The sequence below is a fragment of the Trachypithecus francoisi genome, unplaced genomic scaffold (genome assembly GCF_009764315.1).
Source record: "Trachypithecus francoisi isolate TF-2019V2 unplaced genomic scaffold, Tfra_2.0 Lachesis_group16, whole genome shotgun sequence".
Lineage (NCBI taxonomy): Eukaryota > Metazoa > Chordata > Mammalia > Primates > Cercopithecidae > Trachypithecus > Trachypithecus francoisi.
The window spans coordinates 24136909-24208997 of NW_022681461.1; the positions used below are offsets into that span (position 1 = coordinate 24136909).

At 34.7% G+C, this 72089-nt stretch overlaps 1 long non-coding RNA gene across 1 annotated transcript; it reads right to left on the reverse strand.

Moving 5' to 3' along the window:
- Positions 1–3667: 3667 nt before the first annotated feature.
- Positions 3668–22491, reverse strand: LOC117099316. The gene is made up of 3 exons (XR_004443761.1): positions 22447–22491; positions 6123–6203; positions 3668–4875 (listed from the first exon to the last, which is right to left on the reverse strand). It is a non-coding gene; the product is annotated as an uncharacterized LOC117099316 (long non-coding RNA).
- Between the last annotated feature and the right edge of the window lie 49598 nt (positions 22492–72089).

Genomic DNA, 72089 nt, shown 5'->3' on the forward strand with positions numbered 1-72089 from the left:
TTTTTCTGTTGACTGTGGTGGTGGTTACACACTTAGAATATTTGTCAAAACTCATAGAAAATGGTGCCTCCTCATGTAAGTTATACCTCAATAAACTTGACCTTTAAAAGAGTAGAGAATGATGCCTTGACTAAAGGAGATACTGACCTTGTAACTTGGGTGGAGTTTTTTAACTTTGAAATCTCGGTGTACCTATCACACTATTGAAAATAATAGTAGCACATACAAAATGCTTGACATAGAGCCTCCTTCTGAGTAAGTGTTAGTTATCATAGAAAGGATGTGATGATCATATCCCACTTAGCAAGAGGAGTGAGGAGTGGTAATGAGGTAAGTTAAAGTGCACAAATGTTAACTCTTTTTTTAAGATGAACAGGAAAAACCCATGTACCCAACACTTTTGAAGCTAAGTCTTATCTTGTCAAATAGATTCAAATAGAAGATTCTCACAGCTTACAGAAGGTAATTTAAAAAGTTTCATTGCCAACACAGGAAAAATATAAACTATAAATATATGTGTGTGTATCATATACAGTTTGTTAATTGAAGTGTGAATGCAGTAGAAAGAGGGTATGAGTAATAGGTGGCTTAAGCCAAATTTAGTTTAGTCATATCCTTGCTCTGCCAATATACCTCAAGTTTAAATGTATCACTGAAGCTGTTTCAGACTTGAATTGCTCCAAAGCATTATTCTTGTGCCAACTGGGCTGAAATCTGGTGGTAGTTTACTTCTGCAGCCAGATAGGCAGTATCTTTTATGTTTTATTTATTTATAGTATCACTTAAGCCATGTATAACTTTATATGCACTTATAAAGCTAAACTCACAATTTGTGAAGCAAACTTATGATGGGATGTAAGCAGTTTACAATGTGAAATACATTATTGGATAAGAAAAGTTATTAGAGATAGTGTAGTAAGTTAAACATTCAGCCCCACACAAGCTATTTGATTGCCACATGGAACGACTAACGCTAGAGGTCTTAACCAATTTTTGTGACTTTTTCATGGACAAATTTATTTCTAATTTGACTCTGATTCCACAAATTTAGCTCCTCACTGCACCCAAGTAATGATGAGAAAATCCTCTTCTTTTCCTAGATTCTAATAACAGAAAACAAATGCTAGTTATCTGTCACCTATTCAAGAAACAGATTCGTGGTAAAGATCCAGATTATCTATGACCTCCAAAGCTATAGGGATTTTTTGTTTGTTTTTCCATTACACCTTACGACCTTTCTTTAGAATACTTATCCTATTAAGGAGATGGATAGTATATGTTTACAGTGTGGCTATACTCATTTTTTAAACACTCAAAATTTGAATTTTTAAATGGTAGATTTATAAATGGTATTTTTATTTACCATTTAACATTTAATGACAATGAATTATGAGCTCAAGTGCCTATGAAATGTCTACTCTTGTCCATAGATCTTAAACAACTTGACTTAAGGGATAAGTAATGGTTAGTTTGAAATCTTCCGTTAAGAATAACTGCTCACTGAAAATCAATAAAAAATGAACTCACATAGTTTTGTGATTCTGATGCAATCTAACAGAAGTTATTCAAGCTATTATAAGATAAGCTATCAATTAATATTATGAGTAGTTGTAATTATGAAAGCAACATAACCACAGTACAGAGGAAATAGTTGCCCATAATTTCATTCCCCTAAGACAACTATTGTCGTTTTATAGCCTTTTAAATGTGAATGTAACTTTTGCAGAGTAGTCTTTTACAAAGTAAAACAGACCTGAATTTCTATAAAGCTCCACCAACTATGACCTAATGGCCTCTAACTTTTGACCAGTGAGCTAAGAATGATTTTTATGGCGTTAAATACTGAAAATTGAAAACAGAATAATATTTCATGCCATGTGAAAATAATATGAAATTTAAATTTCAGTGTTATAATTTTTTGAAATACAGGCATGCTGATCTATTTATGTATTGTCTGTGGCTGTTTTTGTGCTACACAGGGCTGAAACTAGGCTAAGGCAATTTAGGTACTTACCTCAGGCACAGAACCAAAGGGTGGGGAGGGGTGCAAAAAGTTCAGTCATGAAGATAAATCATATCTAATGCAATATGTTAAAAAATCAAAATTAATTCAAAAGAAGTTATAAGCAAAATATCTAAATATTATTAAAGACAGCATAAGTTCTACAACAACAGAACTGAGCAGTTGTGACCAAGACTGTATCACCTGCAAACCTAAAATATTAACTATATTTAGCTTATTTGCTAACTCTTACTCTACAGCATTTAGGCCTTAGACTTATTTTCATATTTCCTCTTAACAGTTTCTACTTTAGAGTATAATGTAGATTAGTAAAGTTTTGTTTGACAAAGATATTCCTTGCCAAAGACTCTTAGTCAATCAGAAAAATAAAATAAAATAAAATATATGTGGACAATAATGTGGCAAGCATAAACTCTTTTTTGTTCTTACTGTGGTTTTCTTAAAAGAAGGAGGAGAAAAAGGAGGAGCAGGAGTGGAGAAGAAGGAAGTCTCAGGCTGCATGACCCAGAAGATATTCTCAGGAAAGGGTTGATTTTATCTAATACGATACCAAGTAAGATACAAGTATGGGAGGCCATAGAGGCTTATAAAGACCATCACTCACCCATATTTACCAAACAATGGTTGTTCTAAAAAAATTATTTTTCCTTTAATGTTCTGTATTGAGTATTCTCCACCATAATCTCACTCTGGGTAAGTTAAAGACGTGAGGCACCAAGCCTTAGACATTATCTAAACTCTTAACAACAGAGGAATAGACTCTGCCAAGCCTCAGGCTACACTTCTCAATTATTTTCAAAAACTAGTTACCTAATGACAGTTGCTTGGACATTAAACCTAATGCTAACTATTGGAGATACTTCATACCCTGTAACATGCTTAAATATCAGCGGGAATTGTCTAAAAACCCGATTTCTAAAGATTACTTTAGAAATTCTTACTTGTTTCTCTGAACTCTAATTTTTTCACACATCAGTTTTTATAAATAATTTGCTTCTTACTGCTATTAAGAAGTGGTAAGCTGACAGTTTCTCATATTTGCTCAAAGAAATCTTTGACACCCGTTTGTCAGAAGTCTTTTATTACTGTTGAGAAACTTGAGAAAAATATTTCCTGGAAAACACACTCAGGATTCCCTATCCCTTGGGAGTCATTCTGCTTTAGGAAGATTCTGTTCTGTAACAAGGATTCATGTGCTTGTTACCAATGCAAAGTTATGTTTTACCTGCTTTTCTAAAAACAGGAAGATTGCATAATATTTTATTTTTATTTTTTCCTAAAATGGAAGTGGTAATTAAGTGAGATATTTTAAAATTGTATTCTAGTTTTGTAAACAAAAATGTTTAATTCTACAGATTTGCAACAAATTAAGGAATGAAAATTTTTGTATTGTCATCGTATTACTATATATAACTGACATTTAGCTGGACACAGTGGCATGCACCTGTAGTCCCAGCTACTTGGGAGGCTGAGGCAGGAGGATCACTTGAGCCCAAATTCAAGACTGTATCACACTACAATCATGCCTGTAACTAGCCACTGCACTCCATCCTGGGCAACATAGTGAGATCCTGTCTCTAAAGTAAAGTGATGTTTTATTTTTGCAACTATGGTAAACACTGAAGGACTTTACACATATTTGTGATTTTAAATTGTTTATTTACCTAGCAGAGGTTCAGAGTGGCAAACTTTATAAACATTCTAAATTACATACTGACCAATCAACTCAATTACGTAGTATGGTTACAGCATCTAGTATCTTATAAAACTTTTACCTTTGAGGTCTGTCACCAGCAATTCCACCTTTACTAAAATAAAATATTTAAAGAATTCTAGAATTTAAATATTATGAAAAATTGATATTATGTCAGGTTTAACATTGTAAAATTACTCAAAGACATAATATGTACCTGAAGAAATACATGGCATCTTTGCTATGCAGAGTGGTTATTAAGTGCTAAGTGGTTGGCTCAGCATTTTTCTGTGTGTATGCAGTGAATTGCATAGAGTTCTTTTTTGAGAAATAGTTGCTGAATAAATAAACTTAGTAGATTGAACAAACACTGATAAAGTCATGTTAACACAGGCTATCAATGTGAACCTTGACAAAGCCTCATTAAGCATTTTAAAACAGTCTTCATTAAAACCTGAGTCTATATTAGAAATGTGTGTACAGATAAACAGATAATTAGGTATATAAAGTACATAATAACTCTGTAAGTAAATTAAGGTTCATGCATAAAAGAATCAGAAGGTTTATTTAAGGCTTTATATCTAACAGGAAATATAGCAATCTCTATCTTTTCCATTTTGATGATAATTTGGATTCGGAGTAACATTTCAAGTGAAATTTCTTAAGGAACATTAAATATCCGTTGTATTCAGGGCTATCACTCTGAGCGGACGCTGGTGAAATGTTGGCTCATTCTGTAATATCACACTGTCGGTTGGCTTTCATGTGTAATGTCTTCTCCCTATCATAACCTCTAGGTGGTCCCATAAGCAATTCTCCAAACCAAAGGACTGACAGACAATTAACATTTTGAAGTAGTCACTAAAGAAGAACAGCATTAGAAACTTTGAGAATTTTAAATAGATTTTCAATCTACTTGTACCATTAGGTATACTTTCTCTCAGGTCAGAAATGTGAAAAACACCTGGAAATACCTGAAGAGCTTGTTTCAAAGAATACAAATGGTATGTTGTACAGAAGCACTCGAAGTGCTAAATAACAAAAACGAAACACTCATCTGAGGATCAAGAGATGTGTATTTTTTTCTCAGCTGAGCTAATGACTGGTTGTGTGATCCTGGACAAGTCACTTAATTTGTCTTGGCCCTTCAGTTTTTCACCTGTTAAATGAGAGAAGTCAGAGATGCATTTGATTATTGTAAACCCTGAGAGTTTAAGCCCTAATGGATTCTACAGAAAGTGGAATCAAGTCAGGGGAGTATGAAGAAGGCACCTGAGTTCTGTTGGCAAGGGAAGAAGTTGGCCATCAGAAGTTGGGGTGCAAGAAAGGTAGAGGGTCAATGTGCCACACATTGCTTCATGCTCCGAGGAATCTCCCTTCTACTGCACAACTTGCTAGCTCAGTTCTTTTGGTGTTTCTGATTCTTATCCACAGGACACTGCAATCACTTGCTGGATGGTGTGTATGTGCTCAGAGTAATCATTTTACATCCAGCGACTTAGAGTGTGGTCCTAGGAAGTGGCAGCATTTCAGCCGCAGAAAGGAAGAGGATCAGTCTGAGCATTCTTGAAGAAGATTGCAAAACTGCTTTTAGTTCATGTAGTGTATTTCTAGTCCAAGATTTCTTTTAATGGGCAAAAAGAGATTTTTAAAAGAAGGAGAAACTTGGATGTTTCCTAAAGCAACATTCAAAGCAATTAAATGGAGCTTTTTAAGCAACATGATCTTTTTCACTCTCACAATCTCCTCTTTAGCCTTAAGTAAAAACCAAAAGAGATCTTTGAAAAATGATGATTTTTTATATTTAATATATGATCTTTTCATGTTTCTGCTGTTGTATGCTTTTGAGCTGTCTAACAACTATAGCTATGTAGCCAGCAGAAGGGCAGACTTGTCTTATATCCTGTGAAGAGGTGACTACCTGAAGTGTGAGAATGAAAGAAAAAATAAGAATTCTATAAAAGGTTTTACTACAGAGAATATAGGGCCAAGACCTTCATCTAACCCTGGATACACATTATTCTTAATAATGCATACCAGTATCTTTTTTTTCTTTTTTTTTTTTTTTTGGCCAACTTTAAGTCATGAGCTTACAAAAACTGACAATATTTTACAGAAACAGATTTTTTTTTAAAAAAGCATAATTCTATTTCCTGTATCTTTCACAGTTCTTTAATTTGAAACATATCACTTTTATCTCGTCTTGCTTTAACACCAGATTTGGTTTAATTAAATTTATGTCAAATGAACACATGAAACGAAAGGAAAATCGGAAAGCCTGCAGTTGCCCATTAGTGAGTCAGTGACTGCAGTGAAAGGCTTTTGAAGCCTGGCTTACTGCCAGGACAAGCTTGCAATGATGCTCGGAGACACCCATGATGCTTTGAAGGAAAGGACTTAGCTGACCTGAGCCTGCTCAATGGAATCAGTCAAAATCCTCATGGGCTGGATATAAAATCTGTAAGTCTTCTGTCTTCAACCATTTACCTGCCAAAGACAATGAGTAGGGGGTGTGAAACCACAATTCACATAGAAAATTAATTGTACTAGGGCCATTTCTTCTTATTATTATTACAGCATTATTGATTATGTGGGTGATTTTGTTTGTTTTGAAAGCTACATGCCAAGCCTTTGAAAGGCAGTGCCAAACTGTCAATCCTTGGAGCTACTCTATCAAAACAATGTTTAACTTTGGCTCTCTTAACTGAAATACCCGTCAATTAGTCAAATAATATATGCTATTAGCGAATATAAAAAGCATAACCTTCAGGAGCTAATATTTAGAGCTTTGCAAATTTGTCACTGTTAAAACACCTACGTTTAAAAATACACGAAGCCCTAAATGTTTTGACGCTGCTGCTAAAATGCAAAGTAAAATCCCATGTCTCATATTGTTTCTGATACCACATGATCTTTGCATCTTTGTACTTGAACACATTTATACATTCAGCTTCTGCACTTTCATATAAAAATATATCGAATAACTCCATGAATCAAATAATGATGTTTGTTCTGATTTTGTATTCAAAAAACATGTTCTTAAAGAATACATATTATTTGGTTTCCTCTTTTTGCTTAGTGGGATCTGATCCACAGGTTCAGTTGCATTTTGTATTTTCATACTTTAGACATTAAAGCCTTTACAAAAACTTTCAACACTAAAATAAATAACTCATTAGGGAGCAGCAGGGTGCGCTGATGTTAGTAAAACACGATATTTAAAAGTAAGCTTGGTTAGCATCTAGGAATATCAAAGGGACTAGGGAAGGCAAGAGAGGGATGTCAGTAGCTATTTTTTCTTTGTCCTGCTTTAAAATAATTTAAAGAAAGGTCTAAATGTTCCAAAAGTCAAATGGATATTATTGGAGGTGCTTCAACAATCCATTCATACCAAACATCATCAATGTGCTTGTTCAATTTCTAATTTACTCAGTTCTGCTATTCTCGTACAGGCATACTGTTTTATATTTTCCACCTCTTCTATATGCTTTGCTTTTTTCCCTATTATTTCATTTATAACTTAAAATAAAAGTAAAACAAACAAAAAGTAAAAACCCTCTAAGGGTTGCGATTTTTCCATGTGAAAAAGGTTCCATTCACAGATCCAATGTGTCTTTCTATGTTCTAAGATAAGTGTCTGCACTGGAACACCATATTAAGAGTTGCCTTCGGTAGGATATAATTTTGAGAAGAGAAATGATTTCTGCCAACAGTTAAAGATGAGACATCATTTCTTGGCCAATAGAAAAGTCCTTAATTTTGTGGAATCGATGAAATATGTTCATCTGGATTCTGCCACTTGCCTCTAGTTAGATATTAGTAGTCTTTTCATTTTCATGAGATCAAATAAGATATGAAAATATTCAGTGTTTGCAAATTCCACAGGATATAGTACAATCCTAGTAATATAAGAAAAAAGATGGGTTTAATTTGTACTCACATTACCTCTGATGAGGTTGAAAATGTAAGTTTATATTTAAATAATTTACTCCTTAAAATCATTCTATCTTTGTTCTCAATATACATTTAACATGTAAAATATTTTATAACACCAACCACACTTCTTTAAATGTAAATACTTATAACTAAAAAGGAAGAACTGCATGTTTATGAAACAGGAATTATTATACTTTAATTCAAAATTCTCAGGGCCATAAATATTTTTCTGTATAAAATTTTGTCAGTTCTTTCAAATATTTTGTCTTGTAAAGTATGAATTATATTATTTGTTACAAATTGCACGTGATCATGATAACTGAGAATAATTTTTAAATGCTCTAAGAGGCTAATAATGAAAGCTTTAAGAGATTGATTATATTTGTCAACATGATATGCAATAGTCTTGCTTGCGTTTTATTGTGTTAAGATATTAGATATCCGCTTTACTTTATTCTTGGAGACTTTTTCAAAGGGTTAGAGGAGAAAATAAGCAACCACTCAAAACTATCTTAGAGACTGCGCAGAAATATTTATTTTAGCTTGCAAAATATTTGCCAAGTAAGGTCTTTTCCAACCAGAATACATAGTGACCACAGTATTCAGGCAAATTTTTTCTTTTTATTTCTTTTCTGAATTAGTCTAGCAATTGTGTAGTAGAGCTTTTCCCCCTGGCACTAAGGACCTAGTCTCTTTATTTCACATTTTAAAACCAAATTGCCAGAAGTGTCTGAAAGACTGTACTTCAGGAAAAAAAAAAAAAAAAAAAGCACTTCAGGGCCAAGCTTTTGCTAACACACTGAGCATTAAGAGATGAATCAAGGGCGTAACAGAATGCTGAGAGCACCTTTGCACTGGAATCAAAGGCACATCACGAGGAGTCAACATTTTGCCTGAAGTTGCTCGCTCTGACTCTCCCATTGCCTGTAATAAAGTAGCTAAAAGGACATTTGGGACAATCCTGGGCCAAGCAGAGCTGTTTCAGATCCACCTAAAAAATCATAACCAAAAGAAAAAGTGATTCTGAGCAACATCTCAATCCAATTCTTTATACCTGTCCATAGAGAAGAAAATGTATGGTGAGGCATGACCACACTTACTGGGATTGAGGTTCAGGTAGTTGTTCCTGAACAGACTCCAGTAACTAGCCACCTGTTTGAACTCTGCCATCATTTTGATTCAGTCAGTGTTAGTTTTGGAGTCTCTGTTTCACTAGGATGCAAATTCCCGAGTTGTATTTTCTGATTTTTTCAGGTACTCAAAGTGGAAATTTTGGGATGAAATGACAAGGGGGAAAGAACAAAATAAGTCTTTTAAAAATGATCCATGAAGGTATTTTTTACCCCATGTAGCTGTCAACAGTAAGAATATCCATCAGGAAGGGCTAGTTCAAAGTAGAGATTAATACAGAAGCCCTATGGTTCTGATTTTGTTAATGCCTCGCAAAGTGTCTTCATATCACTTCCAAAGAAAAGAAAATTGCTCACAAATGCCATTTATTCATTTATACTTGTACAATGAAACAAGCAGATCAATAAATGTATATAAAGCAGTTGAAGCATTAAGAAACCAAACTTCATTGCATCAATTTTTTTGTTGTATAACTAACTGCATTCGTAATTTCAAACAGATGCTAAATTGCAAAGACAGTCCCATAATTTCAGGTACCTTTTCAACACAGAATTCTTTTTAAGAATTAAGAGTAGATAACTCATTTTCATATTATCCCCTAAATAAAATACATGAATATATAAATATGTTTATTTTCTTAGGTTAAAATGGTGCCACTGAGAACAGATAGTTAGAGGTTAAAAAAACTGTTTCTAATATAATGTTAGAAATATGATTATTCCTCATATAAAATGCAAAATATTTAAATGGAACAAAGATCTTATATATGCAATTCTAGCTTAAAACTCAAATGAAAGCATTTTTATTCAACTGGAAAATAATATTTTTTTCATAACTGCAGTCATCCACAGGAGAGCCTGTGTCACTTTCGTTTTTTAGAACAATAGCTTGTTTTGTCTGTTGTCAACATTGGCATGTAAAATGCTTGTAGTCATATTTTAGAAATCACACAGGGTTCATCTTCAAGTTCTGTCATTACAAATCTCCTAATTCTAACAATATAATTACAAAATATTAAAATGTTCACAGCAAAGGGACATACAAGTTTGAAGGTTCCAGTCAAACTGATTATACAAAATGATAACACGAAGGTTGTCCCAACATAAAAGCTGACAAGTCAAAAGTGGGGATAATGTGCATTTTCACTAGCAAAAATAAAGATTCTGTGCATCAGGACAGCCATATTCTCATGATCAGAGCTGTTACTGGAAGAAAGGGCTTTGATAAAGACCACTAATTTTGCACAGAGGCAAATTTGAAAGAAACAGTAAGAGTGAATGTGCCCAGTCCACCTCTAAAATATTAATTAGTACACCTCTGGAAAGATGAGCCTTTATGTTCCAGTTACAAAGACAGGGTGCATTCACGAACCTAGTTCAACATTCACCCTGGATAGCGATGGGGTGCAAAAAGGAAGGCAGCGATGAAGTCACTTACAGTTTGCAATTCAGCTGTCATGTGGAAGTCTGCAGTAGGTATGAGCAAAATATACTGTGAAGAATATGTGGCTCAATATTATACAGCAAAATCGAACTTTGCAACTGCTTATGCATAATTAACTACCTGGGACTAGCCTGCTCTGGTGCACCACTTTATAGAGTAATAAAAATTTAAACTAAACATACAGACTCCTAGGTAACTGTGGTCACAGTACAACTCTATCTTCCTTTGCAGGCTTATTATTTCCTGAAGCTGTGGCTGACGGGTTCTATGAGCACACATTTTTGCATATATTTTGTTTATGTGCAAGTCTTGGCATTTCAGCCATCTCCTGCTGAGGCCCCTTCCAACCATATGCTTCTGTTTTTCTTCATTAGGTGATGTGATCCCTTTTGACTGTTGCATGCACGTGAAAGGACAGTGGGCTTTGGGGGGAGAAGAAGCCCTGCTTTAAGAGAGTACACGTCAGTTGGCCTTCAGCTGTTTGGAGTTGATTAGATCTGACAAGTGTTGAAGCTACTCATCGTAATGGATGTCTCTGCTTTAGCAGAGAGGGGGTGAAAAGGATGTAATTCCCAGTGAAAGAAAGCAACATGAACTATTATTTAATTACTGCTTAATATATAACTCCCTAGGAGTCCCTGTTGATTTACAGTTCTAGCTTCTTCTTTTCTTTATTAATGGAACAATCTAGCCTTTCAATGCGATGTGGTTGAACCACACCTGTTATTGATAGGGACTTTCCCAAATGAACAAGGCAAATAATCCATTATAATACCCAAGCATGTATGATTCTGAAATGATTAATTTCTTTTCAAATATAGAAGTTACTGTTTTCACCCCATTAAAAAACAAAACAAAAAAACAAAAACCTTGCGCTAGTATTGCCCAGGCTTATTTCTTTCACTGGTTTAGGATATGGTGTGCATATTTCTGAATACTCTGAACACCAACCTTTTTAATTCTCTAGATTCTAGGAATCAATTAGGAGCCTCCACTCTCTCCTTCCATTTTCACACCAATAGGATGCCGAGTTAAGTAGACATAGTTTCGTATTGTTCTTTGATCGCATGCAATTTCTGGATGCCCCGAAGCTGACTTTTGTCAGCAATCCACCTTCTACAGAATTTGTTGTCCTACTGGGGAAATGCAACTTTAAAATCTGAAAGTAGTATTGCAAGTCTGTTATTCATTTCCAAATTACAGTACTTTTTGGATACAAGTTCTAAAGTATTGTTTTCATTCCTTTCTTTTACTGGGAAAACAGTCAAGGCAAAAGAGTGATTGGGTTTTGGGTCTGGGTTTGATTCTACTCACATAGTATATTAAAGTTGCATGCTCACTGAAAATATTTAAGTAGAAGGGTTCTGTCCACATATTAAATATATAGCAATAAGATTATTTAATTTTTTATTCTCTTCAGTATATAATATGTAATAATTATATTGGTAATGTTTCTTCTATTTTCTTTTTTTGGCTACAGTTTATATTTGCCTTACCCAATTTTGCTGAAGGATTATTCTTAACATATAGTATCTATAACTTATAGTAGTTTATGACATTCATGCAAATTTTTCAACTAACATTTCACAAATAAACACATATCATCCTTTAGAAAACACGTTATATTTGTGCCAAAATCTGACACAGAGAAGAAAACACTCTGTATTATATAGTCCGTATGTTTAGTTTAATCATTTTTAGCTTATATCATTTTTAAAGTATTTTGCTATATCCACATGTAGGCTGATAAAACTTTGAAACTTGTGGCTTTCTTTTAAAGGTAGCCAATTCACTAATTTGGATATTATCAGAAAACAGTTCATATGATAATACTAGACTGTCTAATGTTTTTATACTCTACATTTTTGTTTTCCTGAGAAATTATCACATTCAGCTGATTTAAGTATATATAAAATAGAAGCAAATACCTCACAAATCACAACAACACAATTTGATTTTAAAAGTTTTCATTTAGGTTTTTCCAAAGCTAAATCCTGACCTCTTCCACATATTTTAACATTTTCCCTTGCAGTCATGTAGGGAAATACGTTTTTTATCCAATGACTCTCATTCACGTAGATCTTTGTTTTATATGGAGGGAGGATTTATTTTCCATTTGTGAGTATGGAGGCTGTTGCCTGTTTGCTTTGGAATATTTTATTACTTTGAAACAGAATGTGAGTGTATAATTTTGTAAATGATCTCTTTCTTTAGTTTACTTGTGTAAATATAGATCAAATATTGGTAATCTTGGAGAAGGAAAGGCTATTTACGTGGCAGTTTCTAAAATGAAATAGTAGCTATGCCAAATTGAACAATTTGAGCTTTTATGCCAATTAAACAGTTTGACTCCTGATATAAAACTTGGTGGTTTGAAACCAAATGTTAAAAATAGGGAGTAGAATTCACCATATATTGTGAAGATAAAATTGTATTTTTAAGTTTGCAAAACAATTTTTTTGTAACTAATACTACTATGTCTAAATTTTCCCTGATAACACACAAATGGTTTCTTTCTTTTGTGGTTTCTCAAGAAAAAATAATTTAATTAAAAATTAAATTCTAGCATTTTGAATGTAAGGTCAATCAAGCTTCATATAATTCCCAATGTTTTTACATTCTTACTTTTTTCTCTGTTCTTTACAGTTTTTTTTTTTTTTTTTCAGGGAGAAAGCAAAAATAAATAAATAAGAAAAGTAACCATTTTATGTCTTATGTGACAAAAAGTCATCGTCATTCATAAAGAGAAACTCGGGTATTTCATTCTGTAGTGCAGCACAGAGCAAAAACTGCTGATTAAATTCAAAGTGTAAACTCCCTCAGTAATTGAGCTATAACAAAAGAGTATTGAAAGAGTAGGTGGGTCTCTTCCCCCCAAGACAAGTATCTTACTGTTAATTAATCTGGTGGGGGATTATGAGATAGAATAATTTACAATACTACATTTGCTATACAACAGATCATCTTCTATTTTAAGGATTTTTTTTCATGATTTATGGGATTTTACAGGTTTAAAAGAGAATTGAATTTTAAAAAAAAAGTTTCTATGTGGATAAATATAAAGCTACCTAAATCATACAACTTTGCTGATGCAGAAGAAATTTCAGTGTTTAGGTCTGGAGGTAAGAAATTTCCCTTAGATGATCAGAAACATTAATATCCCTTTTGCCTCTCCTTTTTTTTAAAATGAAAGACACACATACACACACATACATACACACAAACACACACACACATACACACACACAACACACACACACACATACACACACACACACCCCAGGTTACCACAGCTGCATAACAGGCTCCTGTTGGCCCTAAGGACAAATTCCTGGGTAGTTTTAATGACTAAAACAATTCTAATAAGAAATTATTACTTAAGGGCATCAAAATCCCTTAAAAGGTAAAATATTTTTAAAAGTGTTTCTTGTCTCATACTCCCAGACAACAATAAAATAACCAACACGTAAAATTTTAGGGAAGCAGAAAACACTTAAACTAGATTTTGTGTCTAAAGAGAAAATTTTATCCACAGAGCTCATAACAGATTTTGAGTCTTTTTTACTCAAATCAGAAAAAACACTTGCCATTATTTTCATGTTTTCAAAGCAAGTTCAAACATGACTATTGTATAAATGATGTAAAAGTTTAACCTGAATCAAATATATAACACTTGTGTAATTACAAAGAATCTTCATGAAACTCATAAAAAGTATCCTATCATTTCTGCAAAGAGATTTGTAGATGAGAATTTTGTACCACATAGATATTCGATGAACGTTTAAAATAATAAAATGATCTTTTTCATACATGTATCGAATGGATTATTGGTAGCGGTTAAAATAAAATCTTAGGTCTCCTACTTTATATTCCTATTTGATAAGTATTTTAATTTTTATTAAAATAAATTCTTAGGTCTTCTAATTCCTATTTTAATTTGATTTAATATCCAGAAAGAATACTGCTGCCCAGAAATTCGTCTAGCAGCAGCAGTTTTCTCCAGTTATACACATGAATTGGATATCCGGTAGAGGAACGGTGGTTAGTTTAAGAGAAGACACCTCACCCCAAAATATAGGTACTACGCAAATTAACAATTCAAGTTCTATCTCCTTGTTTTTCAGAGAGCAGCGCTCACTGTACATGGCTCTATCAGCTGTCTGCACTAAAGACTCAATCCTAAATCTAAAGGAAAACAGTGGAGTTTTACAAACTACTTTTCTTAATTATCAAAAGTACAAGGGTGGTATTCTTGCTTCATTTGTGGGTCCACTCCAACTCCAACAGATCTGAAACCATTACAACACATGGCAGTTGGTCGATAGTGTGGAAAAACCTCATTTACTGACTGGCCAGACAGTTTTAAAACCTTCAGATTTTTCTAAGTCTAGGTTATTAACTGTCTGACTGTAATCACATCTTCACCATAGGGAGCTTCAAAAGCTTTTCATTTGCATTGAATCAGTTGCCTTCCTCCCTGTCTTTTTTTCCCCCTGGAAATAAGCTTAAATAATTCAACAAACTACACACATGGCTAGTGATTATTGAACCATTCTGAAAACACTCGAGGCAAATGGGCCATTATGTAGTGGGAATTAAAACTTTCCTTCCAGTTACTGGGAGGGTACGTATCCATACATAGCACATATATTTATCTGAAGCATTTCTTTGGTACTCTCCTTTTGCCTAAAACAATGTGGAAAAATACCTACAACTGTGCTATAACTTTTATTTGCCAGTGCTGTTTTCGGAGGTTATTAGGTCAGATAAAATGCCTTTTGGTGTGCATATATATTCAACACTTCTTTCCCCAAGTGTGGAGACTAAGTTACTTTAAAATAAAATATAGTACTTTTCATAGACATACTACAGATGAATAAAAACAAAGAAATTACATTAGCTTAGTCATTCATTTTCATACTTGGATCATAACAGGATTAAACATGTTTGGCCACTTGATGTAGCCTTCACTACAAAGATTTATATTTGGTAAGGACTGTGTGTAAAAGTGGTTATGGATGTTTTACAATTACAGACACACAAACTTTTGAATTCTCCAAAATCTGAAGAATAGTTTGTCATTTGTGTTGCCATCTGTTTTTGTAGATTTCATGATTGAAGATAAAACCCCCAAGCAATGTCAGAAATTACCATCTGATGCTAGATTTTAACAATAACAAAACATATAAATTTAAAAAAGAATATTTTTATTGTCATCGTGCTTTTGTTTCTCTAAGCAGACAGCAATAAAAAACTCAAAGAATAAGGGGCAGAAAAAACAAATATTTTACGAGAACAATAAATTTTCAATCGGATAATGAATAGTTGTCAGTGGCTGCAGAGTGGAAAATTTATTAAGAATAGGTATTTTTTTCTTTAAACATTGACCTTGAAGTCTTAAAAATGAATACTACATTGCAGAAGGCTAATTCATATTTTTATTAAAGCACCAGCTATTAGATATTGTGTGTGCCCTGACACTCACCAAAGTTAAGAATTTGGCTGCTAACAATTTTATAGTAATGTATCTTTTGTGATGAGAGAGACAGACAAATACTTTCCATTTTTGTTTTATATTTTAGTATTTATATAGCTCTGTAGCTGACTTCTAGCAGTGTACAACCTTTGTCAAACAAGATACATTTGTCTACATTATGATCTATAGAAACCATATATGTAAATGAACTCAAAAACCTTGTGTTCAATTAACATACCATATATACTATGTGGAATTAAACTGGTCTCTATTATAGACGCAAATAAATAAATAAAAATGTTTCCACTGATTGAAAAAATAAAAGATTTTTGGGGAATGAGTATTTTATTGCAGATCTTATTTAGAATTGCCAGTTCATGGTGATAATGAAAAGTAAATCAACTTAAAAAACGCATATGGATTTGACAGAAAAGAGTCGTGTGTGTCATGAGTGATCAGTGACAACATGTGTTGTTTGAGTTCATGTATCTCTGATCTTCTGTATGCCATTTTTCTAATTCTTTATCACAGAATGAATCCTGGCTCATAATCAGCTCTTACTATTTCCTGTTGAATGCACCTACTTGCTTTACTGTTTCTAGGTAGATATTACCTTCAAAAGCAGTCACAGGGCCCAGCATGATGGCTTTTGTTTGTAATTCCAGGACTTTGGGAGGCCAAGGTAAGCGGATCACTGGAGGGCAAAAGTTCGAGACCACCTTAGGCAACACAGGGAAAACCTGTCTCTACTAAAAATATAAAAAAATTGCCAGGCATACTGGTACATGCCTATAATCCCAGCTACTTACGAGGCTGAGGCAGGAGAATCACTTGAACCCGGGAGGTGGAGGTTACAGTGAGCCGATATGGTGACACTGCACTCCAGCCTGGGTGACAGAGTGAGATTCTGTCTCAAAAAAATAAAATAAAAAAAGGAAAAGAAAAATCAGTCAGAGCCATCCAGAATTTTATTTTAATATGTGTTTTTATGATTTGTTTAATTTAATATAGGTTTTGTTGATTATATTTTTATTATATGTGTCTTTACTGCTATTTCCCTGTGTTTGCTAATTACTTCTGACAATTACTCCAACAGCTTGGCTGTCTTAACTACTCTTACTTTACTATAGCCCCAAGGCAGAGGTTCATCCACTTCTTTGAGGGTGTGGGAAAGAAGTGGGTTATTGGCTGCTTTGAGAATCTGATTTCAATTATGTGTCCTCTTCTTCAAAAATATACATGCCCAAAACATTTTACACAGAAACTTCAGGGTTCACAGACCCAGTGAAATCTATCTACAATTAATGGAACTCAGATTAAGATCACTTAACCTAAAGAGAGTTATTCACCTTATTGCACTGATTTTTAATACAAGTAGTGAAGTTCTTATCTGACTCTGTTGGACAAAATAAGAGGTGTGTAAACTATGGTCCTCAAGTGATGCCTTGCTGCCATCTATTTTTATAAATAAAGTTTTATTGAGACACAATTCAGCCTGTCCATTTATATATTATCTCTGGCTGTTTTTGTGCTACAACTGCATTGTTAGTAGCTGCAACAAAGACCGTATGTCTAAAGCCTGCAATAATTACTATGTGACCTTTTACAGAAAGCAGCTTGCCACCCACTGGCCTAAATGTGTGGTATGAATACAGAGAATAGTTCATATTCTTCAAGAAGCTAAAACTGTAAGTTTAACATGAACTAATACAACCAAGTGTCTACAAAACAAGTGATTTTTATTTTATATAAGTAAAAAAATAAGAATAATAGTATGATGGTACCTGTCTACAATGGAGATCCAAAGGACATTAGACAGTCCTGGATATCACATTTTAGTAGAGTAATTAACATATTAGTGTCTTCTTTTGTTTTGTTTTCCTGTAAGAGTAACATGATGAAAATACACAAAACAATACGTTTAGAAAAAAGCAATTGAACAAGGAGGTTTAACATGGAAAAGAAGAGATAGGAAGGTAGTGGAGTGGGTAGAGGGAAATAATAGCCATTCTAAAATATTTTAGTAACTTTTGTGAAATGTGGAGTTTAATGTATGTTACCCCAGAGGCAGTAACACGTTGGTAAACTAATTTTTTGAAGTAAAAATCCTGATTTGTGGTATTTGCTGATTTTTGTAGTGTAAATATTTCCACCACAGTTAATTTCAGGCTACCAATGTGAAGCCATTGAATGCAGAGCTGAGAGGAGATACACAGGATTGCCTTTCAAAGCCATCAAGCTCAGCTCCAGCACACCACTGCAGCCAGAGGGCGGAAGTGGCACATTCAGCTTGAAGCTATCTCTAGAGAGAAAACATGGCTTACTGTAAGAAACCTTATGATTTCAACTGGTTTCCTCAGACTGTGGTAAATTCCTTTTCTAAGAACATGTTTACCGGAAACTGTGTATGCACTTGATGGGCACACTAAGTAACTAAACGGAAAGTAAGAAGAAAGTTGTATTTTAATCTCATGCAATGGTTTATGATTCCACGATGTTTAAATATGAGTTAAGACACGTAAACTAAACATAGCAAATAACTAGAGATGACATCTTTTACTTGTTTTCCTGTAGCTCCTTGAGGGAAGGAATCTCAGAAAACCTCCCCTGATGTATGTGAGACATTGTGTGCGAGTGCCTAAACACATCATTGATACCTAGAAGAATTAACTTCCTTAAATGGCTGAAGGGAAAAAATGGCTTAAGGTCAATTTACTCTCATAATTCTCATTTTATGAAATGAAAAACCAATGCATTTGACAAAATCTATTTCTTACCAAGTTGAAATAATAAAAGTGAGAGCAGGTCTAGGCTAACTCTCTTGGTTGTCTACCCAACAGCCAATTCCTACTCTTACAGAACTGCAATCGTATCGAAGCAGTCTTCCATGTTAGGAGGATCTGGGCCTCTGTACAACCTTCAGGGAAAATGTTAGTAACAATCTCCTTGTTAAAGAGTATTTTAAAAGTAGGTATGTAAAGTTATTCAAACCAATGGGCAATGGGGAAAACGTGCTCTTTGTGTTCTGAGAGAAGAACGAAGAGGCATTCTCTTTTCAGGCATTCATGCACCAACTATAAGATTATTTGGACTTATCCAGCCATACTATGATTATGAAGGTTAAGACAAGAGCCAACATTCCTAGGGTGGCAGAGAATAAATATTTTTAAAAACTGAGTGCTGAGTGGAGCTGTTGAATAACTGGTTTAACTATCCCTGGAACCATGCTGCTTCTGAACTTCTTTTAATATAAAGATAAAATGAAGGTAACATAAATATTTTTATAGACAAACAAAAGTTGAGGTAATTCATTAACAGCAGATCTGCATTACAAAAAAAATCAAAGAAAGTCTTGCAGGCTCAAGTATGATACCAGCAAGAAATTTTGATCTACACAATAAATGAAGAATTTTAGTCTTTGCAAACTAAGAGTAAATATATGATGCATTTTGTTTTTAATTTCTGTGAAGTATAATTATCTCAAGAGCAAAATACTAACAATATATCATTTGCTTTATAATATATATAAGAATAAAATCTGCAAAAACAATAGCCAAGGATGAGAGGGAAGAGATTAATACTACACTGTGAAGTAGAATAATACTATTTGAAGATACGCTTTGGTAGCTTTAAAATGTATATATATTTTCAATTTTTCTAAAATAATTATTCTATGTGCAGGTTTGTTACATTGGTATACGTGTTCCATGGTGGTTTACTGCACCTATTGATCTGTCCTCTAAGTTCCGTCCCCTCATCCCCTGACCCCCACAACAGGCCCTGGTGTGTGATGTTCCCCTATCTGTGTCCATGTGTTTTCAATGTTCAACTCCCATTTATGGTGAGAACATGCAGTGTTTGGTTTTCTGTTCCTGTGTTAGTTTGCTGAGGATGATGGCTTCTGGCTTCATCCATGTTCCTGGAAAGGACATGATCTCATTCCTTTTTATGGCTGCATAGTATTCCATGATGCATATGTACCACATTTTCTTTATCCAGTCTATCATTGATGGGGAATTGGGTTGGTTCCATGTCTTTGCTATTGTAAATAGAGCTGCAATAGACATACATGTGCATGTGTCTTTATAGTAGACTGATTTATATTCCTTTGGGTATATACCCAGTAATGGGATTACTGGGTCAAATAGTATTTCTGGTTCTAGATGCTTAAGGAATCACCACTCTGTCTTGCACAATGGTTGAACTAATTTACATTCCCACCAACAGGGTAAAAGCATTCCTATTTCTCCACAGCTTCACCAGCATCTATTGTTTCCTGACTTTTTAATAATTGTCATTCCGACTGGCATGAAATGGTATCTCATTGTGGTTTTGATTTGCATTTATCTGATGATCAGTGATGTTGAGCTTTTTAACATATGTTTCTTGGCCATGTAAATGTCTTCTTTTGAGAAGTAGCTGTTCATATCCTTTGCCCACTTTTTGATGGGTTGTTTGCTTTTTTCTTGTAAACATGTTTAAGTTCCTTGTGCATTCTGGATATTAGACTTTTGTCAGAAGGGTAGATTGCAAAACTCTTCTCCTATTCTGTAGGTTGACTGTTAACTCTGATGATAGTTTCTTTGGCTGTTCAGAAACTCTTTAGTTCAATTAGATCCCATTTGCCTATTTTGGCTTCTGTTGCCGTTGCTTTTGATGTTTTAGTTATGAAGTATTTGCCCATGCCGATGTCCTGAATGGTATCGCCTAGGTTTTCTTCTAGGGTTTTTATGGTTTTGGGTTTTACATTTAAGTCTTTGATCTATCTTGAGTTAATTTTTGTAAAAGATGTAAGTAAACAGTCCAGTTTCAGTTTTCTGCATATAGCTAGCCAGTTTTCCCAGCACATTTACTGAATAGGAGATCCTTTCTCCATCGTTTGTTTTTGTCAGGTTTGTTGAAGATCAAATGGTTGAGATGTGTGGTGTTATTTCTGAGGTCTCCATTCTGCTCCATTAGTCTATATGCTTGTTTGGTACCAGTATCATGCTGTTTTGTTTCGGTTACTGTAGGCTTGTAGCACAGTTTGAAGCCAGGTAGTGTGATGCCTTCTACTTTTTTTTTTTTTCTTAAAATTGTCTTGGCTATATGGGGTCTTTGATTTCATATGAAATTTAAAATAATTTTTTTCTAATTCTGTGAAGAATATCAATGGTGGTTTGATGGTAATATTATTAAATCTATAAATGACTTTGGGCAGTATGGACATTTTCATGATATTGATTCTTCCTATCCATGAGGATGGAATGTTTTTCCATTTGTTTGCATCCCTCTTATTTCCTTGAGCAGTGGTTTGTAGTTCTCCTTGAAGAAGTCCTTCGGCATACCTTGTTAGCTGTATTCTTAGATATTTTATTCTCTTTATAGAAATTTTGAATGGGAATTCATTCATGGTTTGGCTCCATGCTTGCCTATTGTTTGTGTAAAGAAACGCTTGTGATTTTTGCACATTGATTTCGTATCCTAAGACTTTGCTAAAGTTGCTTATCAGTTCAAGGAGTTTTGGGGCCCAGATGATGTGGTTTTCTAAATGTAAAATCATGTCGTCTGCAAACAGAGACAATCTAACTTCCTCTCTTCCTATTTGAATACTCTTTATTTCTTTCTCCTACCTGATTGCCCTGGTCAGAACTTCCAATACTATGTTGAATAGGAGTGGTGAGAGAGGGCATACTTGTGCGGGTTTTCAAAGGCAATTCTTCCAGCTTTTCCTCATTCAGTATGATATTGGCTATAGGTTTGTCATAAATAACTCTTACTATTCTGAGAAATGTTCCATCAATACCTATTTCATTGAGAGTTTTCAACAGGAAGGGATGTTGAATTTAATCAAAGGCCTTTTCTGCATCTATTGAGATAATCATGTGGTTTTTGTCTTTGGTAAAAATCCATGTAAAAAAAAGTGTATATTGTAAACCCTTGAGTGACAATTTAAAAATTAAAATGAGGTACAAAAAATAAGCTGATCAGGAAGATAAAATAAAGTCACTTTCAAATGCTCAAGTATCCCAAAAGAAGAAGAGGAAACAAAAAAACATTAGACAGTAGAAAAGTAGCAAGATGGCAGATGTAAATTGGATGATATGAAAAATTGTCTAAAACATTCATGGTGTAAACACCCTAATTAAAAGGCAAAGATTGATAGATTTGATAGAACAGCAGAACTCACTTCTGTATTGTCTATAATAAATCCACTTTAAATATAAGGATATAGATAGGTTAAAAGTAAAAAGACAGAAATCAGATATACTATGGAAATTCTAATCAAAAGAAAGTTGGATTGGCTGTGTTAATATCAGACAAAGTAGACACTAGAACAAGTCATACTGGCAGGAATAATGAGAAACATTATATAATGATAAAGGATCAGTTCATCAAAACTATATAACAATCCTAAATGAGTATGCATCTAACAGTAGGCTTCCAAATTTGACCTTGATATGTACTAAGAATGATCCTGTTTGAGAGATCGTTCTTATACATACTTGTTTTTTAAAATACTGTTTATTCTTCAACTAATAGTCATATCATGTCATATGTCCACTTGCAGAGGTAATTTTTCTTAGTTTATAATTGGTAGCATACATCTCTAAGATATATTAATAAATAATATGAGGCCGGGTGTGGTAGATCACTTGAGGTCAGTCGTTTGAGACCAGCCTGGACAACATGGTGAAACCCTGTCTCTACCAAAAATACAAAAATTAGCCAGGCATGGTGACATGTGCAAGAAATCCCACCTACTTGGGAGGCTGAGGCAGGAGAATCACTTGAACTCGGGAGGTGAAGGTTGCAGTGAGCCCAGATTGCACCATTGCACTGCATCCCTGGACAACAGAGCAAGACACCATCTGAAAAAAAGAAAAGAAAAAGGAAATATGAATAACCGTTGAGGATTCCTTCTCCTCCACTGGTTTGGCAATTTGACAACTTTGAGATCAGAAAATGTTCAGGGTCATATCTTTTAGAATACTTGGGTACAGAGATGAGTCTTGATTTTTTTTAAGAATATTGAATATGAAAACCTAGGCAGACATAAGAAAATGCACTCTGCAAAATATGACAATTTAGTGGATCAGTCTTTTTCAACAATACACATCTCTGTTTGGTAGGCATTAGGTTTGGCAGGATTTATTTCTCCTACACATTCCTTTTCTTATTCAAAGTAATATCCTAATTTTAGCATGGGAGATTGCATATGCAGAGTTAATCAGATTAAAAATATAATCAACTTGGTTACTTTTTTAAAGTAAGATTTCTACAGATCTAAGTGTCTGCAGTTTTATATTTTGCTATTATATGTTCAATTAGATTCTGTTATGTCTACAATTTTAATACTAAAATATCTTTCAAATGTTCACATCAGAATATAGTTCTTCTTTTAAAAAATTTTACAATTAAAACATTTCTTGGCAAATACCTTAATGTTCCTTTAAATGATGGTGTTCCCTATGACTGTAAGAGATTAATCAATTTGTTCTAAATTGTTCAAAATCTGAGCCTTTTCATAGAAAAGCAATTTTCAAATATGTCACTTTCATATTAGGCCCATATACACTCTATTAAAGGGTTAACACCATTAATTACTGCTTCAAAAACATGAGTTATAATCAAACATGCACAAATATAATTAATTGCTTTAGAAAGAAGACTACATTTCTTTTCAAAAAATTTTAGTTCATTTAGTCAGTCATTGTATATTGATTGAATTTACTATTCCTAACGCTGGGAACACACAAGGGTATAAAAATTCAAACTGGTTTCTAAGTAGCTTAGTAGAGGAGACAGAAATATTTACTTCATAAGACAGAGAAATTTCACCTTGGAAAGTTGAAAAAACTACAAAGTGCAAAGAATGCCCCTAAAAGGAGGAGTTAGTCTATGGAAATGATGCTTAATCTGAGATCTAGAGAATGCATTAAAATTACTAGATGAAAAGAGAGGGAAGAAAGGTCCAGGGATAGACATCAGGGGGTACAAAGTCTCTGTGGCAAGAAGCAGCATGGTAAATAAAAGGAATTTTAAAAAATCATTTAACTTAAATGTAGAGACTGAAGAGAATCTGGTAGAAGATACAGCTAGAGAGGTAGATAGGACCAGGCCGTGCTAGTTACTGTATTCTTTGTAAAAATGTATTGTATTTGTTTCCTATCAAGAGCAATGGGAAACAAAATAGAGTTTAATTTAGGGAATGAAATGATCAAATTTGTGTTTGAGAAAATCCTTTCAGCATTAGAGAAGGGAACAAAGATGGATCAGAATTCGTTGTGGTACTGCCTGGCAATTGTGACATGCAGAATTCTATGATAGTTCCCAAAGTCCCTACTTCCTATGTATATATCCTATATAATCCGTTCTCCTTGAATATGAGTAAGACTTATGAATAGGGTGGGATTTCACATTCTTGATAAGACTATGTTATATGGCAAAGGTGAAGGAATTTTGAAGATGTAATTAAAGACTTTGAGATCAACAAAGGGAAATTATCCTGGACATGAGCTAATCAAGTGAGTCCTTCAAAAAAAATTCAGTCCTTTCCTAAAAGAAGAGATTCAAAACAGGGGAGATTCTGCTGCTGGCCTTCAAAGAAAATAAACAAACATATTGTGAACTGCCTATGGAGACAGCCACATGGAAGGACTTAAAAGTAGACTCTAGGGGCTGAGAACATTCCCTGGTCAACAGTTAGCAAGAAAACAGTCCTCATTTTTATATCCACAAGTAACTGAGTTCTGTCAACACTCTGAATAAGCTAGGAAGAAGGCCCTGAACTCCAGACAAGAAAGCAGCCTAATCAACACCTGGATTTAAACCTTGAGCCACCAAGCAGGGGACCCTCTCTGAACTTCTCTTCATTATTGTAAGATAATAAATGCAACATGTTTAAGCTGCTAATTCTGTGGTAATTGGTTATGCAACATGGAGACTATTACAGCAGTTCTTATAATAGACCTGATGGAAGATGATGGTAGCATGGCTAAGCATGGTGGCAGCGTTGGAGAGATATGCTTGAGAAAAATTCGGAAGATAGAATCATCAGCACTTGGCAGTGTATTGGATGTTAAGTATGAAGGAGGGGTGTTAGGTTTCTTCCAAGCTTCCTAGTTAGCTGAATTAAATCCAGGATCTACCAATTACTGAGATAAAGAATATCATAAGAGGACCAATTGTCTGGTGGTTGATGGTGAGTTTGGATTTCAGCAGTTTAAGAGTTAAGTAGCTCTGAAACATTTCAGAGTAAATGTTTCAAAGTCATTATGAGAGTTAAATGATATATCAGAGTGTCTGCCCTAGAGTGAGCATGAATAAGGTTTTTTGTTTTTTTTTTTTTTTTAAAAAAGAGGCAAGATATTTAAGAACACAGAGAATTTGAAATTGTTGGGAAAATTTGGAATGTGTGTTGATCAGAGAAAGGTAGTAGAATTGATGGCAATTACAGCATATTTGAGATTAGTGACTAGGAATACATGCCTAATGTATTTTGAGACTCCTCACAGACAATTCTAGGTGTTTTATGCAAGGTGGGAAAGTGGACAGTAAGGCCCACTTTCCAATTAAGTTTTGCCAGATCCGTAAGATTAAAGGACAGTTAAAAAAAACAAAAAGGTGTTCAGGGCATTGCTGTTACTGTAATGACCTTATTCACATAGACTCTATTATGAATAGAGAGAAGAAGTAAAGAAAACAGATAAAAAGAAAAGAAATAACCTGTTGGAGAAGGGAAGCTGAATTTAAAGGAAAACAAGCAATATAACTCAATATAATTAAATAGCTAAGTAAATACTCTGAAATGAATTTGATGCACAGGTCATTTGGTTTTGAGTTTTGTTATCCATAGTGATTATCTTCTTAGGAAATTTACAGAAAAGAACTATGTTTAAAGAAAAAAAATTGTAAGATTATTTTATTTTATCCCTTTTCTCTTAAAAATTTTTAAGGATAAAAAAGTCATATAGTAGATAAGATGGCAAATTAAAAAGTCTTTTTGTGTAAATACTGTATTTGTTTATATATAAAAAGTCAATAAACTTGACATCTGGATCATATATAAAATCACGGTTAACGGATTATTCTTTGAAGTATGGTTCAGTTTGAATACGCATACTAGTAATGTGACATTAGGCAAGTTACTTAATGAATTCCATCTCATTATCTCTAAAGTGGGCAAAATAATAGTAGATAATTAATGAGATTTTCATGATAAGTAAAAGATAGAATGCACTTAGCACAAAATTTGGCAGTAACTCTGAGACAAAATTACATATTGTTAAATTTTACCTTGGTTTAACTATACAAGCCTCATGTGTTTAGAAAGTGAATACTGAAATGATAGTATGGGATGCTAGGGAAAAAATCGTATGTTATATGGAGAATATATTATATAAAATGACTGGTCTACAATACTGTAAACATTTCCAAATGGCTGGGATCCTAACTAGCACAGTCATACTAGGCAGGGATACACATAGTAGGTGTTCAATAAATCTTCAGTAACTGAATAAAGAGGACAATACTATACTGATTATTATCTAAATAATAATCAGTTAACTTTTAAGCAATTGTCATACTGCATTTAATTATTTGATACCATTAAAAATACATGATTCAGGTATTCTTTTAGCCTGAATATGTCCTCCATTATAGAGGGAAACTAAAACAATATTAACAAAAAACAAATAAAAATAGAACCACTTATTTTCTATAATAATTGGCCAGTAAGAAATTGCTCTCCTTTCATGCTGCATACAGAATAATTAGAGTGTTAAGCAATTTGAGTTTGCTAAACAGTGTGATTGGGTAAATCAGAAGGATAATTCAGAGGGCACAAGGGCTACCAAATTAGTTATTCAGCAAATGCTCCTTTTATAGCACCCATGAGGCCCAATTTTTCAATTTTTTATTTATTTTCCATGTACACCTGTTTAGCTGTTAGATTTCTTCTCTCCCCTGTTACAGTCTCTTGTACCATTTCTTAAGAACTGCACATACAGCAATATTGTAAATTGCAATAAATGTTATTGCAAATCTCTTGCAATAACATTCCCTGTGCTATAACCAATTCACTGCAACACCTGACACTTGCAATGTAACTTTAGATTATGGTGTGCAGTTAGCTCAAATGTTTCCCCCTGTGACATCAACATGGTATTTGGATGGAAAGTTATCTTGATCTGTTTCATCTAGAACAAACGTGGTACAGATAGTTTACCCTGCTATTGACTTAGAATAATCCCAAATCAAGAAATCTGGACAACAGAAAATGAAATCAGAGTATTCATCAACCAGAGACTAATTGGACTTTGGGTGGGAAATACGGGTTTTAAAGTACTGATGAGGTGGATGCCAGAGATTCAAATTGTTCTTAAGGGGAAAAAGTTAGAAGTCAGGTGGTAACTCTCTTGATTTGGATGCTGTGCTGGTTTTATTGCAAGAATACAAGTAGCATTGCAGTAGTCTCCTTTGGCAATGCTTTTTCCTCATTCTTGATGTGGTATAATTTAAGGGTGTGAAACACTTTGTTAATCTCTTGTCACATTTATCCAATTTTGGCTATTCTCATTATGACAGCTATTGCAAATTAGCAACCCATGGCAAACATACACACACACACACACACACACACACACACACACACATATATATATATATATATATATATATATATATATATATATGACCAGGTTGAACCTCCTGGAGTTCCTTCAATTTTTTATTTATCTGAAACCACATTCTGCAGTTTAGTAATTCATTACTCAGAAGTTATATCCATTCTCTATTTTTCCCTGTTGGCACAATAGAAATTAACCTTTAATTAACAGTTTATTTGGAGGTCTGAGAGTCTTGACCAGGTCAAAAACAAATAAGCAAATAACATCACACAAAAAAAGTCTTCCTTTATTCACATCTGGCATTAAGGCATTTAAAACTGAATAAAATGTAATTGGCAAATAACCATTTAGATGACTATTTAAAATCATGTTAATAATTCCCTTCTTAGTTTTAAGTTGATTTGACACCATGTTTATGCAGCATCGAATTTGTGTTTACACTTTACACTTAACTTGAATTTTTTAATGCCATTGAATTTTATGCTTACATTGTATCAGAAGTAAATTGTCCTAACAAAGCAGAGTTTTTTCACTAGTTGGTTCTTTTTTAAAATTGTGTTTTGTATTCTGCCACCCATTTTTTGTGTTATTTTTATTAGAGGGAGCAGGTAACGTGGTGTCTAGAAAACAAAGTACATGCTTCATTTGGTCCAAATTTGCAATTTCCTTTTCGTGATTTTCTGGTTGCACATCTTTTGAACAAAGTATGTATCATATTTTATATTAAAACAGGTTATCTTTATTCATTTCATTTTTTATTTACAAAATACTTGAGCAAATAAGCACCACTATTCTGGTTGATAAAGTAAATGTTGAAGTAAAATTGCAGAACTTTCTGAGACTTTAGCAACTCTCTGGAAAAACCAAGGCTCTTAACAGGTGGTGATTGCATTTTCTTCATCTAACAATAGCAAAACTTCTCTGACCAAAAGATTTTAAAGAATTGACTCAGCACATTTCTTAGCACATATTAAGTACTTACTTAATGTTTGTGGTACTTCATAGATTTTAACTGATGTGGGCTTATGTACTGTGAGCATAATTTTAAAGTTATTCTTAAAAAATAAAGATGTCCAATATTCACTAGGAATGGATATTGAAATAGCTATCTAAATTTTGAACCATAACTCTTCATGTGGAAACTATAATAATGTACTTACCTCATATATTTAAGAAATTAATATGGAAAATCAAAACACTTAATTTTAAGTGGCTGGTGCATGTAGGCACTCAAATATTGGATACAATTATTACCATTTTTTTACATTACATTGCTAAGTAATGCTCCAATCATTCTTAATATTTGTCCATTAGTTGACTTTCGGAAGCTTTTTCTTACTTTCTTTTTTCACCAATTGAAAGTGAAATGCTACTTGTCAATCTGACTTCAAAGACAAGTGGAACTAATTTCCTCACCATATCCCACATAATGACCTGAAACAACTCAGTTGTGTTTTCTTCTTGGTGCCTACATCTTTAGGGAGAATGGTATTTCCAAGATAAACAGTTTCATGTGTTTGATGAAAACTCTTTTTCCGAAAGACACTTGTTGCCCCATAGGTGAGCCTAAAGAGACAGCAAGTGAGCATAACAGGCAGCCGGTTTACCAAGCAATCAGCTTAAATAAGGCAGTATGTGTGGTGGTTAACAGGTCTGATTGCAGGGATTAGGTTTATATCTTCCCTTCTAATTACTTGTGCCAATATTTTTAGGAAAATAGGGTTCTGGGATTTAAAAAATAATACTTTGGAAGCAAAATAACGTAATTATGTTAGTGGAGTTGTGTTTTCTAATTACAAACAATAAAAAACTGTGATATATATCACAATGAGCTGCTTCAGAAATGCAAACAATGCATTGAAAAAGAGCTTTTAGAAATATTCAATTTATCCAGAATATCAGATATTGAAACCAATAAACCCTGATAAGCAACAACTATATGAAACCTTTCTATTGTCAAAAGTGTTTTGTACATCTTTTGTAAATGATAGCATATTAGCTGACGACTTCAAGTTTGAAGCCATAGAATGGGCTTTTAAAAATATGACCTTAAAAAATAAAGTGCAACATAGGTAAATTTACCTTCTTCCAGCCTGTCCAAAATTTGATTCATTACTTTTACAATGCAATAAGATTTAATACTCTTCTTTTGCTTAACTACCAGTCAAGGTATTGTGTTTCTATTTGTAGTGGTAGTCATTAATAATAATATATAATATCGTTGCATGATCAATAGATTGAAAAATTATTTGAAAGCCATCTTTTCTAACTTTTTTAAGTTAGTGAGGAAATGTGGAAAGCAAACTGAATCCTGAATTTGCTTTTTATTTTTGCTGTATCATTATCACATCAGTACCATAGCTACCTAAGCCAGGCAACAGTACTATACACCACGTCACTTATGGATTTTGATCCTATACTATATATATCAAAAAGAATAAAGATGCATGCAACTATAATATAATCTTTTTAATAATGGGAGATGAAAGTTTATTGCTGCAAACTAAAATTTCCACTTATTTTGTAGCCAAAATGAAAATGTTCCATATGACAAAATGTCAGTGCACTTGAGAACAAATGGATCACCATTCTGTAAAGGTAAGAGAGAAATTATTGATCAATGTTACCAGTTTGACTTTAAGTTCTGTAGTATATGTGTAAAGCTGAACATTTTCCCAAGGCACATATGATATTAAAATACAGCAATTTATTTAGAGTCTGAGAGTCTAGAAGAATTAGACTTTCATGAAAGGACAGTTTATGATCTATGCCAACTGTCAGTACTACATAAATTGATCTTTAAAAGATAATCTCTGTGCTCTGAAAAACAAATAAAACAGAACAAACAACTGCAATAACCAAAGCAAAGCAAACAAAAATACAGAACAAACCATGTTAGGTAGATTGAGTACTCACCCCAGAATCAGAAGATTCAGGTTCTAGTTTCAGTCCCAATAAAAAATTTCACTTACTACCTGAAGAGGGGAATTGGATTGGATCATCACTCTAAATTTTCCAGTAATAATTGTGTTTGACTTGATGGATGCATGGAAGGAAGGAAGGAAGGAAGGAAGGAAGGAAGGAGGGAGAAAGAAAGGAAGCAGGGAGGGAGGGAGGGAGGTAGGGAGAGAAGGGAGAGAGGGAAGATGAGAAGAAAGAGCAAAGGAAAAGGGAGAGAGAGAAAAATATATTGAAGGTCAAATTACCAGAGTATCTTGTTACAGGCCAGAGCATCACAAGTCTTTGGACTACCAAAAGTAGACAAACAAAAGTAGAAAAATAAAAAATAAAAAGAGCAAAATAATACAACAACCTCAGTTTCTAACGAAAGCAACATGAACTAAATTCCCCCAAACAATGACATATATGAAATAAATGAGTTAATGTGAATAATTTCTTAAAAGCGTGATAAACAGGCTGGGTGCCGTGGCTCACACCCGTAATCCCAGAACTTTAGGAGGCCAAGGTGGGAGAATAGTTTGAGGTCCTTAGCAACATAGCAAGACCCCTGTCTTTAAAATGAAATAAGAAAATTAGCTGGACATGATGTTGTGCACCTGTAATCCTAGCTACTCAGGAAGCTGAGGCACATGGATCACTTGAGCCCAGGAGTGTAAGGCTGTGGTGAGCTGTGATCATGTCACTGCACTCCAGCCTAGGCCACAGGGTGAGACTCTATCTCTAAAATAAATAAATAAACAAATACAGTGTGATAAACAATGATAAATTATAAATTTAAAACTTTTGTTGCATTTATTAGTAACAGTAGTTGGTTCAGGACGGATCTTTGGCTTGACTTTTGGGGAAACATATTTTAACAATGTGTTTTACGTAAACAACATGGTGCCAAAGAGATTCCATGACGTTCTATAGGCCCAGATTAAAACACTGTATATCCAATTCCAGTGGATCTTGGATGTCTCAGGTATAAAATATGTATGGTATTGTCTACCATTGGAAGTAGTGGATTAACCAATTGAGGAAACTGATAAGGAAAAGCTTAGCACAAAACATGGCGAAAGCAAGTATTTAAACATTAACACTCCAGTGGTATCATTGCCATTTTTAAAAGCTAACCACAAAACAATCTGGAAATTAAATAATCCAAACAATGTTCTGAGATAAATTATGTATAAATTTAAATTTCATTTAAGTTATGTGATTTTGAAACATTGTTCAATGTGAAATAGAACTAATGAAAATGTTCATTAATTTCAAGGGAAGTGAATTAAGAAAACCCATGGAACTCCAGAAATGCATAATTTCCGGATATACAGAGTATGACCAGAGAGAAAATATACCTTGTACACCTAAGAAAAAAAGTCTGCATTACTTAATAGAGCAGGGAACCAATTAAGAACAGTCCCCTATCCGGTTTAATTAGGCTAACTACAGGTAAGGGAATCCTATGGTACAGGGAGGAGCATTAGGTGGTGAATTCTCACTGTATCTCTCTCATCTATGACCCTCCACTGTGACAATGTTAAAGATATGTAGTGCTTGACTTTCACCTAAGATCGCCCTTTTAATGTGGAATTTAAATGAATTAACACTTTCACATTACTAGAAAGTGAGCTCCAGGAGTACCTCAATGCTGTACAAGAAGTAACAAATTACTTGCTCCTTTAATGATTTTTCCAGATTATCACTAGATTGTGCACATTTATGTCTAATATCAGCTTTAGTACATTGGTATCTTTCAAAAATCTGTGTGCTACCTGTGATAATAAAAAGAAAGATGTTCTACACATTAATCATGCAGTGTCAAGAGCTAAGCTTCAATATACTGCTGGAAATGAAATCACACGGTAGAAAGAAGACTTTATTTTTCTATTCTGTGTGGTCGTATAGCTGCAACCCTGACTTATTAATTTGCTCCACTTTCAGGGTTTTAATAAGGCATGTTTGATCAAAACTGGATCTTCTTTGTTTCTTTCTCCCCTAACATATTGATTTTAGTAATTAAGCAATAAGAAAACTCCAAAAGGGGTCAGACAACTAAAAAATTTAAAAACAAAAAAAACCTTCTAGCCCAGCCAATACATATATATGTAAAATTTCTCTTAATTTTATTGTTTTCTCATTCATGAATATATACACACAAATATACATGTATATACAAATATACATACATATATGTATATTTGTGTATGTTCATGAATGCAAAATATACATACATAGATGTATGTATATTTGTGCGTACATGTTTATGAATGCAAAATATAAAGAACTAACTGCAAATGAAGTCAGAGTTAGATTAGAATATGGGTTATTTTTACCTGAAATAAGTTGAGATGCTAGTGTTAAGCAAATACAAAAAACCTTTAGATTTGGGGAAAATGTATTATTTCTCTTTAGTAGTTTCTGTTTACATTAAAGTTTTTAATTCATGTATTTTTTAAAAAAGAATTGATCTGCCCATCATTAATGTGACACATTTTAATAGGTGCACATTCTTTTGTAGATCTGAGTGGAGTGTTGACATTACTGAGAATCCAGGGACAGAAAAACAAAACACTGTAGGAAGTGAGGAAATGTTGCTGAGGGAAATAATTATAAAATCAACGTGAAAGGTGAAAAACTCTCAGGTCATGTTTTTGAGGATACTCTGCTCTTTCAGCAACATTTGATTTCTTTCTCCAGTATATACAGCTGAAAAACAGGAATAATAAACTGTATTTCAAGATTATTAGGGTAAATAATTATTACAAATTAATGTTAAACCATATTCCAAATTTATTTTACATATATATGTATGTGTGTTTGTGCATGTTTGTATGTGTGTATATGCATGTGTGTATATATTCTTAAAACGTATCTCTAATTATTTATAGCAGTCTACCTGTCTATCTTCTATCTACTTCTCTCCTTAAAATATTTCTCTAGTTTTTGTGACTATGCAGAAAGGAAAAGGTTATGGTAATGCTAGCAAAGACAGAAAAATAACATATTTTAGAGTTAAGGATCACATAAATTTAAGCAGAGTAGAGCAAAAGGTATTAAACCTGCTCATTAGTTTCTGAATTTTCATTTCCATCTGACCATAGAAATTAATATTTTCTTGGGTATTTGTTTTCTTTTATCTACACCACTTCAGTGAGCCTTACTCTCCACAGAAGTTAGTATTTCATGGGGTAAGTAATTTCTTACACAGATTTCAGAATAAAAAACACATTTAGAATTAAATTTTCTCATTCCTGCTTAAATATAAATGCACAATCGCAACATCAAAGCAATAGGGATTATGATTTTATAATCTCTCAAGTATTCTCTAATCTCTGCATCTGAAATGACTTTGTATCTGATAGTACAACAATAAATTGTATGCCATTACTATCAGATCTGTATCTGAGAGTACAACAATAAAGGATATGCCATATGATGACATTAAGCATCATATAATAATATGGTTATAACTCCATGTGAATATGTTTCAAAGACTTTCATTTAAAGGAGATTTAACTTTTCATATTAGTTTGCATGAAGAAAGCAGCATTGCTCAAATAACATTATTTGAGCACCCACTCTGGGCACTCAAAATATAACAGGCAATTTGGAAGGATGCAAACAACTTAAGACATATTTAATTTTCTTAAGATGAGATAGAAATTTAGCATAATTTTACACATCATTACTGAGTGATCTTGGGCAAATTCAAGACCAGAATTTGTGTGATCTGACTAAGTCAAATTTGACTAGTTAGAAGATCTCTGGGTTTGACAATAGTGAAAACCAAGTCAAAAATTTGAGCTATATTTTAGATTAGATTAAACTGCCCAATTTATTCATATAATGCAGATGTCAGAAGATCTCCTGCAGTAAACTATATTTTATAGCATTTTAAGTACTTATACAAACAAATTATCAGCAACATGGGTGGGGAATTTATATTGGAAGAAAACACTAATAAAACATAAGCTAAATCTTGTAAAGTAATTAACAGATTTTCTTACAGTATTGTAACTATTGATAATGAAATTGTTTTAATGGTATAGTGTGAAATTTAGAAGGGCAGTCATGCATCAAAAACACACAAAACAAAAGATAAAAGTTAATTTATAAAATAAAAAGAGAAGGGAAAATGTATTACTAGGTAAGTCTGCTGCTCTACTGCGGGGAAACATCACAAACATATCATCATCTATATTGAGTCATAATAGTAGGTCTTTCGAATTTTAATAAAAAGGACTCAGAGGCATATAAACAACATTCAACATTTACAGTGTGGTAAATCAGATTGTGTTCCTTTTGAAAAGGCTTTATGACGCAGTTGTTTATTCAGCAAAACAAAACTGTTTCCTGTGTCCGTTAACAAGCCTGGCTTTGTGCGACACAGACTTCTGTGGGGCTGACTCCTGTTTGGAACCATTTCACACTAATTAGAAATAAGAGAAAAGGCAGTGTTCATAAGCGCTACAGCTCTGGGCCTCTTTGAACAGCTCTCTTCCAAAATTAACTCGGTTGTAGCCCTGCGTGAATAATAGCTTTGCAGCAACAGTTTAGAGAAATATATTGTTAATAATTGCCATCTTGCTGAGCAAAATGCTGGAGCAAATTTTACATAACAGTACAAGACAAAATAGAAAGGTGAGTTTGTGAAGCTCTGAAATACACAGTTTGCAGTTCACTTTTGTTTCTAAGACTCCTCTCATAATTTTGGACAACACAAACAGGTAAGAAGAAAACAAATCAGTGGCAAATGAAAAATGGTTGCTTAGTTTGTAAAATATTAATTGATTGTGTTGATACCAATCCTATAGATACAGACAACTATAGAAGTGCAGTTTCTTTCTCAAATAACACATATGAAGCAAAATAATTACATTTTAGTTTGATGCAAATAAATAGCTAAAAGTAGGTAGAATTATATTTAATAAGTAACAGAAAATTTGCAAAGTTTCTAAAGTAAAATATGCCTTAGAATGCACATAAGTTCATGCATAGAACAGAGATAGAAAGAAAAGGAGACAATGAGGAACAATTTTTTGAGATAGGAAAATGTAGCAGTAGAATCTAGGGCTTGGCCCAGCATCTAGAAAATACAAGATAAAACCAAAAAAAAAAAAAAATAAGTAAAGAAAAGATAAAAACATTCCAAGAGGAATGCCACTCTTTGAAACAAATAGTTTATCCCACATGCATGTTGTTTTCTCTCATTAAACCAGGTTTCTAAAGATTACTTGTTTGGACTATGCGTTGGACTATATGATTTTTTTCTATGTCCAAATATCTCCTTTCCAAAAAAACAAAATTGATTTAAAAAATGAAAATTGGCCAGGCACAGTGGCTCATGCCTGTAATCCCAGCACTTTGGGAAGCCGAGGCGAGTGGATCACCTGAGGTCAGGAGTTTGAAACCAGTCTGGTAAATATGGTGAAATCCCTTCTCTAATACAAATACAAGAAATTAGCTGGGCATGGTGGCATACATGTACAAACCCAGCTAACTGGGAGACTGAGGCAGGAGAATCACTTGAACCCAGAAGGTGGAGGTTGCAGTAAGCCAAAATCACGCCACTGCACTCCAGACTGGGAAATAAAGAGTGAAAATCTGTCTCAAAAAAAAAAAAAAAAGAAAGAAAGAAAAAGCAAAGGTAATTGGCCATAAGATTAGAAACCCCGCATAGCGGCCTTAAATTAGTTCTGTTTGGCTATGGGTTTATGCTCTAATCCAAGGCATGGCAGAGGGAAAAGTTAGGTTCTAATTGGTAAATAAGCAATGAAATTGAATGAGATCAACAGCCTAGACAGACTGTTTGCCCCAGAATCTTTCATTCATTTACTCAAATAATTCATTTTTAAATGGCAATCAGATTTCAGGTTTTTGGTATACAAAGGTGAATAAGCATATTCGCCCTTGCCCTCAAGCAGCATACACTCTTTGTTTAAAAGGGGGAAAAAAAAGTCAATGACTAATTTGTACAATGTGCTCCAGAAGCACAAAGGAGTCGATTTTCTTGGAAATGAAGGGAAGGCAGAGAGGGGTGAGAAAAAGCTTCATAGAGAACATAAACTTGAGGTGAGAATTAAGATACACGAAAAGAGGTATTCCCCATCAAAAGAAAAATATATAAAAATCTAAAGACGTTAAAAAATAGACTTATTCTGGATTAAGAAAATGTGGCACATATACACCATGGAATACTATGCAGCCATAAAAAAGGATGAGTTCGTGTCCTTTGTAGGGACATGGATGCAGCTGGAAACCATCATTCTCAGCAAACTATCGCAAGAACAGAAAACCAAATACCGCATGTTCTCACTCATAGGTGGGAATTGAACAATGAGATCACTTGGAGACAGGAAGGGGATCATCACACACGGGGTCCTATTGTGGGGAGGGTGAAAGGGGGCAGGGATAGCATTAGGAGATATACCTAATGTAAATGATGAGTTAATGGGTGTAGCACACCAACATGGCACATGTATACATAGGTAACAAACCTGCACATTGTGCACATGTACCCTAGAACTTAAAGTACAAAAAAAAAAAAAAGACTTATTACCCAGTGAATTTCAACAAAGGAATAATGTGAGGAAAATATGCTAAGTGAATCAAAGATAAAAGAATGCCTTGAAAATTGAATCTGCTTTTCTCCATAGTGTATTTCATAGTGTATTCATTTGTAAATTCTAAATTCAATTCAGTCAAGCAGATAGTTGTTAAAGACCTCGTCAATGCTTTATATGCTAAAAAAGGTATATACAAATGAATTGAAAATCACACCTAAAAAGCCTACAATTAAATAGCAGAGAGACAACAAACTGCATGTTAAATAAAGATATCAAAGACTAGAGAAATGCAAATGAAGGAAAAATATTTTGACTAGAGATGAAGGTATTAATTATTAAGAAAAGGGGTCGAGCGTGGTGGCTCACGCCTGTAATCCCAGCACTTTGGGAGGCTGAGGCGGGTGGATCACGAGGTCAGGAGATGGAGACCCTCCTGGCTAACACGGTGAAACCCCGTCTCGACTAAAAATACAAAAAACTAGCCGGGCGCGGTGGCGGGCGCCCGTAGTCCCAGCTACTTGGGAGGCTGAGGCAGGAGAATGGCGTGAACCCGGGAGGCGGAGCTTGCAGTGAGCCGAGATCACGCCACTGCACTCCAGCCTGGGCGACAGGGCGACACGCCGTCTCAAAAATAAATAAATAAATAAGGCCGCATAGGGGTGGGTATCTGGAAATATTCTTACAGGCCTAGAAAGACATCACAGTTTGATGTCAGTAGTGAGAAAAGAGAAGAAGGCATGAATTATAAAACCAATCTGGTGGGGAGGGGAAGATGCATAAAACGTTAGCATTGACTCAGTTCTACCTTGGAGATTGATTTATTTTCCTAGGTTGGGATTACAACATTTGTGTGTGTGTGTGTATGTGTGTGTGTTTTATATCCTCCCTGTGATGCTAATGAGTAACCAAGATTAAGGATTGAGAACAAGTTGACTGTAATTGTTTATGTCTAATTCTAAAAATTTTGAGAGAAAATCTATTTCCCTAAAACAATACAGCTATAAATATTTAAATACATTTACAATGAATTTATTGAATATAAACACACTAAAAATTGCAAACATCATTATTTCCTTTGTACTACCCCATTAAGTTAAAAAATGTTGTATATAAGATATTAAGACTATGAAAGCATTCTTTTTTGGAGGTTAATCTCTTCATTTCTTTTTTCTATGACATTAATACTACAAATAGTGTGTTTACAGTAAACACTGCCTAGAACTTAACAGTATTCAAAGTAACTTTAACAAACAACTTGTTTTAAGGAACAATGTTTTTCATTACCACATTTGACTCTAATTTTCATTTGAAATTGCAATTATGCTGGCAAGTTACTTGGATTGATGGATTTCAACCCAATTAAATGCTCCTGTTGTAAAGCAGGGAATTGGGCCAAATTACAAAAGGCTGCTCCAACTCTAAATTTTTCGGTGCTAAGAGTTTCCTTGAAGCTCTGATATATATGGAGAAGCAACCAAGTTAAGGCCATAATTGAGGTTCATTAACAGAGATTTGCAAATTTAAGGCAAAGAAACCCTTATCTTAACCTTAAACCTTAACAGCACATTGCACACTTACAAAACTAGGTCACAGCTCTTTAAAAGTGTCCTATAGGTTTTCCTGCCATTTTAACAAGTCCATAATAATCCCATTCTTAGACTAACGAAAAAGAAAAGTATAGAAAATGCTGAAAGGTAGGTCAGTACATTTTAACACATTAAAACTGTCAAAAAGTGTCGTCCGAACTTAGTACCAGGTTAGTGAAGGGACAGTCTACATTAGTTAGTATCCAAAAAATGTAAAGCCATATTTAGATGTTTGCTAAGGAAGGCAGAGTCGCCTAGTTGCAGGTGTACAAACTTTGAAGGCAGACTGATTGGGTTCACATCTTGCCCTCTCCCTTACTGACATCTTAGGCAGGGTAGTTAGTAATCATCTCCGTTCTTTCACCTTTAAATTGAGATCCGTATAAACACCAACACATTCAACAGCATCACGTTCAACAGTTGTGTAAAAAGTAATAATGTAGAACCCAGCACAAAGCAAGTGATATGTATTAGCTGTGCTCTCATAACCTAGAAGAAAAAAAAAGATCTATGTTAACTTGTTTTAGGAAATTTTTCATAAACTATAGTTAAGTATATATGGTGTAATACTCAAAATAATAAAAATAAATATTGATGAAAAATCTATTAAATAGTGCAATTTGTCTCAACCCCAGAAGAAAACTGTATTTTAACCTTAAACAATGCAGTAAAAATATAGAATATTGAGATAAAATTTTGAGAAACATGTTTTATTTAAAATATAGCTTTAGGATCAAATTCATACCAAATCTTACGGTCTTTGTGTGTGTGTGTGTGTGTGTGCTATATTGAAAAACTTATTTAATAATGAATACGAACTCTAGCAATTTCCAGATAATTAATTACATTATAAATAGGTATTTCTTTTAAAAGGCTATAAAAATAAAATATAAATTAGAAATCTACTTATACATACAAACATAGAATCAAAGTGTCTGCAAAATAAAATTTTTAGGTGAGAAATTTGTGGTCCAAGAGTGTGTAATACTCTGAATGTTTTACTGCTAGTTAATGACAAGGCTCAGAAGAGAACCTAAATTTCTTAACTTTGAACCTTTCTGTTTATAATTCTTGTTACAGTTTGTAACCATGTATTTATTTTAAGTTATATTTTAACTACTATTTCTATTTATCTCCCCACTATATTCTAAGCTTCAGCAAGTCTGTTATATCACGATTCTATTTTAGCAGAATACTGAGGACATAGTTGGAACTCAAAAATAAATGAATCAAAGTTTTAGTGTTATACATCACTTTACAGTACAGTGTAAATATGAAAATTTTATTTTTTTCAAAAGATATTACCAAATTAAAATACTTACAGACATTAATTACATTAATGATTTACCAGTTTTTGTTTTTATTTTTTAATAGAAAAATGCAAGAAATGTTTTCATGAAATATAGGTAACTCTAGCTAGAATATAAGGGATTATAATATAAAGTTTGGTAATACCTAGAACAGTGACTTACAAAAACTAAGTGAATAATAAATGATAAACAAGATTGATGATGATTACAATAAATGATGATAAAAAAGAAAATAAAGGAATGCCTTTTAGCCCCATGATTTCATTCCTACTGTATTAATATTTCTAAATTTCTTAATGTTGTTATATGGCAGTCCATAAATATTTGTACAGCAAGAAACATAATTTCACTATTTATCCCAAATTCAAACAATTCAAAATATATTTTCAGTGTTTTTGATGGTTCTTCATGATCTTCTCCCACTATTGGAAGCTCTCTTTTGTTTTGCCTTCCTGTTTTATTTTCTCATTTCTTCTCTATATATTGTTATGTTAATTGTGATAGACAAAGTATCCACTGTTCTAGAATTAGCTCCTGCATGGATAAATGTGACCACCATTACAGAATTAATTGCACTGAAATTAATGAATGACATTTGAATTAGTGAAGATTTAGAAAGAACAATGTGTCTGATTTCAAAAAGAAAATACCATAAGAGTGAGTAGACATATTTTTATTAATTTTTAAAAATTTTTAATTTTTTTTGTTTCGTAGTTTAAGACTCATGAGTTGCTAAAATTATAGTTTCCTTGTGGCCGTCACCCTATTTCTTCTACTAATATTATCATACATAAACAAAATACACTGGAAATGACTTAAATAAATGGACTTACTTTTCAGTTTAATTTTATTTGGATTTAGTATATTGATGTTCAAAAGATTTTTTTAAGTATAAATGAAATCATTTTATTGTTCACTAGTTGAGTGTTGCTCCCCAAAAACATGTTTGAAAAGGTCAGAAATCGTTTTGAACATGGTGTCCTTATGTCTCTGCGAGCAGCCAGTGAAGGAACTTACCAAATACAGCCCTAGAACGTGCTCTTGACCATTTCTGGGGAGCTAAAGGAGGATGTCTAAGAATAACCAACACCATCAATTGCTAATTCGTTTAGCCCCTATGCCTATAACCTTGAAAATATCCTAACTATGATGGTAACATTATAACAAAGGTAACTCCAGCATTTCCCAAATCTAAGAAGTAAAAAAATTCTCTTTAGAGAGAAATCCAAATTACTTCCCGCAGTACTTAAAGTTGGTAGATTACTGTGTTCTTTTATACCCTCTCCCCTTAATATCTAATGTTTTAAGAAAATGTGTGAAATATAGGAAATATTCACAAGAAAGACTTAGCATAGGCCAACAGCTCCACCACTTAAATACTAAATCACTACATACTGTATACAATTTTTTAAAAAATCAATGCAAAGTCAAGGTGTAATGACAAAAGCATGCGGTTTGGAGTCAAATCTGAAGTAAAAACTTCATCTTATGACTTGCTGGTTGAATGATCTGGGGCACCTGGCTAAACTTTTCTGAGCCTTAGGAACCATTCTCTGTAAAATGAGCACAATCATAACTATCTTGCATTGCTATTGAGAGGATTACATAAAGAATTATGCTTTAAAGTGCCAGCTATTAGGATGCTGCTGTGGAGAGTTGCTCAGGCTGTGCACTACACAGCTCCAGGAGGTTGTGCCTAATGACTCAGTCCCTGTTGACATAGTCCTGGCTCATAACTGAAGCTATAATAATAATAATAATAAACTGTTATCATTATAGATAATAATAAGGATAATAATAATGTGGATCTTAATATACAGGATACATTACTGAGTGCTTTAAAAAATCCATGTAAACATTTTATAATATCAGGACTTAGAGGAATAACCAAGTTGAAAATCAGAAACAATACACATAGGCCAAGTTGAGGAGAGCAAAGGATACATTTCTGTAGTGAGAATTAGTGTGCATAGGTGGTTATTCTTTCCATCTCTGAAATTCAGGATAGTAAGTAGTTACACATCAGTGTAGGGGCATATCAGAACAAAAGCAGGAACTAAGATTATGTAGAGACTGAGAGAGATAAACTGTAAAGTCCCAAACAAGCTACACGTAGAACCCAGACAAATGAATACCAAAGTCGGGACAAAGTTTCAGGCAAGAGAGAATTTAAAACTGCCAGTGTTCAGGGCACTAAAGTCAATCAATAATTTAAGAACTGTAAAGTAATTAAATTAAAAAGTACATTCCATTTGGAGCAGAAGTTGTAGCTTACAAATCCTGGCCATACCACTACGACAAGAAGGACCCTCATCACAGAAATTAGCCTGAGATTGGCCAAGGGTGGTGGCTCATGCCTGTAATCCCAGCATTCTAGGAGGTCGAGGTGAGCAGATCACTTGAGTCTAGTAGTTCAAGACCAGCCTGGGCAACATGGCAACACTGCATCTCTACAAAATTAGGAAAATTAGCAGAGTATGTTGGTACATGCTTGTAGACGCAGTTATTTGGGATGGGAGGTGGGAGGTTCACTTGAGCTCAGGAGGTCGAGAGTACAGTGAGCCATGATGATGCCACTGCACTGCAGTCTGGGCAATACAGTGAGACCCTGTCTCAATAAATAAATAAGAAAATAAATGAAGTAGTCTGAGATGAAACAATAGTGGTAAACTGTGTGGTTTTCTAGGCAATTGATATTTATCTTCTGTAAGTAATTCACCTGGACGCTAAGGGAATTCAAAATTTCATAACCATTAACTCTAGTCCTCAGAGTATGGGCAGATCAACACAATTTCATACCACAGCTAAATAAATGACCTGATATGTGTAAACTGAGTATCCAAAGAATAGTTCCAGCTTTTTGACAAAGCAGGTAAACATTGCTTCATGTTTTACAGTTTTATTCTCATTTAAATCTTGTTTTAATGTTTTATGCATGTTAAAATTTCATTTTATCTGTATCTTGTAAATTTTGTCAATATCTTGATGAAATCTTAAGACTTATAAATAACCAATAGATAAGCAAGATCTGTGTAGTAAAATCACAAATCTAAAAGGAAAATGGAAATTTCCATCATGAAAAAGAACATAGTTATGGACTCATAAAGAGAACAAATATCTGAATTGTAATCCAGCCTATATGACAATTCACAAAATGTAATGCCAATATTTATTGTGAATCTATGTTTTTGAATATACCTATCAAAAACTACTAATCTTCCCATAGAGTTCGTTTTTATAAGAATCACATAAAATATGGATCAATTATTTTTCTGCTAACTCTATCAAATGCCTTGTCTGAGCTAATTATTTCCATCTCTTTACCTCACATTAGTTCATTATATCATTTGAAATCCAGTTTCTGCCACGGAAATTATTTTAAGACCACTATTTCCCATTCTTTCTTGGCTGAATACATTTTGCTCAGAATAAAAGTCATAGAAAAAAGTCCTTGGCTGCATAAAAGTCCTTTGTTGGTGCTTTTGAACTCCCTGGTCGTGGACTACAAAGAGTCCGGCGCTCTGCCTCTCACCCCTGTAGAACAGAAACGTCGCCTTTTGTGGATCTTGATATACAGGATACATTACTGAGTGCCTTTAAAAGCTTTGTGAACCTTGATGGAAATCAGAGGTGAAAATGACAGTTCAAATGTCTGGTCTGGGTTTAAAAGATCCATGGTAATATATTTTTCTTCATAACAGATGCAGATAAAATAGTGAGAGTTGTTCTACCAGTAAAAGCAGGCTCAGACTTACGGTCACCACTCTTTGTACTTGCCAAAGCCCTAGCCCAGTGGACTAAGGAAGCAGACTCACTGCTGGGGGGGGAGGGGTTGGGGGTGGGGGGGCAGTGTGGAAAGAAACGTTATTGTGCCTACCAGGATTGGAAAAGATTTGTATCATCAATGTCTTTAAATTCTGGGATGAAATTGGGATTGAAGTCATCTATTTAATTGTTCAAATTCTATTTAATCATGATGAAATTATTCATACTAATCTTAATGAGATTTGAATTATCAGTGCTAGGTCAAAATAGGGGCCCGACAAATGTCTATTTCATTGAAAATTGAGTTAGTTTGGAAATACATAAGTCAGGGTTCATTCAGGGAAGTGGAGGCACAATAAATGTTATGAGAATGAAGAATTTATTGATTAGACCTTCTACAAAATGTGGGAGAGTATGAGAAAATGAAGCTATGGAAGGAGGATGTCAGAAGATCAGAGAAGAAATCAATAATTATTCCTATTGAAGCCCCACTATGAGTCAACAAGTCAGATCTTACAGGACATTCTGAGAGCCCAGCACATCCGGCCTTCAAAATGGCTCTGCTCATAGATGAGCGATGAGCAAAATGGGATGCTCATTGAAAGGTCTCTAGAAAGCCATTGCCTCTGATTGGCTGCCACTTCTGTGGCTCTGCAGGCAAGCATCTGTGGGTGGTAGTCAACAGGACCATCAGTCAGGAAGATGAACTGGAGGTAGAACAGATAGTAAGAAGGCAAGCTGGGACTCCTGGGGACTTCTGTGTCTGCCTATCACTCAAGATGACCCATTAACCTCTGGTAGTAATGGTCTTTACTTCCCTCCACCTTCCAAATTTCATATAAGTTTTTCCTTTGGCCAACTCTAATCCTAACTCTTATAGGAAAGATAATTCTAGAAAACACAGTTTCCAGTTTAACTAAGTTGACAATAATTCAGTTCAGCCCAAGACTTTTACTTCCAATGGATATGAAAGTAATTGTACTGTTAAAACAATACATTAAAATAATCAGAAAAGGAAAATGAAAGAGTTTTCTGTATGCCTCTCAGATGAACTCATGGATCATTTACCTGATAAAACAAACAAAAGATTTATAATGCCATATCTCATGAAACAGAGCTATATATGCTGATAGAATGTTATTTTGGTAGCACACCTTTGTCTAGAACACTAAAACATTTGCTTTAGAAATGCACCATTTGGTTTGGATTTACAGCTTTAGTGGGTTGAAAATTTATATTACCAGAAGGTTTACAAACCCTGTGCAGAAATTAAAACAATAGTTATCTATCTGAAAAAATTTTTCTCTTGAAGAATAATTTCCACTGATTATGGAATTATGTTTTACAAATATATAGTAACTAATTCAGTACAGGGTTTAAGTCTCTGTCTTGTTTGGTAAAATGTGAGTAGAAAAAGCAGTATTGCTCTATCCAGTTTGCAGTCCCTTTTGGGAGTGATATAAAACCTTACGTGTGGATTTGGAACACACATGTAGAGTAACATCTGCTCTGTATGCTCTTCTGTGTTCTTTCTGATCATTTTTCAAGAATAATGTCTCTTTTTTGATCTTTGCTTTGTGCTGCATATAGTCATAATTGTAAGAGCTTAGTCATGATTTTCAGTCATCAAGTTCACAGAGTTATTATATTCTGTTCCCAAACTTCACACTTCTGCTAGCTTTCTTAGTAATTCAGTACTCCTTGAGAGGCTCAAAAATCCTGACTACCAGCCTTCTCAATCTTAGGAAACTCAGGATATCCACTCCATTCTGAACTCCATAAGCAAAGCCTCATGTTCATTTACCTAAGCACCCACTTGAGACTTTGATATTTGATTTAGCTTGTGTCTAGAAAGGAGAGACTGATCAAAGGTTTAAGTGCAAGTACTTTATTTGGGAGGGCAATCGAGACAGTAGGAATCTGGCACAGAAGGAGCAAGATAGTACATGATAAAAAGTCATTATAAAGAAGCGTGTTAGCCTCTTCTATAGAGGCTGAATGTTTAATGCTATGGACTTCCTAAAATGAGGCTTCAGAGACGTCTGCCTAGAGAGACACTATTTATCCATCAGCTCCCTCACTCATGGATCAAAAAATACTCCACAGGGTATTCACTCTTCTGTACTTCTAGAATACACATATGTGAGTACCTAGTCTTGGAACAGGAAATGAGAGATACGTAGCCCAAGCCTGCACTAAAGCACTGTCACAATTCGTCATGTGAAGCTGACTGGACAAAACAGAACAGATCACCACAGTAGCATCTGTAATAGGATTAGGACAGTAATCAAAGTAAAGTTCAAGATGTATCTTTCTAATACAGTCCACTCTTTGCACCACTCGGATCCCATGTGCCCTCTAATAAGTCTAATTCATCTAAATCTCCTTCAAAGTCAACAGCAGGAATCCCTCTACAAATATTTAATACAAGAGAGTTAATAAAATATAATCTCAGTTACTGTAACTTAATTGATCCAAAGCATTAATTGGTATTTATTTCCTTTTCCTTGACCAATCATATTATATAGACTTTACCTCCAACAAGCACTTTGGTATATTTAGGGCCCATGAACAATAGAGTGACTAAGACTCATCCATAAGGAGTCAGTTTTTACTTAATTTGGCCTTCATGGGACAATTACCCATGCACCATTATCACTAGACAAGGAAATATCTAGGAGATCAATCAGACAATCCCCTAGTTGTCAGATACATTTTCCTTTGCCCATAGTGTATAGTATAATCCCTACCTTTATTTGATAATCAATCTATTACCTCCACAGTACAGTAACTGCTATCTTTTCCTGCTATGTAGCAGGCACTAATTGCCAAAGGTAGTTGCCAATGGTAGTTGGAGCTTAAAGTTCAGTGGAAACTTTATTGTGTCCTCTGGTAGACATGTTTCTCATTCTCACTACCTCCCCTTTCTTCATCAAACAAAACAAAACAAGGTATGTGCATATATATAGCATACTCTAAAGTTGACAGATGGAGAGCACAGGTTTCACAAGTGCTTCCTTGAAAGTAATGGTAACAGGGTGAGAAAGACCAGGCCTATAGCTACCTTATTGTTTCTAGGTCCACGCATTTTAGTTATTAGAGAAAGAACTACAAACCCTATTTGTGGTTTAGCCCCAAGATGGCACACAATTTCTACACACAATTTTAATACCAAGTAGCCCAGTTTTATGACAGTGCTGTCCACGGTTAATTTCTGCTTATGGAGGAGAAACATGGCTGAGCTTCTGAAAGATGCTGGTAGATCCTTCATCAGTAGTTTCATTATTGCCTTAGTGAATCAAATGTTATCTGGGCTTCCTCATGCAACCTTGTCAGCTGATGGGCCCTCAGAGCTCATATAATAAACATAATATTCACACTCCTTTGTTCTTTTGACCTCTTATACTATCATGCACACTCCAGAGTCTCCATTTTATTATAATTATTCATCATGTCCATACTTCAAAGAGGTACTACAACTGAGTCTTAGAACCACCAGTGCTGATACTGAGTGCTCATTATCAACTTGCTGGCAATGAGTTATGTTAGGAGTACATCCTGAGGAGCACCTTTTTGCAGTGAAGTGAGAGGTCTTATGACCCCGAGACAAGGGAAAGCTTTCATCTCAGGCAATTGGGAAGGAGCTGCTTCTGCCATCCTGGAAGGTTCAGGGGAGTCTGGTTTTCAAGATTCTGAGTTGTTCACAGAAAACCTCCAAGTCAGGTCTCAGTTTTATTCTTTTCTAACAAAACACTGACTTTAACATAGAAAATCTGTGCATGTCTAATTTCTACAATTACGCCACCTTGATATTACAATGTGTGTCTAATTTTCAGTGTAGTGTAACCTATCACTGCAGTTGATTGAGTTCTCTCTAATTGCTTGCATACATAACTTCTTGCTTTCACATGACTAGGACTAACCTTTAGCTGAACTGAGCTTAACACTTTATTATTTTTGTTATTGAAGCCTAACATAATAGTAATACACAATAAGTATAAAGCTTATAATTTGCATTTTTGCAATCTAAACACACCTGTATGAATTATACAGCAAGATCAAAACCCAGGATACTACCAGCAACTCAGAAGTCCTCTCAAGTAATCAGTTCTCGCACTGCTATAAAGAAATGCCTGAAGCTGGGTAATTTACATAGAAAAGAGGTTAACTGGCTCATAGTGCTGCAGGCTGTACAGGAAGCATTTTGGCATCAGCTTCTGGAAAGGCCTCAGGAAAATTACAATCATGGCAGAAGGCAAAGGGGAAGCATGCACTTCTTATATGGAGGAGAAGGAGAAAGAGATAGAGATGGGAGGTGCCACACACTTTTAAACAACATGATCTCCTGAGAAATCTGTCATGAGAACAGCACCAAAGGGATAGTGCTAAACCATCAATGAAGGATCCATTCCCATGATCCAGTCACCTCCCACCAGGCCCCACTTCCAACATTGGGGATTACAGTTAAACATAAGATTTGGGTAAGGGCACTAATCCAAACAATATCTCCCCGCTAAACTCTCTTCAACTTTATAATCCCCACAAAGGATATCATTGTCCTGATACCCAGCATGAATATTACGTTTGTTTATTTTTGAATGTTACATAAATTGAATGTTACAGTATAGATTCTTTGTTGTGCTTGAGTAGTTTGATATTCATTCATGTTAATATTGTCATTGTTTGTTGGTCCCACTTTGTGGATACCCTACAATTTATTAATCCATTTTGTCATTGATGGGTGTTTGAGTAGTTTTTATTTTTAGTCAATTAGAGCTAGTACTGCCATGAATATTTTTGTATATGTATTTTGATAAACATGTCTATATTTCCACTGCATATATACCTAGAAATAAAATTATTTGGTTATCACATACTGATGGATTTAGCTTTAGAAGATATTAAAAAGCATTTTTTGAGATAATTGTGTCAGTTTATACCTCTACAGCAATGAAAATAAGAATTTTGATTGCTCAGCATTCTTACCAATATTTGACGTTTTGTCTCCCTCTCATTTACTTCATTTTTTTTTAAATTTTAGCCATTCTCTTAGTTATGTAAGCTATTTCACTGTGGTTTTAATGTCCAATTCCTTGATGATATTCTGAGCATAAGCACAGAATCAAACTTTGAGTCAAAGGTTGCTGTGTGAGTGATGTGTTGAGGAAGGGTTCCCAAGAGAAATAAGTAAGTGAGTGGGAAGAGCCTGGATGAGGAAGGAGAAGAAAAAACCAAGGGGACAATTCCGAGTGAAGTTCCAGATTTTGCCTGATTCTGCAACTCAAAAGTCTTAATACACTCCAATTTATCATTTTTCTCTCTTGATGAGAAAAATGTTGTAATCATCAAGAGAATATAATGTTCAATAAATAATCCTGCTTAATAAATCTTTGCATGGAAACTCAGTATCACAAAGATACTCTCCTGTTTTCTTCTGAAAACAGTATTGTTTCCCTTTTTTTTTTTTTTTGGACTTAATTATCCAATATATCTGGAATTAACTGCAGTGTGTGGTGTGAGGTAGAAATCAATATGCATTAGTTTTTCCACCTTGATCTAATTGACCCAGCATCATATATGGAAAAATATCTTCTTTTCCTTTCTGTCGTTTTTATTTTTAAAGTTTGTAACAGTTAGTTATTCTCATAATAATGTTTTCCCTATATAATTCAGGTTCCATAGTTATTACATAACAAAATGCTTTTTTTTTTTTTTTACACCTAACTACAGATAAGCATTTTAGGAACTGTGATACCATTGTATGGCGGGGCGCTTGAGAGTGCAGGTACTTTATTAGGCAGTGCAATCCAAGGAATAAACTATAAGATGGTAATCCAATAAAAGATGCATTAATGATTTGACATCTTCTATGTTTTTACTAATTGCTTAATCCTAAGGACCTAGTTGACCTTCCACACAGGAGAAAAAGAGGCAAAACAGCTATCCATTGAATCCCATTTTCCTCTTGGTCAAACGTTATTTCACAGAGCATTAATACACCTGTGCTACCAAGTTGCACATTTGGAAACTCTAAACTGTCCCAAAGCATCTCAAAGGACAGCAGTAGAGTATCTCTGGGGCAGGAGGTGGGAGTGACAACATGAGCCTGTGGAAGGAGCTGCCAGTTTACACTATCTTTAGCTGGTTGAGACCTGTAGTTATAGTAGCAGCTCTGGATAGGAAGTAAGACAAAGACGGTTTGACGAGGTTCTTGAGAGGTTTTCATTACCTTACCCAAACACTGAGAATCTCATTGAAAGAGGGACTTTCCTGAGAGTGCTGAAAAGCAAGGCCAAGATCTCTAAATGCCCCACATCTACCCCAAATTTGTTTCAAGGCTTGTGCAAAAGGGGAAGAGAAATGACTCTGAGGACATCTTAGAGAGACAGTATGTTTAAGCCCTTGCAGTGTCTACTCACTCGCTTTGTGTTCTTTTGTTAAACATTTGGCGGAAGTAGTGGTTAAAAAATAAATACATATGGCCGTACAATCTTCCCATCAGAATGACTCATGGTAGAGATATCAGGCTCAGTCTTTTGCTATTTGAAGGTAAGTTTGTTGAAAAATAAAAAATAGTTACACCTTTTTAAAAAATTATTTTTATTTTTATTTTTATTTGAGACAGAGTCTTGCTCTGTCACCCATTCTGGAGTAAAACATTTTTAAACACTATTCTCTCCCAAGTGTCTGGAAATTGATTTCAGGGCTTCCAGAGTATTGTTTCTGCTTGGATTGCAAAAGTCAGCTTCAAAGTTTACAATTTCATTCTTTGTTCTTTACTTATCCTCCCTACCCTGAAGGCAGCTCACATAGAAAGTCTTTGCTGGTGGATTGAGGAGGCTAGGAATAAGATGAATTAAAAACAAATGTTTAATTTGAAAATGTTGCTCCACTACACAGTGGTGGTAGGCTACAGATAGGCATGATGTCGTCCTAACGACACATCAAAAATAGGAGACAGGCATCTATAATGTGGCCCACAAAGAAGTACTGGGGCTGAATCTTGAATGTGATGTAGCCCCTCCTCCAGGTTACTTTTATGGAGGGGATCAGTCCAGAGTATTTTGTTTCTCTAACCTAGGGAGTTTCTTCCCACATTGGAAGTTCACTACCAAAACCGAATCTAAGCTGCCGCTGAACAGACAACTGCCCTTTCTCATACATTCCCCTCTTTAATGTTTGCTTGCTGATTGAATAATGAACTCAAGTGAAAGAAATCATCAACTGAGTATTAACATTTTCACTATTTATTAAATCTTAATCACACTTTTGAACTGGCTTATTTCATTTGGCATGGTTCCTCATGATTACAACCTTATTTAAGTGAAGAGTTGCATCTCATACAAGGCCTGGGTCTTTGCTTTTGCTAACAGATTACTAGTCACATTTCATTGCTGATCTACTTAAATATGAAAAGAACACTTGGTTTGGGAACGGAGGCCTAATTTTATCAGTAAAACAAAAAAAGATAGAAGCCTAAGAAATGTAAGCAGTTAGAATAAGGGAAAGTCGGAGTCCCTAACCTCTACAAGTAAACCTCTAAATGTCTCTAGAGTTTTAGATCAAGGGCTTAGCCCCAAAAAGGCCTTCCCAAGAGATCACACAACTGAATGCTAATGAATACTGCCTGGAAGGCAGGTAGATTACAAAGTCCCTAAATAGTGCTACTTGAGCGCTTTACTTTAGCATCTGTATTAGTGGGCCCTCCACCCACTGTAAAGAAATACCTGAGACTGGGTAATTTTTAAAGAAAAGAGGTTTAACTGGCTCATGATTCTGCAGGCTTAACAGGAAAGCATGATGCTGGCCTCTGCTTGGCTTCTGGGGAGGCCTCAGAAAAATTTTCAATCATAGCAGAAGGCAAAGGGCTACCGAGCATGTCTTACATGGCCAGAGAAGGAGCAAGAGAGAGAGGAGGGAGATGCCACACACACACTTTTAAACAACCAGATCTTGTGACAACTCTATCCTAAGTACAGCACCAAATGAGGACGGTGTTAAACCATGAGAAACTGCTCCCATGATCCATTCACCTCTCAACACCAGGACCCACCTCCAGCATTGGGGATTGAATTTCAACATGAGATCTGAGTAGGGACACAGATTCAAACTACATTTGCATCCATCCCAAAAGGATGCTCCTTGTTGTTGATCTAGGTCCTGAGAGCCCTTATGGCCTAGCTTTTCCCAGCTCTAAGTGAAGTTTTCTGATACTTCAGGAGGCCTTCATGGAAAGGCAGAAAGCCTGCAAAAATGTCAGGGCTACCACACCTACTTTGGCAGATAGTGCCTGTAATATGACAAAAATGCAGGGTAGAGCCAAGCTATCCACAGATCGCAGTGATGCTGCAGATGCTGGTTAGTGATGCAACCTTCTGTGTTAGACTGTGCCTCCGTGGAATGCATGCATGAGAAAAGTGCTTGTAGGCTGCCTATATTCACAAAGTTCAATTTAGAAGTGATGGATCAACCACCTCATCGTTCCTGAGGAATAATAGATGGCATCAATGTTTCAAGGTGATGTAAACATGAGAAACTGAGCCAATCAACAGCCAGCTGGATATAGTCCTTTCTATGTCCTGACAGTGCTTATTGCTTTATCCTCACCACAATCCCAGATAATCTCCCTTGGTATTCTCTGGCTTTTCATGTCCTTTTCATCTGTATGTGTCACTTGATAAAATATGGTCCATTCACCATCTGTAAAACATCTCCACTCCTTTTTCTGTACATATAGAAATATCAATAAATAGACATATGGTTATGTGCTGCATAATGATGTTTGGGTCAGCAATGAACCACATATATGACAATGGTTCCATATGACTAGACTATATTTTACTGTGCCTCTTCTGGGTTTAGATATGTTTAGTTGCACGAATACTTCCCGTGGTGTTACTATGCTGTGCTATATAGGTGTATAGCCTAGGAGGAATATGCTATACCACGTAGCCTAGGCTATATCATCTAGGTTTGTGTAAAAACCCTGATGTTGGGCCGGGCATGGTGGCTCAAGCCTGTAATCCCAGCACTTTGGGAGGCCGAGACGGACAGATCACGAGGTCAGGAGATCGAGACCATTCTGGCTAACCCGGTGAAACCCCGTCTCTACTAAAAAAAATGCAAAAAACTAGCCGGGCAAGGTGGCAGGCACCTGTAGTCCCAGCTACTCGGGAGGCTGAGGCAGGAGAATGGCATAAACCCGGGAGGCAGAGCTTGCAGTGAGCTGAGATCCGGCCACTGCACTCCAGCCTGGGCGACAGAGCGAGACTCCGTCTCAAAAACAAACAAACAAACAAACAAACAAAAAAACCCCTGATGTTCCCACAAGAATGAAATCACCTAATGAGTTAAGCAATACATGACTGTATAGATATCTATCTATGTCTACCTACCTACCTAACTATACATAGGTGGGTGGGTGTAGGAAGGGTGTTTTGAATTATATCAATATTTTGGAAGCTGTTGACAATTGTTTAATTATTTTGTAAATAATGTGTACTAAAAATAACATTTTCCAATTGGGTATAATGTACTACGTATTTCCATTAACTTAATATTATTCACACTATTGAAATTTATATGGACTTTCTCAGTCGGCTTTGCTTTGTCTGTCAGTTACTGAGAATTATGCTGAAATCTCAAACGATCATGGATTAGTCTAGATCTTTTTGTTGATCTAAAAATGTTTGCTTTTATGTTGTAAGAATTTGCTATTGATGACATAGAAGGTTCTTACATATTCCTGGTAAAGATTTTATCAATATGTAGAGAGTCTTGATCTCAAATTAATGACTTTAAAACAATTTCTTTAACTGATGTTAATATAGACAACATATTTCTTTTCCTTGTATTTGCTCTTTTACTTTCCACCTTTCTGTGTCATTATGTTTTAGGAGATATGTCTCTTGTAAACACAATTTATCTGATTTGTAAAGATCCAACCTGATAGTCTTTGTTTATTAACTGGTATAACAGAAGCTGATAGTGCTTCACCCTTGTCAGCCCAGAACTGACTATGTCTGGTAATGTTGATAATTCCTACATAGAAAAAAATGGTGACTCTATCTGACGACTTCCTCTGGTGGCAGGAAGATGTTAGGGGACAGACAGAAAGTACTACAGAACTAATGGCCCCAACAGCAGTCCTGAGACAATGAGGAATAAAAGTTGTTGAATAGACATGGTAGCTCCCTCACCCTGGAGCAACTCTTCCAGTGACTCTACGAACTATCCTAGAGAGCCCCACTTGGATGGAATCTCAATTGCCCAGTGTTTCAGCTCTCACTCCATTCCTTTCTGGAATCAGCTCTCAAATTACTGCCCACAAATCCTTGTCTGGGGGGTCTGCTTCTGAGAAAACCATCTAAAGCAACCAAAAATTTAAACTATTTATATAAATTGTGATTACTAAAAAGTTTAGATTTATTTTTGCCATTGTAATCCCCGAACAGACTGCACAGACTAAACCAATTCACTGAGATTGCTATATTGCAGTAAAGAAAGATTTAATTAATTCTAGACTAGGCACATGGTAGACAGGGTTATTACTGAAATCAGTCTCCCTGAAGGCTCAGTGGTGAGGGATTTCCAAGGATAGTTTGGTGGGCAGGAGACTAGGGAATGGGTGCTGCTGATTGTTTCAGAATGCAATCATAGAGGTATGAAAAATGATCCTCATACACTGAGTCTGCCTCTGGGTGGGGTACCACAAGACCAGCTGACTCTTGGATCCTGAGTCTGGGTGGAATCAGTTGTTTGCCAGAGTGTGAAAGTCAGGTCCAGGCACCGTGGCTCATGCCTGTAATCCCAGCACTTCGGAAGGCTGAGGCATGTGGATTGCTGGAGCTCAAGAGTTCAAGACTAGCCGAGGCAACATGGCAAAACCCTGTTTCTACAGAAAGTACCAAAATTAGTCAAGCATTGTGTCACACTCTTGTAGTCCCAGCTACTTGGGGGGCTGAGGTGGGAGAGTCGCCTGAGCCCAAGGAGACTAAGGCTGCAGTGAGCCATGATCACAACACTGTACTACAGCCTGGGCAACAGAGTGAGACCCTGTCTGGAAAAAAAAAAAGTCTGAAAACATCTCAAAAGGGCAATCTTAGTTGCTACAATAGTGATATGTTCTATGGAGCAGTTGGGGAAGTCATAAATCTTGTGACCTCTGGCCACATGACTCCTGAATAGTAAGGGATTGTAGAAACTATGCCTATATCTTAGCAGAATTCAAGCCCCTACCATGATTCTAATCTTGTGGCCTTTCATTAGCTTTGCAAAGGAGATTTCAGCACCTGAACAAAGAGGGAATCAGTTTTAGGGAGTGACTATTATCATTCTTGCTTCAAAAGCTTAAGCTATAAACTAAATTCCCCCTATGGTTAGCCTGGCTTATGCCCAGTAATGAGTGAAGACAGCCAACCTGTGAGGCTGGAAGCGAGATGGAGTCGGCTGTGCTAGACTTCTCTCACTATAATAATTTTTGCAAAGGTGGTTTGGTGACATTTTTTTTCCATATTATAAATGTGTTACACTTACAAGCTTTTTTAAAACTATCTCTTCATTTATTCTTTCATCTCTTGCCTTATTTAAAGTGTTCAGAAGCTTGTTTCTTCTCATTTCATCTTTTCTTTTTTTTCTTTCTACTATTTTGGGAATAATCTTCTGTATGTCTATTCTTTTCCTGGCTACTCTGATATTTTTTCTGAGAATGGCAAAAAGTAAACACTTTAAGCCTGGAGAACTGAATTGTGGGCAGGCAGTAATCAACATGACATGTTTTCACAGAACACCAATTTTATCCAATCATTTGTTATTTAGATAATTATTTTTATATAAAATATAAAACAAATACAGAGCAACAAATTGGTAAAATTCTATTGATTAACAACACAGAACTTCAGAAAGATTGCATTTTCCTGAGAGCAACTTCAGCTAAGTCTCAAATCCTTTCAATTTCACTATTGTCTGGCAATCAGGTTTTTCAGATGAAATAGCTTGAGATATTTCACAAATTTTTAAAATCAATCTGTTGAGGTGAAAGTTATGCTAAAGTAATTAGCATAATTACTATTTCAGTGACATGGCACAATTAAATTTATTTCATTTTAAAAGAAAATCCATTGAGGCCCAGGAAGTTCTTCCAGGCACGTGTCCTCAGTGTGCTCAGAGGCAGGCTGCTTTGCTGTGGTGTCACTCCATCTCAACCTAGGCTTTCCTAATTGCTGCAACAGAAATAAGCAAGTCTTGGACCAGAAAATACATGTTCCAGTTCTGCAGCACACACATCACGCCCTATCACATCCCATTGCCCTGACATACTTAGATGATCCTGCTTCACTGCAAAAGGGAAAAATAGTACCACTGTCATGCGGAAGAAGAGAGATAATAGCAGATAAGCACTACAAGTTTACCAGTTTTCAAAGAAAATTGCTTCTCCCAGTAATAATAGCAAATATTGCTAATGTAAGTATTTACTTTAAACCTGTGAAAGACATCTAAGTAGATAGTGCAGTAGTGAGAGGTATTCCTCAGCTTGATGATGATTTTTTATTAAATGACTTCCTTAGTGATAAATGCACAACTTTTGATGAGTAATTGATGAGCCCCTTAGACGATTATTCAACTATTTGTTGTATCATCTGACCTTTTAAAATGTCCCAATTAAACTAAAATCATATGATTTCAATTTTCCTTACTGTTTAGAGACATTACTCACTTATTTTTCAACCATACTCTTCATCTTCACAATATTTTCTCAGTAATCACTTTGTAATATTTCTATTATGGGGCACCCAGCATTAATAATCGCATATGTAAGTGTGAGTGTTAGACTTTTACACTGGGGGAAAAAAATGTATATTTCTGCAAATCTTCTTTCATGGCATGCTATATTCCGGTGACATTTTGTCTGATTCAGCATTTTATTTGAAAATTCTGCTTATTCTTTTTTCTATTACTTCTTTCTTGCATTATTTTAATTCAGGGGAGTAATACATAACATAATATTTGAAATCATGAATGAAATAATATACATCATCTAACGAGCATTACATGGAGAGTATATTAATATCCAAAAAGATTGTCACTCATAAATATTAAAAACATTTTCGCTCTTCTAATATCATATGTCAAATGGTATTAGAAGTCTAAACAGACTTCCCAAGAAGGGGAAACGACGCTGTCACCCACGCGATCATTTACTTGTATTTAAACTCACATGTGAACTTGTAAACATGTGTTCTGTTAAAAGGTTTATCTCAAAGAGACTTAGTACAGAATTTTAAAGCCAAAGTAATTATGTTTTAATGACAATGCATTTTAAGATTCATAATGCATATTTTATTTGTCAATAGTTTTATGTATTTCAGGATAAATTATTGAATCACATGTTTTGACTCCTGCCTATCTACAGAATCACCTCCCAGGGTAGCCTGCATATATTTTAAAATATAAAATATTTTATATACAGGCTGAAAAGCTGACTTATTGATCCTAACTTTCTAAATTTTGAGTACTATCAAGCTGTAGTATATATTGTAGAGAAATAAACTGAAGAACCATGAATTCTGTAACAAGGAATTTTAGAAAAGACTAAATATATAGAACATTGGCTGGATACCATGGCTCATCCCTGTAATCCCAGAACTTTGGGAGGCCAAGGTGGGAGGATTGCTTGAGGCCAGGCGTTCAAGGGCAGCCTGGGCAATACAGTAAGACCTGGCCTCTAATGAAAAAATAAATAAATACAACATTTATGCCCCAGTTTTTCTTATTATGTGGAAAATAAACATTGAATAAATGAAAACTCTACTTACAGAGTTATAGTTACATATTCCAGGTTGCAAGCTGAAATGTTATGCATAATAAAATATCTTGTCAATAAATAATATGTACAAAGTTTATATAATTGAAAAATTTCTGGCAGAATTGTTTATAATGACGATTTTATATGAACTGCAAAGTGAAATACTGCTGTGTAAAAAGTAGAATGGCATAAAATAACTAGAAATAGATATATCATAATATTAATAGTAAAAGACTAATGATGATTTTTCACCTTTTATATTTTTCTACTCGTTGCTATTTTCAATGTCCTCTAAGGGCCTACATTAATGAAATAATGGATTTTTTTTTTTTTAAATGGAATCTTGCTCTATCGCCCAGGCTGGAGTGCAGTGGCATGATCTCCACTCACTGCAACCTCAGCCTGCCAGGTTCCAGCAACTCTCCTGCCTCAGCTTCACAAGTAGCTGGGACTACAGTTGCACACCACCATGCCCAGCTAATTTTTTGTATTTTTAGTAGAAACAGCGTTTTACCATGCTGGTCAGGTTGGTCTAGAACTCCTGACCTTGTGATCTATCTGCCTCCGCCTCCCAAAGTGCTGGGATTACAGGCATGAGCCAACGTGCCTGGCCAGTAATGGAAAAATTAAAATATTTTTGATTTCTTTTATTAATAACTCTTGCTCTGTTGCCCAGGGTGGAGTACAGTGGCATGATCTCAGCTTACTGCAACCTCCACCTACCAGGTTCAAGCGATTCTCCTTCCTCAGCCTCCTGAGTAGCTGAGCTTACAGGCTCCTGCCACTACACCCTGCTAATTATTGTATTTTTAGTAGAGACAGAGTTTTACCATGTGGGCCAGGCTGGTCCCGAACTCCTGACATCAAGTGATCCGCCCATCTTGGCCTCCCAACATGATATTCTTGAATTTTATAGGCCATTTTTATTTGTATTTTTGCCCTGTCAATCAATTGGCTCCAATAACTAGTCAAGTACATGAAAATATAAGTTCACTATGATTATCTCTTTTGATTGAATCTACTCTTGTTAATGGAAGAAAGTGGTGCAATTTGTCAGTTAAAAGTCACATGACTATTAAACATAAATCAAAAGGAAGATTATCAGGCAGCAGCCACAGACAAAAGGAACTTTAAAACAAAAATGTTACTAGAAACAAAGATATATATATATAAGGAAAGTATCAATTCATTAGGAAGATGTAACTATAAACAGAAATGTACCAGAGCCCTTAAAAATATACAAAGCACAAACTGACAGTATTAAGGGAAGAAATAGATAATTTCCACAATAATACTTGAAGATAATACTTCACTTTCTTTTTTTAAATTTTTAAAATTATACTTCAAGTTCTGGGATACATGTGTAGAACGTGCAGATTTGTTACACAGGCATACACGTGCCATGATGGTTAGCTGTACCCATCAATCCGTCATCTACATTGGGGATTTCTCCTAATGTTATCCCTCCCCTAACCCCTCACCCCCTGACAGGCCCCTGTGTGTGATGTTCCCCTCCCTGTGTCCATGTGTTTTCATTGTTCAACCCCCACTTATGAGTGAGAACATGCAGTGTTTGGCTTTCTGTTCTTGTGTTACTTTGCTGAGAATGATGGTTTCCAGCTTCATCCATGTCCCTGCGAAGGACATGAACTCATCCTTTTTTTATGGCTGCATAGTATTCCATGGTGTATATGTGCCACGTTTTCTTTATCGTCTATCACTGATGGGCATTTGGCTTGGTTCCAAGTCTTTGCTATTGTGAACAGTGCTGCAGTAAACATACATGTGCATGTGTCTCCATAGCAGAATGATCTATAATCCTTTGGGTGTATACCCAGTAATGGGATTGCTGGGTCAAATGGGATAATACCTCACTTTCAATAATAGCTTCACTATAAAAATATGTAGCAGACTCAATAATGTCAACTATGTTGAGCTAATGACATTTTTAGAATATTCCACTCAACAGTAAGAGGATACTCATTTCTTAAGAACATATGAGATATTCTCCAGGATAAACAACGCCTACATCATAAAACAAGTTTCAAGAAATATAAAAGAATTGAAATAATACAAAGTGAGTTTCTCTGACCACAACTAAAGTAAATTAAAAATCAGTGGCAGAAAGAAAATTAGAACATTTGTGAATAGTTATTAAACAACACATTTCTAAATGACCTATGAGTCAAAACAAAATTTATAGATGAAAATTAGAAATATTTTAACTGACTGAAGAGAGAAACACAAACCAAAACTTTTGCAAACTTACGCTAAAGCAACTTATTTTTTTAAAAAATAAATACCTTTAAATGATATTTATTTTTTTAAAAAAATAAATACCTTTAACTATATTAGAAAAGAAAATCTCTAAGTACTAACATGGTTTTTATCTTAAAACATTAGATAAACAAGAACAAACTAAACACAAAGCAAGCCAAAAATAATAATAAATTAGTTTCCTCAAAATTAAAAGCTAGTTCGTTTTAAAGGCACGATTAAGAAGGTGAAAAGCTACAGACTGAGACAAAAAAGGTTTGCAAATCATGCTAATAAAATCTTTACAAATTATGTGACTGATAAAGCACTTGCATCCAGAATGCATCAAGAATACTCATTCTAGTAAAGGAAATATACGAATGCCCTTAAGCACATGAAAAGGTGCTCAACATAATTAGTCATTAGGTAAATGCAACTACAACCACATTGAGATATCACTTTGCACACATTAGAATGGCTGAAATTTAAAAGATAGACAATAACAAATACTGGTAAGAATGTGGACAAATTGAAACATTCATAGATTGCTGGTAGAGATGTAAGATGATGTAGGCACTTTGGAAGAGTTTGTAGTTCTTAAAATTCTAAATACAAATTTACCACATAACCTCACAATTCAACTCTTAAGTTTCTACACAAGACTGATGAAAATGCATGTCCACACAAAAACATGTATTTGAATGTTCAGAGCAGCATTATTCATAATAGGCATAAAAGTAGAAATAAATCTGAGTGGTCTTCAACTGGTGAATAAACGAACACAATGTGGTATATCCATATAATAAAATATCACTCAAAAATATTTTTAAAAATGCATGCTACAATATGAATGAATCCCTGACATTATGTTAAGTAAATGAAGCCAGATACAAAAGGCCATATATTTAATGATTCCATTTATATTAAAAGCCTAGAGACAGCAAATAAATAGAGATAAAAACTGGATTAGCAATTGTCTGTGGCTGGTGGTAGAAAAATGGAATAAGTGTAAATGTGCACAAGATATATTTTTGGAGTAATAAAATGTTCAAAACTAGACAGTGCTTATAGTTGCACAACCTGGTACATTTACCAAATCTTTATGAATTTTGCATTAAAAATGAGAAATTTTATGGTATAAAGTTTTGGGATTTTTTTTTTTAACAGGTTCTCAGGGCTGGATGTGGTGGCTCACACCTGTAATCCCAGCGCTTTAGGAGGCGGAGGCGGGTGGATCACGAGGTCAGGAGTTTGACACCGGCCTGACCAACATGGTGAAACAGCATCTCTACTAAAAATTTAAAAAATAAATAAATAAAAACATAAATTACCCAAGCCTGGGGGTGTGCACCGGTAATCCCAGCTTCTTGGGAGGCTGAAGCACAAGAATTGCTTGAACCTGGGAAGCAGAAGCTGCAGTGAGCCGAGATTGTGCCACGGCACTCCAGCCTGGGTGACAGAGTGAAAAAAAAAAAAAGAGGTTCTCCAACCAGTATAGCTTCTCTCTGGCATGACTTTTCATTTAGCATTGTTACAGCAAAGCTAGGCTGCAGTGATAAAGACACCTTCTGATGTGCGAATTGTTTCAGGCTAGTGAGTGGCTTTGCGCCACCGGAACGTTCTGAGGTCCAGTTTCTTTCTATGTTCTTTATCTGTGTCTCCCATAGCCTATGTTCCAACTGATAAAGGTAAACATGACAAAGAACATTGCAAACTGACATCAGATACCCCCTGATAGGATATGCTAAGAAGGACATCACGTCACGGAAGGAGCATTCTTGCCAAAAATAGATAATTTGAACTCCTCATGAGGAAAAATCAAAATTGAGGAACATGAAAAAAATTACCTGTACTTTTCAAAAATGTTGATGTTATAAACTGTTCCAGATGGAAGAAGAATAAAGAGACACAAAAAGTAATTGCAAAGTATGGTTCTAAATTAGATCCCAGCTCAGCGCAAAGTGTGGCAGTTATGATAGGCAGCACTGAGAAAATTAATAAAACTTTAACGTGTATAGCATATTAAATAATAGTATTTTATAAATGTAAAATATCCTCAATTTCATATATTTACAAATAAATATTAGTTTCATAGTTGACATTGTAGTATGCAGAGACAGTAATCAAATTGAATCTAGGCCGGGCGCGGTGGCTCAAGCCTGTAATCCCAGCACTTTGGGAGGCCGAGACGGGCGGATCACGAGGTCAGGAGATCGAGACCATACTGGCTAACACGGTGAAACCCCATCTCTACTAAAAATACAAAAACTAGCCGGGCGAAGTGGCGGGCGCCTGTAGTCCCAGCTACTCGGGAGGCTGAGGCAGGAGAATGGCGTGAACCCGGGAGGCGGAGCTTGCAGTGAGCTGAGATCTGGCCACTGCACTCCAGTCCGGGCGACAGAGCGAGACTCCGCCTCAAAAAAAAAAAAAAAAAAAAATTGAATCTAAAGCTATTTAGATTAAAGCAAACATTGTCCTGCTTAAAAAGTAGAGAAGTAACTTGTATGGACTATCAACAACTATTTTAAATAATGACGAGCAAATTATTTGGGGATCATAGTTTTCTGAAGAATTCTTTATTTTGTGTCATATTAAATAGATTTTTAATGCATTCAGTTAAATAGAGTTACAATAAATGTTATCATTTATAATGCAGGAAAAACTGTCCATGGCAGAGTATAAGTATTTAAATGTTGTGATAGTGGAAGATAATTTTAAGTGGATTTTGAAATGACTAGAAATTATTACTTCATTAGAGAAATAACTTCATTTCATCACAAATTTTAGATAATTTTAATTATTGTTCTGATTGTAAAGAAATAAAGTTGCTTATTTAATTGTTAATTTTTCCGTCAGTCTGTTTTTTGGGGGCATATACCTTAGTGAATAATTATGTGCGTACAAATCCTTTTATACTGTTGATGTATTTGACCTTTTTCTGATTACAGCTTTAGTACAATGAAGATACAAATGAGATATACCTTTGTTAAACTTCCAAAACTCATGATTCATTATGGAAGGGTATGTCATGATCATCTAATTTAGTACCTTTATTCTGAAGAAATTCTAGTATAGATCATCTAATTACAAGTCAGAATATCCTAGCAGTAGATACTATGGGTTTTTCTAAAATCTTAGTCTACAAAATATTCTCCAAGTGACCATAATCATTGATGACAAATGATCATTTATTTTATCCTATTTACTCTTCTCTTTAATTTTACAATTGAAGACAATTACAGCAATTGCTTCACATATTACTGTGAGAATTTAATGAGATAAAGCATCTTAAACAGTTATGACAATTTCTGGATGATAGTAAATGCTCACTAAGCATTAGTAAAAGTATTAAGGATAATTACCAAAACAATTATATTATTCCAAGGCCTTAGAATAAGTTGTTTGTCTGCCAATTATAGTCGGTCGATTCTACTCACCCTGCAGAGGGCATTCTACTAAAGCAACTTCACTGTAAAAGAAAAAAATTGTTATTATAATTGGTGGTGTGTATATATTAAGGGTTTAACTCAGAAAAATGTGGTGTGGGTCAAAATTATATAATTTGTTAATGAGCTGGCACTAAAGAAACAAAAGGTGGTGTTAAATTAAAATGCTAAAATTTGTTCAAAGTATGGCATTACTCACTACAAAAAAATATGAGAAGAGTTTAGGGAATAGCAGACTATAGAAGTTATTCATTATGCATTCCATTACCACGTCTATATAAAACATCCAACTGGAAATGCAGTCTAAGAAAAGCTTTCTGCTTTAAGAAAAGAAACAATGTGTTCCATTGGAATAAGTTATCAGACATCAATCTGGAATTTAAGTATTGGTCATTCTTTATAATAAATAAATGCATAAATATCTGTGTGTAAGTGTGTGTGTATACTAATATTAGCATTTTCATCTGTATTTAAAAATATCATTGATAGTTATTAATGGAAGCTAAAAGTGATATTTATTTCCATCCTAACCTTTAGTCTAATGTATAAAGCATAATTCTACTAGATAGTTCCATTTATTATGTGGCTAAAAATATGAATGATTTTATTTACTTCATTCACTTGTAGTTTTAATTTTTAAGAAAACGAAGCTGAATTTAGCCGTTCAGCATTTAATGCTATTGTATTTTTCTAAATTACTTTTCTTATATGATGAACAATCATTTAAAAAATGTCATTTTCTGTTTTTATTAAAATGAGTTCCAGGATTACAATAATCTTGCATTGTAGTAAATAGATAGAATTTTGGAAATGCAATTAAGATGCTCTGACATAAAATTGTTTATGGTTTGTATCAAAACATCAAACATTGCCAGGGCTGAAACCAATTTATTTTAAAGTCTATGTACGTAAACTGAGTAATCAGAAATGTAAAAGAAAAAGTCTTTGTAGGCTGAAATGGATAGTTTCTATAATAACACATCAAATAAGCTAATGAGCAAGTAATTTCAGGAGGCCTTGAGAGAGCCGGTATGGCAAGAGAACACTGGAAGTTTCCTAAAACGATCTTATCTCTGTATTAAAAAAATTGATCAAGTGCCTTTATGCTATTAGTTGTTAATTAAATGAAACCAAAGTAGGTAAGTCCTAGATCATGATAGTAAAATACTAAAAATCTGTAGAAATCTACAAAAGGCATAAACAATAGCTTCAGGATATTTGGGGCTAAGACTGTTAAATCTATTAATATATAGGCTAAATATGAGAATAAAATCTATTTTATATCCTCCATAGTTCCTAACATAAGAAAACAAATCAAAATTATAAGTTGTCCATTTGTAATAATATGTTTAAAAAGAAAACAAATCATCTATTTCCTTTATTTTTACTAAAACTAGTTGTGTTTTTTTTGAAAAGTGAATACACTCCTGCAGATAGACTTATGATTTGATACAGTGAGGATTGCAATGAAAGCACAATGTGAGTATTTAACTGCTATATTTCAAAAATGATTACCGCATGCAGATTAGGAGTTGTAATATTTCTATTTCCTATGCCTATGCCATTATTCTAGAAACAGTAAAGTTCCTGCTGACATTCTTATAAGAGATGTGGACAAACTGCAGGAATTAATGATCAAGATGCCTTTTGCTAAAAACGGGATGAACATCCCTCACTCTATAGTAAATGCACAGCACAGTTTTGTATCTCTTGATAAAGAAAGGATGATAAAGTACAAAGAACTTTTGATCTCCAGACCCAAATTTTAATTTACCTATAGATAATGTATTCTGCACATTTAAATGTACTGTCTTTATACCAGTCATGAACAATATCTCACCTTTGAAAGATAAATCAACTTGTATAAAATAAAATAGGTTAGGTAGGCATTTTCTGTATTAACAGAAAACTAACTTAAACTTTAAGCTTATGTTTGGTGTGGAACACTGAAAAATTTTAAGTATCTTAATTTTATTTTTAATCTTCATAGCTTGCAACATTAAGAAAGAATGCTTTGATATATTTGGCCATAAACTCTTTAATTTCAGAAATACTTATTTATTTTAAGTAGCAAGCATGGAAACACTGCTGTGTACTTAGGGAAAAAAATGAGGTCCGTAATTTGGAGGAAATTTAGAATTTTTAATGGTAGTTCAAAAGGACAGTGTAACAAGACTAAGTTGCTATCAGTTTTCATATTTTTTTAAATTATAAAGTTATTGTTCCCAGTAAGTAAATTCAGGACACTATAAGTATGTGTCTGTGTGTCGTTGCATGCCATCAAATGGTTTTACATAATGGACTCTTAGTACATCTATAGTTCCATTCTACCCTTTAAGTCTGGTTTAAAAATAACCATGAGAGAGCGGTTTCTATGACTAGCTTCCTTGAGTAACCTAATGCATGATCCTTGTTGACTTCCTTTTTTTTTTCTTTGTTTACATGTCTACATCCAATGTGCCTTTTACATTTTACCTTTTACCTTCGTATCTTTTGCATTGATTGATTTATAAAATTTTACCCATTAAAATAATATAGTAATACAGTAATATAGCCTTTGAAAATTTCAGAGAAATATAAAAATAAACAAAAAATGCCCAGTAATTATTGGCAACTACCTAGAGGTAACCAGTTTTTTAAAACCTTGGTGAATCTCCCTTTATGTTTTTTTACATACTGTGACAAAATGAGGAATATACTGTATGTACAATTTTGCATCCTATTTATTGGTGTCTTTATTTTCATTCAATATTGTAGAAATGCTTTGAAAATATTACCTATGGTTGCAAAATTATTCTTTCTATTGTTGCAATGTCATTTATTTTTATATTATTTCTTATATTTTTGCAATTATAAGTAATAATTTCATTTATCCACTTCAGTCATAGATCTCTTAATATTTGCTTAAAGGGTATTACTACACATGAAATTCATCAGTTGGAAAATAATGAAGTTTTATCAACAAATGGAGCTTATTTCAAAAGACCTGTCATGTTAAATAAACCATCCTAATGGGGCTTTTCATGCCTAACCCTTTATCAATATCTTTGTTACTGTTTTCTCGAACATCTTTATTTTTCATTAACCTTTTCCTAAAAATGAGATGCCCAAAAGAAATCTCTGCATTCATACTAAACATTATTTTAAGCGTAACAATATAAGCGATTTAGATAATGCATTTTCAAACCAGCTGGGGTTTGTGCTATCGAGGCTAAAAGGACGAGGCCTCTGAAATTTTGTCGCTTCTTAAATAGGTATCATTTCATATTACCCTTTTGGGGGACATCTTTCTCTTGAGATCATATGTGGCCTAGGATATTTTCCTCAGTGAATTTTCAATTTGGATGAGTCAAAATGAGGTTTTGACTATATATCGAACCTCCTCAGGGCTTATTATTGCTTCTCCACCTTGGGTATTTATGCAGTATTTCCCAACTTAGCAAGGACTGTGAATCTAACTAGCATGCTGTTTACTTCCTCAATGCCATCATTAATGAGACTGTTTAAAATAACTGGACCTACCACTAGCCCTTACAGTGGTCCTCTAGATACCCCCTCCCTTCTAGAATAATTGTCATCTATTATGAGCCTTTTTATTTGATACTTCAACCAATTTTTAGTCTATGTAAAAGTGTTCATATCCAAGCTAATTTAAACTTATACTTTGAGTAAAATTTTATAAGACATGCTATCCTTTTGCTTTGCTGAAATCAAGATATACCACATCTATTGCTGCTTTCATCCATTAATCTCATAATTTGATCCACAAGGAAAAAAAAGCAATTAAATTTGCCTGGCATGATTTTTTCTTTGTAAAATCCTACTGCTTGCTTTTCATAATTCATTTATCCTCTAGATGTCTTCCAGTATTTATCTTAGGATTTGTCTTCGTATTTTACTAAGAGTTGAGATGACTAGTGCTCTCCTTTTAAGAAAACAGAGCCTTGTTTGCTCATAGCTTTTCTCTTTTATAGTCTCAAGTTACCTGTGAAAATAAACAAATCTGCATTTGTCATTGGAAGCAACCTCACTGAATAGATTATGTCTCCCTATTCTGTCTTAAAATTGTGGCACAAAATCAATGTATACATTTTTATTCCTTAACATTCTGAATTGCGTGGTAGAAAAGGAAAATGCTGGATTTTTAAAACAACCGTCTCCTCCATGTGTTTAACGAGATCTTTATTACATGGTAATTGCTTCAGCTCCAACTTCCTACCTTGTCTTTTGTTTGTTTGTTTATTTGTTTTTGCTTGTTGTTAAAGAAGATTTTAGAAAGCAGGTCAATATCCTAGTCATTTCAAAGTCTTTGTGGATTTCATTATCTTCTCATTAATTAGTATACACATAATCCTTATTTATTGCTTTGAAAATCCCTTTGGATATTATTAACATTTTCTTTTCTTTTTTATATATTTTCCCTGAGATTTCCTTTTTACTAAAAGGCCTATCTCATTATTTGTATTTTTATAACTTGGATTTCATTGATCCTTCCTACAGCAGCTATAATTTTCCTTCATTTCTCTACTTCATCCCTGAAATAACTCTGTTTATTTTTATCATGAATACATGTCATTTATAGCATTCAGAAACATTAGGTCTCTTCTTGATCCATTAATTTTTATTTTTCCCTTAACAATAATTGACACATTTCAAGCCTCTAACATTTTTTAAAGTAAATCTAATACAACCCCCCTTTATACATTCCCAATTCCTAGAGAGGCTAAGTTAAAATTGGTTGATTTTTAAATCCAAGAGGTGGGAAAGATGGAAAAACATGAACAGTTAAGAAAGTATTGCAAGATTTCTGGCAAAAATGAGTATGGGCTGTCTTGTAAAGAAGAACTGAAATGGAGAGGACAGTCAATGTGAAAGGTAAATAACAGGCCTTGGCAACCGAGAACACTCAAAAGTTAGGTTCTCTCCTTTCTGTCATTTTCTTTCTACCCTGGTGAACTAAATCTGTGCTTTTCAAAATTATTGTACATTACTTACCTGGATTTTTTTAAAAATTGGATTTTTATTCATTAGGTCAGGACTGAGACCTGAGCTGCTGCTCCTGAGTGATGCCAGTGCTGATGGACTAAGTGACTAAACATCTGTCTGGAATCTCTAAAGAAGGGCATCCTATGTTGCACCCATCCAAGGAGTTCTTTCTAAACCATTGACAATAAAAACATACCTTTTTATGTTTTATTTCTTAAAAGTCTAAAATAACTCACATGGATATATGACAATATTTTAAAGTACTAACAAGTGATATGTTTGCACGCAAAGTGCAATATTTTTACCAGAAAGAATCCTTTTATTTTAGAAACTTCTGACTCCAAGCCAGAATTTAAAAATCATTTAAAGGAAGCTGTCACCTGATTGTAGCATCCACCATGTTGGAGGTTCAATTCTATAAGTTCCATGAAAAAATTTAGACTTCACAAGAAATAATGATAGATGATTTGTTGGGGTTGTGATGTTGGATGTGAGAAGAGGAGAATTTTGGTGCAAGGAATAGTTGAAAGCCACCTTTTTTTTCCCCTTGGACTAGGTGAATTTTTATAATATAAATATTTATATAAAGTGTGTATTAATATATATTCTAATTATACTTTTTGTATCAATTTTATTGAAGTATAATTTTATACAATAAACTACATTAGCATAAACAGTATCAGTGCAATGCTAAAGTCACAAATTGAGTAAGGAAGCATTTTCTCCTCATCTGTTTTCAAAAATACTTTGCCTAGTATTTCTGTTATTTCTTTTTTAAATATCTAGTAAAATTCAACAGCTCTAGAATTCTCTTCAATTAAGGAAATTTTTAACTATAAACCAAACACATTTAACAGCTACAGAGCAATTCAGGTTATCTATTTCTTCTAAAGTTTTATAGTTTTGTGTCTTTGAAGGAATTTCCTTTGCTCTAAATTCTCAGATTTGCAGATAAAAAATTGTCTATGATATTCTCTTATTAACATTTTAATGTTTGCAATATGAGTAGTTATTAACCTTCTTTCCTAATATTCATAAACTGTACTCTCTTTCTTTTCTTGGTCTGTTTAGCAAAGGTTTATCCATTCTAAAAACATCTTTTTAAAAAACCACTTTTCAACTTTGTTAATTTTCTCCATTATTTGACTCCATTCACTTTTTTACTGATATTTTTTCTAATCTGAATTTTCTACTTAACAGTTGATTTACTTTATTTTTTTCCTAGCTTTTTGACATGAAATCTCAGGTCATTTATATTCATTTTTCTTATGTTGTATTTAAAATTACAAATACCTTTCTAAGAATAGTTTTAGCTGTATCCCACAAATTCTGTTTTGTTTCATAGTCTTATCATTCCCCAGAAAATATTGTCTAATTTCATTGTGATTTCTTCTCGTCCTATTTAGAATGATGTTGTAATAACCTCTAACTATTTGGGGTTTCTTTGGGGGGTTATGGTATCAGTTTCGGCTTAATTGGGTTGTCATTAGGAAACATATTCTGTATAATTTCACTTCTTGTAAACTTACTGAAATTTGGTCAATGAGGCAGCCATTTGTCAATTTTATTTATATTTTTCAAAAAAGGAAGTTTTAACATTATTTCCTTATTGCTAAGGCTCAGCACATACCATGTGCAATTGAAAAAAGTACATGTGTATGTATATACTCTTGAGTATTTTTTCAATTATCTAATTTTTTAGCAATTTTTGTGACTCTTAAACATGCTTGTGGAATTAGTCCAAGCTTGTCCAACCCACAGCCCATGGACCACATGTGGCCTAGGACAGATTTGAATGTGGCCCAATACAAATTCATAAACTCTTTTAAAACATTATGAGATTTTTTTTTGCAATTCTTTTTATTATTTTTTAACACATCAGCTATTGTTAGTGTTAGTATGTTTTATGTGTTGCCTGAGACAATTCTTCTTCCAATGTGGCCCAGGGAAGCCAAAAGACTGGACACCCTAAATTGGTAGGATTATTTGTAGGATTTTTATTTGTAGGAATTTTTTTTAGTCAATGTTTTATTCTTGTTTGTCTTTTATTTTTTTAATTATGTGTCTTGTGTTTTCCCATGTAATTTTATTTGTAGGTAACTGAATTTATCAATATTAATTCCATGTATATTTTTTATCATAGTTAGAAAGACTTTCTCAAAACTACAGGTATAAGTTATTTCATCCATAGTTTTTCCAGTACTTGTATATATACATATTTTTAATTTTTAAAATTTGGACCATGGCAAGATGTCCATCTAGACAGAGCTAGGAGGAATATCTGCCAGTGAGGGACTAAGACACCAGAAGATTGGCGCACTCCAAGCAGATCTTCAGAAGAAAGGCATTGTGAATAGATGGAAGGAAGATATAGACACCAGGCTAAAGGGGAGGAAGCTGGGAAACATGCACAGGGCTACTGCACACTGAGACTCATTGTTGGCCCCCAGTGACGCCTTAGGAAGGAGTGGATTGAGCAGGTAAGGAACAACTCATGCTCACCACAGACCTCTAGAATCCTGGCAGCAAGAGAACATATGACCTCCATGGACAATTGAGCTGGTAGGGAAAGCTACTTGGAGAGGTCACAGGGGCAGGACTTCTGCTTGTGCAGAGTCTAGAGGGTTTGGTGCAGAAACATCTACAGAGGAGCATGGCCAGGGATGTCCATTTTCCAAGGCTCACCTTCCTCCCCTGCGAGACTCTAGCCTTAAGGGAACTGTTGGACCAGAAACCCAGCAGAGCAATCTTACCCATGAGATTGGGCCAGTCCAACCTGAGCATCCTTCTGTCTGCTGGCCTTTTCCAGGGCCCCAGCCTGGCTGTCCTGCAGTGAAACCTTGGATGCCCAATCAGGGTGCCTCCTGGGGGCCCACATCATAGTTCTTGTGCTGGCAGACCATGCTTGACCATAGAAGAGCTCCAGCAGAATGACCAACATTGACACACACCAGCCCACCTGCACCCACCTAACAACGTGGCCTCCTCTGTGCCTCTTTGCTGGTACATACCCAAGGCCAACCCCCCATTACTTTGCTGGCACGTGTGTTCGTAGGCAGACCTCACCACCCCTGCCCTGCTGGCATGTGGGTGCATGTGCAACCAACTGTGCCATTGTGACCAGTATGAGCACACCCACAGCCTTCTACTACAGTTCCACCATTGCCAGCATGAACATGCACATGGACGACAGTGGCCACATCCCCCACCCTGCACTGCTATTGCTGTCAGCATGAATGCAGGCATGGAGGTAGCCAGCCACATGCTCATCAGTGCACTGCCCCAGTGTCAACACAGCCAGGGTGTGAATATGCACACCAGCCCAGTGGAACTCCCTCCCCCACACTGCCACTGCGACTGCTTCCAATGCCCATACAGAGGCCAGCAGCCCCAGGTCCACCAGCTCCCTCCCCCAGAAGACAACCATGCACACTGCCCTGCTGCAGCTGCTGCTGACACAATCAAATGAGCATGGATACCACAGCCACTGCCTGAATAAACACTTCGCTAGCACCACCTTTCAGGTTTGTGGTCAGGGAAACACCTTTGCCTCTCCAGTGCAATTTCCCAACCTCAAGGGGCCAGAGGATAAAGCTGGGGCCTGATACCAGCCCCTCAGAGTTAGATTACACAGCCCAGGAATGCTGAGGTGAGTCTTTCCCCCTGCCACCAATAAATCTATGAGAAACAAAGCCAGTCAACTGAACCCACCATATACTGCAATCAAACCCCCAAGGACATAAAATATAAAATAAAAATGAAAATAATAAAGCCATCCAAAGTACAACAACTTCAGAGACTGAAAGAACATCAGCCCACACAGATGGGAAAGAACTGGTGCAAGAACTCTGGCAACTCAAAAAGCCAGAGTGTCTTATTCCTTCTAAATGTTTACACTAATCCCCAAGCCATGGTTCTTAATGAGGCTGACATGGCTGAAATGACAGAAATGGAATTCAGAATATGAAAAACAACAAAGATCATCAACATTCAGTAGAAAGTCAAAACCCAATCCAAGGATTCTAAGGAACACAGTAAAATAATAAAAGACATAAAAGACAAAATGGTCATTTTAAGAAAGAACCAGATAGGCTGACAGAGCTGAAAAGCACA